Here is a 52192-nt window from a genome sequence, read left to right on the forward strand (position 1 = left end):
CTTGGGCTATTTTCAGGAGTCAGTTGTAACAGCTTTCCACAAATGATTTACAGCATTCTAAAGGGAGGCCTACCAGCCTCCCTGCCTTAAAATTATCAGGCCTGAAAAAATGACCAGATTGGCCAAAACAAAAAAACCCACAAACCTATGAGACTTTAAATCAATAAGCAACGTTGGGCTCTTTCATTATACATATAAAATGACGGAGGCGAAATTAGCTGTTACCACTCAAGAAAGCAATCTTGGGGTCATTGTGGATAGTTCTCTGAAAACATCCACTCAATGTGCAGTGGCAGTCAAAAAAGCGATCAGAACGCTGGGAATAATTAAGAAGGGGATAGAAAATAGGAGAGAAAATATCATATTGCCTCTATATAAATCCATGGTACGCCCACATCTTGAATACTGCGTGCAGATGTGGGCGCCCCATCTCAAAAGAGATATATTGGAATTGGAAAAGATTCAGAAAAGGGCAACAAAAATTATTAGGGGTATGGAATGGCTGCCATATGAGGAGAGATTAAGAAGACTGGGACTTTTCATCTTGGAAAAGAGATGACTAAAGGGAGATATGATTGTGGTCTATAAAATCATGACTGGTATAGAGAAAGTAGATAAGGAAGTCTTGTTTACTACTTCTCATAACACAAGAATTAGGTGTCACCAAATGAAATTAATAGGCAGCAGGTTTTAAACAGAAGTATTTCTTCACAGAATGCACAGTCAACCTGTGGAACTCCTTGCCAGAGGATGTTGTGAAGGCCAATACCACAACTGGGTTCAAAAAAGAACTAATTCAGAAGAAAAAAGAAGAAAATTCACGGAGGATAGGTCCACCATTGGCTATTAGCCAGGATGGGCAGGGATGGTGTCCCTAGCCTCTTTGCCAGAAGCTCAGAATTGGCGACAGGGGATGGATCACTTGATTACCTGTTCTGTTCATTCTCTCTGGGGCACCTGGCATTGGCCACTGTTGGAAGACAGGATACTGGTCTAGATGGACCTTTGGTCTGACCCAGTAGGGCCATTCTTGTGTTCATTGCCTTCCCAGACCCAGTGGTATCATGTTTTCAAGTTTGTTTGTTTTGTCTGCACCCGGGGGGGCCGAGCAACTTAAAAGCTGAGATTCTCCCATGCTCATGTGACTCTGGGAGCTGGGGCTTTAAGGAACAAATCACCAATTGTGAGAGTGGGCAACACCATAAAGCTGTTGCCTTTCAGGAACCAGCCCCAGGAGCAGCCACACCCATCTCAGGGCCAACACCAGGCTATGGCTCCGTAACGGCACCTTGGCGCCTCGTCACGTGCTCTGCAGCTGGGTGCTTTGGCTGGGCCTGCTGTCATTGAGCTCAGGGCCATGGCTGGCCCATCTCCCTCCCTCCCAGGTGTCTCCATGTTATGAAAATAAACGACGAACTCCAGAGATGCCAAACACGCTGGGATGGGTTTCCAAGGCAACCGGAGCATGTGAGCAGGAACAGCGGTGGAGAAGGATGGTGTGGGGTTGCCATAGCGACAGGAAGAGCCCGCTTGGCTTTTCCAAACCTTGCTCCAGTTCTTTCACCTCCTTTGGTGGCGGCAGGGCCGGGCCCCGCTGCTGGCCCACGTGGCTTTTGTCCCATCGCTGCTCGCCAGCAGCAGGGGGAGTTAGCTGCGCAGGGAGTTTGGGGTAAGCGGCCAGCAGGCTGGCCATGCTCAATGGCAGAGGGGTCATGCCCCCCCAGTCAGGACAGGGGAGGGAGCTGCCACTTCCCTGCCTGCCTCAGCAATGAGACACGTCCCCCCCCCCCCATGTGCCCACTACCGCAGAGAAACCACCCCTGCTCTCCTTTGCTATAGCAACTCTCAGCAGGCAGGGCCTTAGGCTGGGGGATCATTGGGGTTCCCCTGCTCTAGGGGCCCACAACAGGACAGGACCCGGCTGCTCACAACAGTCGAGTGGCCGGCACCTTTAGAGAGGGGCTCACGGCCACAGCCCTGCTCTAGGTGAACAGTTCTTGCTCTGCGTGGCTCGCCCTACGCTCGGGGGGGCCCCATCCTCAGATTCCCTGTCTTTTTTTTTTCTTTTTTTCCTCTGCCTCTGCAGTGGCTGAAGACCATGTCCCTACGAATCCAACTCTAGGCCCACTGCACCGCGCCTCCCGCCATCCCTCTGCAAACGCTGTCCCCGCACACCCCCTGCTGGAGGCAGCCAGGGGTGCTTCGGCAATCAAGACTGCCACGAGCGCATTGCAGTGCCAAAGCGCAGAGCAAAAACCTTCGTTCATTCCTGCAGGCCCTCAGCACGATCCCACGCACGGGGCGGGAGAAGGCGTGGAAGTGTCCAGGCTGGATTTAGCAGCTGAGATCTATGTTCGCGGCACCAGCCGCTACCCATCACTGAGTCCCAGCACACGCCAGCGTTTGGGCCAGGTCCATTTTCCAATCGCTCCTCCACCGACAGGACAGGGTGGGAGTCCACTCTATGCCAGCCCCCTGCCCCCACAGGGAGCCTGGAACGTGGGGTTTGTGGCCGCGGGAGCCACCCTCTCCCTCTGTACTGCTCCAGGAAGGCAGCTACATTCCAGCCTCAGGTGCCCAGACGATGTTTGCAGTTGCAGGTGGGGTGGGGTTTTGAGACTCACCGCTGGGAGGTGACTGAGTAGGCGGCTAGTAACAAGCAGGGCCCAGCAGCATTGTCACAGACCCTGGCCTTTTGCATGTGACTCATCCCTCCACCTGCGCAGCCACAGAGTGGGGAGCCCTTGGGACCCCCCAGCCCCTGGAGGACAGATAACCCAGGGGAAGGGGAGCTTATGTAGGGGGAGGGGGCCCAAGGAAATAATCACTATGCAAAGGTGGGGGTTGGGGAAGGAGTGCGATGGAACAGCAACAAGCTTCCCCAGCAGCACCATCCCCAGTGACTACCTGCTCTCTGCTAAGGGCAAGTCGACACCAGTAATCCCAGGCTCTGACTTGTGTTTTAGCCCAACACCCCTCTTCTCCCTCCCCTGCTCAAAAAAAACCAACCCTGACTCAGGGTTGGTGGGGCTTTGAGTCCAGGCATTTACACAGCTGGGGAGCAGGGGGGGTTAGAGCCCAGGGCCCTGGTTGAATTTGGGCTGGAATCTGCCTGCTTTGCAGTGAGAATGAAGGCAAAAGTACTCGTATTGATGTCCTCCAGTGCCTTCCCACAAACACCCTCTAAGGGAAGCCAAGGTCTCCTGCTGTTGGCTGGAACAGAGTCCTGGAGAAACTCAACACAAAGACCCGTGGCTCTGCCCCCAGCCACACACAGGTGAGTGCAGAAACACTGAGGCCACAGTACCATGGGGAAGGGCTTTGGGGTGGGGATGCTCACAGCTGGGCTAGGCTAACCCAGGCACTAAGCACTCAGGGTAACTGTGCAGTAAAGACATGCCCTAAGTTTCCACACCTTTGAGAGGAGCTGTTTTCCCAGCATGCCTTTCTGAGACTGGCCCTTTAAATATGGGCCAGCCAAACTACTGCACTCCTACAGTAGCCATTTTGTAACAGACTGCATCTCCCCCCCTCCCTGCCTGCCGGTAAGTACTTATGGGGATCTTCCCTCCCACTGGGGTTTCATCTGCATTCCTATGTTGCCTGGGGCTGTTGAATTGTTTTGTACCTGTGGGGCTGGAGCTTGAAAACCAGCTAGTAAGTGGGGCAGGGTGAGTACAATGATCTGTAATGAGTCACTCACCTCCTGAGAGAGCAACCCTGAGAAAGTCCTGCTCTGTGGTAGAGCATTTCTCCCCTTGGGCCTGTCTAGGTGATCCATGCAGCAGCTACGTCCCCCCCCAGACCCCTCTTCAAAGTTAGCCCATTCTTTTACTAATGTGTGGCTTAAAGAAAGACACAAACCCAGTCTCTGATCCTTCTCTTTATAAATAATGACCAACACTGATTCAGTGAGTCGTGTGTCCCGTCCCGTCCCCCCCCCCCTTGCAGCTATGGCATGTCCTGGGAGCTGGGCAGGAAGGCAGCACTCCAGCCAGGTAGCCCAGGGCTTGCAGGAGCTCTGCAGATTTCAGGCAGACTTCCACCAGCACTTTAATGGGGGCGGCCAACATAACCCACCCCAATCCTTGGGTAGGCCTCCACGGTGGCTCCTTTCGTCCTCCAGCTTAAGCAGGGAAGCAGAGGGCTGTCCTCCTCCTGCAATCAGGAGCCACGGCTGCTGCAACCCACCCTCCCACGCTTTGGCACTGCCTCAAACTCCCACATGTGGGCGTGAAGGGGGTGCAAGAGTTGGACGGAGAGGAGGGCACAGGGCCCTGGCTGCTGGTCTTCACTCACAGGGGAAGCCTCTGTAGTTCAATACCCTCATGTAGGAGACCATGAGGGAAAGACTCACATCCCCCCGCACGCACACCAGAGACTGCTGCTGCCTGTGTAACATGCTGCATGGGCCTACCCAGAGGAAATCGGACCAACCCTGACTGTTCAGTTGTGCAATGCATGTTGTCCCCTCAGCTGGATCCTCTCTGCCCTCAAACCCACAGCCCCAAACTACCTTGAGCCTCCCGTCTCTCCCGCCCAGCCTCTGCTGGCCTCTCCCCAGCGCGGTAGCTGGACAGCAGTGACAAAGACGTGCTAGAAAAATAAACTCTAGTGTAAAACATGGCCCTTTCGCAGGAGCAAAACCGCTGTGTTCCAACTGCATCCCGGGCCGCTGATGGAGCATTGCACCACAGGCCTGCTGGGCTCCAGTTGGCCTCCTCCTGGGGTCAGCACTGAGAAGGCCAGGCCCAGGGCGGGACTCTGAGGAAATCAGCGAGAGCACAAACGCCTCTCCAACTCAGCCATGCAGCTCCACGCAACAGGGTCCCCCTTCAAACTCCCACATGGCTGGGGCAGGGGTGGCTCTATTTCTCCTCCCCCTCACTGACACACACCTCTTGGCATATCAGCTCAATAGCTGCCCTGTGCCCATCAGACTCTCCTAGCAGGGCTGGGAACAGACACGCTATGAGGCTTGGGTGAGCGGGGGGAAACTCAGCAAGAGCTTCGTGCTCAGTGATGCTAATTCAGGCCACATGCTCCAATCACTGAAGAGAGGGATCATGAGCACACCCCCAAACCCAGCTTAGGAGGCGAAGCTTGCAGAACCCTCCCCTCCCCCCCCCCAAACCCTACGGTTGTGAGCTCACATCCCAAGCCACCACACACTTGTGGCTTGCCCCCCAAGCTGCTGGGGTTTTACGGGCACAGTGGTGTTGCCTAGTGTCAGGAACTCCACTGCTCTTGCCCTGGTACCGTTTGAAGTCCCTTCTCCCCCTCAGGCCTGATAGAGGGGCACTACCCTGTCTATGGGGCTCCTGCAGATGGGGCAGGTGTGGCTAGGCAGGGCTTTGTAGCAGCGGAAGCAGCAACAGACATGGCCACAGCATAGCAGGACGCACTCGCGGGGCCGTGTCAGGCAGATGATACATGTGTCCTCCGACGCACCCTCCCCAGACTCAGTCACCGTGTCCCCGTTGCCCCACAGGGCCTCAAACTGCCGCCGCTGCTCCTCCTGCTCCTGCTTGTGCCGGCGCTGCTGATAGGCCCGGCAGAGGGCGTACAGGATCACCGCCATGCCTGTCAAGCCGCACAGCACTGCTGCCCCCTTCCAGAAGCTGCTCACTGACTCCATCTCTGCCAGCAGCGTCTGCCAGTCCCCCAGGTGCAGGAAGTAGTCGGACCCATCAGATGGGGGCTGCAGGTGGAGGGTCCCATCTGGGTGCAGGGCCAGCTCCCCGATGCCAGTCAGGCTTGCCCCCACTTGCAGCATCTCCTCTGTCTCCAGGAGGCCCTTGGGCTTCTCCCCGCTCAGGTAGTGACTGATCAGGTCTTTGAAGCCGTGGGTTGGGTGCTGGAAGTGCTCATACACAGTCTCCAGGGGCAGCCGGACAGCCCGTAAGGGGCTCTCTACGCTCACCTGTGTCACTGCCTCAGCACTGGGGGATGCCAGGGCAAAGGGCACTGTGTACACCTGCTCCGAAACCACCCGCTCACTTTCATTCCTGCAACCAATCAAGAGCACAACAGCTGAGCCGGTGACACTCCAACGGGACTCCAACGGCCCTAGATCCTTGTCTGCCCTCACCCCACAGGCTAACCTTGCTCTCCTACCTTACCCCACTAGTGAGTGGCCCTGGGGCACAGTCTGTGGGCCTCTGATGTAGCTGAGTCCCCAGCCCAGGTAGAATGAATCCAAACCAACCCAGGCCTGCAGAGGACACTGTCTCCACTGCAAGAAGGGAACCTCCCATAGGGCAGCTCTGCCAGGCACCGCAGATCTGCTGGCCCCCTGTGCTCCCCCACACTGCCTGCAGCTGGTGCCCCTCTCTTCCCAACTGTTAGCCCATCCCTCCCTCCTGGATCTGCCATAATGACCACTCACCAACTCCGGGCCAGGCTGTTCCAGATCAGTCGATGCTCCTTCAGAACTAGTTTCTGGATCACTCCCTGCAGCTTCTCATGATGCTGGCTGGACAGAGCTGCTTTTGCTGGCAGGACAAGCCCTGTGGAAAAGAGATGGATAATGTGGTGGGGGGTGTGATCCCTGTGAGGCTCATGCTGGTTCATGGAGCATCTCCAGCTCCCAGAGCTGTCGAAAATTCCCATAAGGTCCCTGGTGCTATAATCCAGCACAGCCCTGTAGGAGACTAGGTTAGACTAGTGGGTTGGGAGAGCTATAGCTGCTTAACTAGGAGTCCCCCTCCCCCTCCAAAAATTCAGCTGATTCAGCAAGGGGCGGGTCTCCCCTCTGGGGCCCAAGTAGGACATCCCAGGAGGGGTTTCTGAATGGCCACCCACATGTTGCTCTGCAGACGGGCCCTATCAGCGACTGTAATTCCCCAGTTACTAGAATGGGGATTCCAAACCCACCAGGAGACGGCATGCTGCTGCTGTGAAAGTCACTGAGAGATGGGCCCCGGTGCACCAAGCTGGATAAACGTGCAGGGATCTTACCTTCTAAGGCAACATAATGCAGGCACTGGCCACTGGTGGCAGATAGCAGGTCAGGCAGACCATCATCTACCTGAAGCTTCGGGGCGTCCTGCAGAAGGAGAAACCAGACATGACTGAGCCTTGGCCACTTTCAATCTCAGTGAGCTGCCACTCAGCTCCTGTTGGGGGGAAACACCCACTCTGCCCATGCCTGGTTGTGCCCCACCTCCAGAGACCAGTGGGTACCTCCCTCGTCCCTGGAATGTCTTCGGCCCCCAGGCTTTGCACTGGGACATCGGTTCACTTGAACCACGTTACTCTGCAGGCTGTGGAAAGGTGGCACTAGAGAGGCCCTGGGGACAAGAGGATTAGGGCATGTTGCAGGGGAAAAGGGCCCCTTCCTGGAGTCTCATCTTTCTGCAAAGCTGACTGCCACCATCCAATTCTAGCACTTGTGGGGCTCTGCTACATTTAGCCACTGGCCGCGTCTCTGCCCGTACGATTCACGCAGGAGTGGGCACATCAGACCCACCCTGTGCAGCGGGCCCTGTGCCAGGCATAGCTGGTGAAGCATAGGCTGGCACAGACTCCTTTCCCAGATGTGCAGGTGGGGAGTGAGGAATCCTGCCAGCAGAACTGCAGAGGGGTCTAGACTGAGAGATCGGGGCAGACGTGACCTGCCAAATCCCACCATACGGGTCTGTCCATCCTTCTCTTTTAACAGGGAGACCCGGCCCACGGGGACTGTCACACCCAGCAGCCGCATGCACTTTGGAGACTACGGGTCCCAGCACGCAGTGGCCAGCCAGGCCAGCTCAACTCAAAACCAAGTTCTAGAAAGATACAAGTGCGCCCGGCCCGGCCAGGGCCCCCGAGGGGTGCAGGAGACGGCGACGCAGCGCACCTGGCCGGATTCCTGGCACGGGGGTGCAAACAGGGCGGCCAGAGCCGGGGCTGCGCTGGACGGTGACCCCGGGGGCGGCGCGCTGCAGGCTGGGATCTGTGGGCCCCGTGGCTGAGCCCTGCGGGGCGGGCAGCAGGGTCCCCCCCCTTGCCCTGTTCGGGCACCTGGACAGCTGCTAAAGTGGGCAGCGATTGGGGGGCGCGCCGGGGGCAGGGCCGGGGAACCCCAGGTACCTGGATCCGAGCCAGCGCTTTGGCCTTCTTCCGGTGCAGGTAATAGAAGAGGCCGGAGACGGCCAGGCTGGAGGCCAGGCAGAGCAGCTCCCCGGAGGTGACGGGCAGGGCGTCCATGGTGCCGGGCAGGGGCGCCGCGACTGCAAGGAGAGCACGGGGGGGGGCCCCCGTTAGCCCGGGGCGGGGGGCCCGGCTCCCACGTGGGGGTGGGGCTGGGCCCCTTGCTGGGAGACTCACGCGGGCCTGGGAGGAACCGCCCCGCTCCCGACGCCCAGGAGGGCTCCAAGGGCCAAGAGTCCAGGACCGGCCGGGGAGCCACAGCCCCGCCGCGCTGCCCCCTGGGAGATGGAGTCCGGCCGCGCTCGGCTCCTGGGGGCCGCCGCGGCGCCGAGAGCCCGTGGAACTACAGTTCCCAGCGTGCACCCGCCGCGCCCCAGGGGTGCTCGGAACTACGACTCCCGTCGAGCCTTGCGCCGGGCAGACCTCAAAGGGGCGTTGGGGGAGGGGGGAAGGAACGTCGGGCCGAGGGCGTGCGGCGCCGCTCCAGGGACTACGACTCCCGTGAGGCACTGCGGCGAAAGCGCCGGCTAGGGCCCTATAGCATGGGATGGGGAGGCGCACGTGGGGCTGCTGCAGCCTCGTTCTCAATGCAGCAGCATGGGCCGGGCCCTAGGGGGCGGGGGAGGTTCAGAGTTGGCCGCTTCTCACCGCCAAAGAACCGACCTGTGTTTCAGAGGAGCAGCCGTGTTAGTCTGTATTCCCAAAAAGAACAGGAGGACTTGCAGCGCCTTAGAGACTAACCCATTTATTTGAGCATGAGCTTTCGTGAGCTACCGCTCACTTCATCGGATGGAAACTGCAGAAGACATTATATACACAGAGACCATGAAACAATACCTCCTCCCACCCCACTCTCCTGCTGGTAATAGCTCATCCAAACTGACCACTCTCCTTACAATGTGTGTGATAATCAAGGTGGGCCATTTCCAGCATAAATCCAAGTTTAACCAGAACGTCTTGGGGGGAGGGGGGGTAGGAAAAAACAAGGGGAAATAGGCTACCTTGCATAATGACTTAGCCACTCCCAGTCTCTATTCAAGCCTAAATTAATAGTATCCAATTTGCAAATGAATTCCAATTCTGCAGTTTCTCGCTGGAGTCTGGATTTGAAGTTTTTTTGTTGTAAGATAGCGACCTTCATGTCTGTGATTGCGTGACCAGAGAGATTGAAGTGTTCTCCGACTGGTTTATGAATGTTATAATTCTTGACATCTGATTTGTGTCCATTTACTCTTTTACGTAGAGACTGTCCAGTTTGACCAATGTACATGGCAGAAGGGGATTGCTGGCACATGATGGCATATATCACATTGGTGGATGTGCAGGTGAACGAGCCTCTGATAGGGTGGCTGATGTGATTAGGCCCTATGATGGTGTCCCCTGAATAGATATGTGGGCACAGCTGGCAACGGGCTTTGTTGCAAGGATAGGTTCCTGGGTTAGTGGTTCTGTTGTGTGGTATGTGGTTGTTGGTGAGTATTTGCTTCAGGTTGGGGGGCTGTCTGTAGGCAAGGACTGGCCTGTCTCCCAAGATTTGTGAGAGTGTTGGGTCGTCCTTCAGGATAGGTTGTAGATCCTTAATAATGCGTTGGAGGGGTTTTAGTTGGGGGCTGAAGGTGACGGCTAGTGGCGTTCTGTTATTTTCTTTGTTGGGCCTGTCCTGTAGTAGGTGACTTCTGAGAACTCCTATCCCTAGGGCGACCAGCTGTCCCGTTTGCATAGGGACAGCCCCGATTTTGGGGTCTCTTTCTTATGTAGGCTCCTATTACCCCCCCGCATCCCCCCCCCGTCCCGATTTTTCACATTTGCTGTCTGGTCACCCTAAGTGTCCTTGACATCCAGACTTCCCCCCTGCTGCACGCTGATCTCCCCTTGCACTCACGCTGGTGTGTTATTGTAGGGTTGCTCACGAGCTCTGAGCCCCCCAGACTGGTTTGGTGGGGTCAGTGTGCTGAGAAGTACTGGTGTTGCGATTGTATGAGTGTTCTCGCAGGGCGTGCTCGGAGCTGTACAGTGTATTCAGGCTGGCGACTGTTGGGTTGTACCTGCCTGCCCGTGGTGGTGTGTTGTGGTAGGGTTGCTCAGGAAACCTGGGCATACTGGCTTGTCAGAAGGGCAGCTCACGTGCACTGGTCTCGAGCGGCTTATGCAGACAACGGGATGGTTTTATTCCAATGCCCGCTAGAGAACCGGTTCAATGCGGAAGGAGCGGGAGGTCTGAGAGGAGGAATGCCACTTATTAGAGTAGCGCCTGGCTGGCATCGAATGCCAATGCAGTCAGGGCTCTTGCTGAGTGGGCCCCGAGCACACCTTCTATCATTGTTATATTGTGCTAGCACCAAAAGGTGCCTGTATCCAGGTCTCAATGCTGCATGAACACACAGCCAAAGCATTTACAGTTTAACATGAGCAACATGGGAAGGGGGAGAGAGATGGTCAGAGATCCTGTATTTAAACAGACATAGCTGCATTAGCTCGAAATAGGTACATTTTGGTTCCTAATTACACAAATTAGGCCAGTGTTTTCAGAAGTGGCCCCTGTGTTTGGGTGCCCAGCCTCACGCACCCGAGGCCCAGATTCCACAATGGAGTCAGTGGGAACGTGGATGCTCACCATCTTTGAAATTCAGGCCCAGGGGATGTCACGCTGCAGCATAGCTCGGCCAAGTCGTTCAAAAATCAAGAATCAGGCTCCCCAAATCATGAGATTTTAATAAACAAATAAATGGGGGGAGGTTTTGGTTTTAGCCTTTTGGGGTCACATTTTCCAGCTTTTCTCCGCAACCAGGAAGGGCTAGAAATTATTTTTGAAATTCAAATTGAGATCCCAACATAATCCCATGACTCCAGGAGCTGGGGCTTTAAGGAAATCACCAAATGTTGCAAATTTTGTAAAATTGCAAGAGATGGGAACTCGGCTTGGCAGCCAAAATCAGCCACCACTTCTGAAAATGTTGCTCTAAATATTGTTTTCCCAGCTGCTCAGTACTGGCTGATTTCTTGTCCATGTCCTGGTGGAACAAGGACATGTCTGTCTCTTCCCCCTAGCAGCTGGGCTGATAGTTCTCTTAGGAACAGCACATTGTAAAGATCAGAGATGAAGGTGTCTCTTGAAAGGGGGCTGGGGCAGGCTCTAGGCCTCAATAGGCAGCGTATCACACCTTCGTGTGAAAGTGTGTCTGATCTTGGCCAAAAGGCCAAGGAGAAACTGAGTTGGTGGCCGACGTGGCAAATCTGGGGATTTTACGTGAAGGAACCGAGCTGCTCTCTGGAGACTGGCATTTCTCAGTAGGTTTTGGTGTGGGTGAAACCTGCCCATGACCCCCTGCTCTTGAGCAAGTGACCCCTGGCTGGGAGCAGCAGGGGAGTAACAGAAGCACAGGGCTTGTCTCCCCTGCAGAGTGAACTCAGGCTCTTCCTGAGGGGTTGCCCCAAGCTTGCTCCTGTCCACACGCACAACCCTCTCATCTGAGCATAGGAGTGCTATGCACCCGGGCTAGCTGGCCTATTCTGGGGTATTGGCTGAAGCCCAGCGTGGGTGCAGGCTAACCCGCTGGAGTGCTGATAGTCCTCCAGTGCCTTCCCACAGTTCTGCTGGTCTGCCCAGAACAGACAAGTTCTCCCCCAATTCCCTGGGAAGGAATCCCAGGGGGGCTCAGCTCACTGCAGGGCTTAGCGCCATGGGATGTGCTCCCAGCAGTCCTAGCGACACATGGAGGAGTGCAGCAGTACCGGTAGCTTGGGTAGGGCTTTGCAGTGGGGAAGCTCGCACCTGAATAGGCTAGCCCAGGTGTGTATGCCCAGGTGCCAATCAGTCGAGTTAACCGCAGCAAATACCCACAGAATGGAGAGATGGGCTGGGGTGGAGGAGAGAAAAGCAATCTGGTCACCAGTTAATCCCACCCGCGCTCCCCTGGCCTAGGCAGAACTGTGGTGTGTGTTCCGAGGAGACGCGGTGAGATTGTTCCGATACAAGTGGCACCTGGGGAGAGGAAGGTGGGGGTTGGATTGCAGGTCTGGGTGTGTTCGTACCCGAAGAAGCCGGCATATGGGGAGGCCTCTGCCCCTCCCTTCTGCAGGAAGCCCGCCCTCAGCACTTCTGAGCCTGTCAGGGAGCTGGGGAGGCCGTGAGCAGGAGGAGAGGATGAAAGCCAGAGGCTGGGATGGAGTTTTCAGAGCTTTCCTTTCATTTCCTTCTAGCATCGGAGAAATTCACCGGCCACTCACTAGCTCGTTCTACACGTAAAAATAACCTCTCTGACCCGCACCCCCAAGCCAGGTCTCTCGGGTTCCAGGGGTTGCAATGCAATGGACCCGCGTGAAACCGCTCCGCCTGGGGCATTGCTCCGGAGCACGTGTTTTGCGGAGGTTTGGCAGCTGGGCCAGGGGATTCAGAGCTGGTGGAGAGGTTGTTCCCACAGTGGCTATGCGGCCTGCCCTCCAGCTGGTGACGCCACAGTTTCAGCCTTCCTTCCAGCAGACCTCCAAGGCGTGCAACGGGACGGGGACGGGGCTTCTATTTGCTGCAGCTCCTGGGATCCTATTTCATCCCCCAGTTTCCTCAGGGCCTTAATCCTGCAGCCCTTACTCTGTGGGATGGCCTGGGTGGGGCACGGAGCCCTTTACGAGAGGTCAGGGCTCCAGTCTGTCCCGGCTCAGTAGTGCCAGAGATGTTACCATCCGGCAGCCCCGTGTGAAATGAGTAGAGGGTCCAGTTACAGTGGATAAGGGACCATGTTACAGTGGACAGTAATTGGCTCCCTTGTTGGCCAGTGAGTGAGTGGACAGTGGAGACTGCTCTCCCCTTGCGGGGGCGGTCCCTGCGGGGCAGTGGGAGCTGCATTGGCCGTGTGAGGCCTATCCTGCTGCTGCCCAAGCGGGACCTGCTTTGTAGATACACGCTGCTTTGGTCTTCGGGATTGTTGCTCTGGCCCTTTGCACCCCTGCTAAATGCCCTTGAAAATTTTACATAAAACAGCATGAAATGGAACCCAACTCTCGGTGGCCGTTGTGGGAGACTTGCTGGTTTGGGGGATGCGTGTCCCTATGCTACCATGTGCTCAGGTGCATGCGGGCTCTGTGCTGGGGATGGTGCGGGCCCTGCGGTGCAGGGGGTGCCTGGCCCTTATCTGTGCTTGTGCTTCTGGGAGAACTGACTCTATCAACAGAGGCTGAGGGCCTCCCATTGCTTTATTATGAGTCAGGGGAGGGGTACAGATCTGCTAGGGAAATGGGGCCCATCTCCCTAGCAAATCAGCGTGACTCCATCTGGGGTTAGTGCCACCTCCTATCCCCCACGAGGGGAAGCTGCTCCCTAAGGGAGATGAATTGCTCTGTCACTCCAAGATTCAGCCCTTCCTATGTCACTCCCCTAGTTAGACGGTGGGTGAACATAAGAAGCCGGGGGGCTGATGGTGCCCCATTCTAGGGCGGGGTTAGGGTTGGTTGAATGACCTCACTTGTACATTTGCAGACTTGCTCATTTCTTTTTTTTTATTTTATGTACGTGTAACCTAATTTCCAGGCTGTTCAAGATTGGTGTTTTTGGAGAACATTCACGAAAGTCACTGCTAGATTTTTCCAGTCTTAATTCCAGTTTAACAAAGCCCACCCCCCAGCCTGGTCCCCTGGGAATTTCCTTAGGTTTTTTAAAATGTAAGAAGTGTTCCGTGTCAGGATTTCCCAAGCACCGCGCACGCTGTGCTCCCCAGACTCTGCCCCACTGCCAGTCTGTGTGTTCCCACTCCCCACAGAATCCACCCCTTCCCCTTGAGTCGTACCCTGCCTGGGGGCTTATCCCCATCTACCCTGGGACTGTGCGGAGTTAAGGACAGAGCCCAGTGTGAAAGTGGAAACTGCTTTTAATCGTTAAATAAATCCATCAAGAACCACCCAAAGCTAGTCCAAGGCACCAGTCCCCACCATGACCAACCTATTAAAGCAAATGGGGAGTTTCTAAGCCAAGCTGGTTTTGGATTACAATGAGCCTAAGAAGGTTAAGAAAATGCCCCAGAAGCGAGAGCAGCTCACAGTCCGAAGCTCCCAGCTTTCAGACGCCTTGTCTGATCCCCCTCAAACAATCCAGAAAAAGCCTGGCACACAGTTGGGTTAGTGGGAGGGAAGCTGGCAGGGGATCGGAGTTGGTTTAGAACAGGCGGCTTGTTTCAGGGCAAATCCCGGGGAAGATCCTGTAGTCAGAAGGGATCCTCCCGGGGTTAACTGCTGCTGTTCCATTTGGTTTAAAAAGATAAATGTCTGTGGATGTTCTCCACCCTGCCAGCCTGGCACGAGAGGGTGCTGGGCTGCTGCCCTTCAGACCTGAATTATGCCTCACCTCCCCATGCCCAGAGTGGCGGTAGGGGAGCTGCACTTCTGCCCTTTGTGCCCTGGAGGGGTCTCCTCTCCCTGCATCCCAGACTGGCAACAGGGGCACCGTGTTGCTGTGGGTGCTGTCCTTCCTACCCTGGCTATGCCCATCCCGGGGATGACACCAGGCTGCAGAGGCTCTCTGCCCCATCCCACCCAGTGTTCCCATAACTGGCCTTGTCTACTCTGGCCTTTTTCTTCAGAGCCTGCCCCCTTCCTTGCTGCAGCGTCCGTGCTGCCCCCTGGTGCAGGTCGACTGCCGGGAGCATGGGCACTGCCATTCTAACCGTCGGGGGCATCTCAGCCTGCCCTAGCTGCGTCCGATCGCGCGGCGGTTACACGGTGCCAGCACTCCCGGCATTGCTGGCGTTGGAGGAGCTGCACCCAGACTAGACCCACAGGGCGGGGCTGTAAGGAAAAGGCTGGCGTTGCCCAAAGTGAGCCATTGAAGGCTCCCTCCACCCATGCCCTGCTTGGGTGGGCAGGTCCCGATGACCCTGCACTGGGGGAGGTGGGGCTGGCGGACTGGCTGGAGTGGGGCTCAAGCAGGAGACCCTGGGCTGACACTCCTGGCAATGTGCAGTGGGGGCCGGTGCTGATAGTGGGGATGGGGTCAATGGCGCAGGGGTGGAGTATGACCAAGGCAGGTGGGCTGGGTTCCAGGCACCACCCAGCAGGTGGTGCAGGACGCTGCGGCTCCTACACTCCCTCCTGGAGCCCTGTCTGAGATGGGAGGAGCCTGCAGCCTGCACAGGACAAGCCAGAGCTGAGAAGCTGAGGCCACTGGCTATTCCCGGAGATGTCCCCCACGTGTCCCCATCCAAGAGGCTTGGTGGGGGGCATGGCTCTGGGACTCTACCTGGGTGCTCCTGCCTGCCTATGTCCTGGGGAAGTTGCTTGGTTGTGTATGTACAGAGTCTCTGTCCCCCTCCCTGGCTACACGCCTTCTTGCCCTGCCAGCCCCTCTCTACCACACCTCGCAGTGCTTGCCGGGGTTCATGGGCGAGCCCACCGGGCACTTAAAGTGCTCAGCAAAATCCCTGGAGTTGCTGAGGGTGCCGATGACCCGGAACTTGTCTGGACTGTGTGGATCGGTGACCAGCCCCTCGTGTGAGCTCTCCGGAGTGCGCACGGAGCACCACACCTGTGCGAGGGACACAACAAGGACCAGGATTAGGGAGGCACAGACCTGGCCTTAGCCTCAGCCCAACGCCTAGCCAGACAACTGCTGAGCAGCACCCTCTTCTCAACTAGTTTCTTGCCTTGGGCACCCTGGGCCAAGGCTGCCCTGCACTGGGACAGGGAGTGTACTTCCCAATGCAGCAGCAGCCCCAAGACTGCCCCGTTGGGGAGGTGGTGAATGGAGCTAGGGGAAGATGGAGTGCTAGCTGGGAGGGGGCCTGACCCTTGGTATAGCTATGGAGGGCTAGGATAGTCCCATCTGGCCTCACTGAGGAGCTCATTTGGTTCTCTTCTCTTGGGTCTCAATACTGTAGACTCAGGCCTTTAAAAACCATGGCCCATTGTTCCCAAAATGGAATAGCAGGGAGCTGTAGGTTAGCACTGAGGGGCACTGGCAGAGGTGTCTGGGGGGACTCCACAACTGGAATAGCAGGGGACTGCAGGTCAACAGCAGTGAGGGACATCAGCAGAGCTGTGTGTGGGGAAGCCCAGGACTGGAGCAGCAGGGGGGCTGCAGGTTGAGATTGAGGGGCATCTGTGCCATCCCAGAGTCGTACCTGTGCAAATCCTACAAAGAAGAGCTGGTTGTTGGTGAGCCCCACGGCAGGCAGGTGCTTCTCCTCTCCATTCTTCTGCAGCCAGGCTTTGTAGGCCTGGAGGGAACCAAGAAGGCATGCTGTGAAACAGCAGCAAACAGAGTGATGCTCCCCTCAGAATCGGGGGGCAGTGGGAACTGAACCTTGGCCTTAGGACCTGCTGTCCATCACCTGCATATGGGGCGGGCTCGCTGGATTACTCACATTGTATGCTGTCTTCAGGCCCCCGTTGTCTGCAATGTTCTCGCCCAGGGTCTGCTTGCCGTTGACATGCTCTCCGTTCACCATGTACTTGCTGTACTGTTCCATCATGCACTCAGTCCGGTTCTTAAAGGCCTCCAGGGAGGAGTTCTGCCACCAGGGACGCAGATTCCCCTCCTTGTCGTATTCTCGACCTGGAAGACAACCCGGTGCATGATAAATGGCCGGAGGAGGCGCTGCCGGCAGCGACAGTTCTATCACCTGCACCTGTCTCTGGAGCCTTCTCCTCAAGCGGCCCGCTAGAGAACTGAGCCACGACCCCCAGCACAGTCTCAGTTCCATCCCGAGTGGCCCCCAGCATGACGGATGTTGCAAGCAGCCCAAAGGGTAAGGTAAGTTACAAGGGTCCATGTGATGGCTTGACATGGGATCTTAAGCCTGCTGCCCATGACTGGGGGCATCTGGCAGGGGAGGGGCTGCTGAAATGGAGAGGGACGTGAAAAGGGAAAAATCAGAGGCACAGGCCAGTCAAGCTCAGGATGGGGATGGAGCACCTGCTCTATGGGCTTCAGGATTCCTCCCTACCCATGGTGCCTCTGTGAATGAGCAACAGGGAAAGGACAAGATCATCTCCCAGGGTCTTCTGCGGCCAGGATGGTGGCTGTGCAGCCTTGGAGACTGACGGCTTCATCTCTCCAGCAGGAGCTGCCTGGGCAGCAGCTGTATGAGTTTTCTTCGACCTGCCGGGACTCCTCTAGAAGAGGAGATCACACTTCATGGCCTGCTCGGTCCTCGGCTTCTTCAGTTGCTAACAATGGGGTCAGTTGGCGCTGGTAGTGCTGGTGGTTTTTCTGTCTGCCAGGAACTGGCCAGGATCCCAGCTCGCTTCACCTCAGCCACCAAAGAGTCCCGGATGACTTGCTCTTTCCCTGCCACCCAGGGCTAGCTATGAACCAGCAGCCTAGAGGTGAAAGTCTCCATGCCCATTCTCAATGCTCTGAGCCCGCAGGCCTCCTATCCTGATGGTGGCGTTCTCTGTACCCCTGTAACTATGGGATCTCAACCCACTTCTCAACCAGACCCCCAGGGAGTCAGTCTTGGCATGGAGGCTCCAATCACCCCAAAGCTGCCTTTTGCGTTCCAGCATTGGCCGTGGCCTAGCAACACTACACAGCATGCAGAGAGAGGATGTAAACAAAACAAACACGTGTCCAGCTGGAAAAGGGGAAGATCTCCAATAGCCACAAGGAGCAGTGTGGAGCGGGGGGATTGGGAATTGCCAGCCACAAGCCATGGCTCAAGATGCAGAGACATGGGTCCTCACCAAGCAGATGGAGCAGAAGCGAAAGCTGCACAGAGAAGCCTGGGGAGATGCCTGCAGGTGTCACCTGGGGAGACAGGAGGACAAACAAAATGGGGAGGAGAGCCAGCCAAAGAGAAAGGACATCTTGAGGGCTGTAAAGAAGCTAATGTGGGCAAGGAGTGTTGGCCATGAGGAAGAAGATGATGTGGGGAAGCACAGGATGGAATGGATGGCAAGGCCACTGGTAGCCCAGAGGAGAGCGATGTTGGAAGTCTTTGCAGGACGTGTACAGGACAGAGGTGCTGGGCAGCTCCATGATGCAAAGGACAGGATGAGGCTGCAATGAAGAGGAGCTGGGAGCACTGTGCCGGGGGGGCGGGATAGCGTCACCTCTCTATCCAATATAAGGATTGTTTGGTTAAGGTGTCCCTGTACGAAGTGTCCTTTCCAATAGTGGCCCACGTGCATTCTTGGAATGGCAGGGTGTGCGCAAGAGACCGGGGAGCTGAGAGGGGAGCCTGACAGGCCAGCTGGGTCCTACCTTGGTCATCGAACGCGTGTGTGAGCTCGTGCCCCATCACTACTCCGATGCCGCCAAAGTTGAGGGCCCTGGATGAAGCCAAGAAGAAACCCTAGTTTACTGTCTAAGCTCTTCACATGGCCCGTATCCCGGTGGTATTGGAGCCTCCCTGATTGCTGCTCATGCAGCAAAGTGAGTCAGCCCCATGCTGCGTTCCCAGTGCTCCCTAGTGCCCTTTTGAGGAGCAGTGAATGCAGAGTGCCGGGAGCCTGGGTGCCCAATGGAGGTGAGACTCCACTGACCGAAGCACATGTCCAGCTAGGAAACCCGCTCAGGATGGCTGCCCGTAACAATGCGCTGCACTAGCAGGCCAGGCTTGGAGTAGATCCTTACCTAGAGTCACTTAGTGTCAGTACTGGGCGAAGCATAAACTCTGCCTAGCCAAGGGCTACAGTGCCAGCTTGCTGGGAGCCCAAGGTTGGCAGCCAATGGGCATAAAACGGATCTACTCTGCCTTCAGCTGCCCTAGTTAACACTGAAGGCTGGCCCGGGGGGAAGGCTGCCAGTCCTAGCAATGGACCTGGCCCTGCGGATAGAGCAGTGCAGCCTGTGGAACACCATGGGTCAACCATTGGCCACCCCTGCTGGGATGGTGACACCTGCCCGGCCTCTTCCACAGCACTGGAGCAAAGGCTGCCCCCTTCTGACTTCCCCGGGGAAAGGACTGATGCAGGTCCTGCCCTCTCGTGAGGGTGAGAAGGGCAGTGAGCAGGCAGAGTGGGGCCAGCGTCTTATGCTGGGCCCACTGTCTTCCTGTGACTGCTCGCCCTACCCCGAGCCCACAGCCGCCATGGGCAAGGCTGCTTCCTAAAGGACCGAGGGAATAGCTGAGGGCATTAGCGAGTGCCCACCCCACTGGGATCCCAGGGCAGAAAGCTCCTCTCTGATCAGGGGCGGGTTTGGGAAGGCAGGGATTGTGAAATCTTCCATTAGCGCTTGGACAGCAGCAGCTCAGACCCAGTGTCTCTGCCTTGGAAGCTCCACTCCTTGCTCCTGGGACCAGGTGCTGCCCCTGTGTGAGAGAGGGGCTTGCCCAGATCTGAGTACACCCAGGAACCTACAGCTGCCAGTGGGCCTCATTTCCTTCCCCAGCCACTTCCTGCCACCCACACAGGCATGACCCGGCGAGAGCCCAGAGCGCCAGACGCACTTGGGGTGGTTGCGGGCATAGAAAGGAGCCTGGAGGATCCCAGCTGGGAAGACGATCCCGTTCTTGGTGGGAAGGTAATAGGCGTTGACGGTCTGCGGGGTCATGCTCCACCTAGGGAGGGTCAGACATGTTAGGCAGCATCTCCCCCTGCACCTGGCACCCTGCTAGCAAAGGACCAGGACAGGCCCCGGCAGGAGGAGCAGCCAGCCACACAGGGGAAGCTCCTCTCCGCACCCAGTGTTAAGGGCCCCAGAGCCAGCCTCATCATGACCCTTTTGGTCTGGCCAGAAACACTCGGCTCAAGTGCTGGGGGCTGGTTGAGCCTTGCACCATTGTAGCAGTCTCTCAGCTGTCTGGGAGCTGAGGTCTGTCCCAGGGACCGGGGCTGGGGGGAATGAGTCAAAGGCTGGCCAGGAACACAGCAGGACATCGGCCCCCTTCTCTGGGGTCATGGCTGATCTTTTTCTATTACAGAGGGGGCAGGCGGCTGCTGGTGTGTCTCTGATACAGTCAGAGCCAGGCGGGCCCTGGCGTGTGACTGTGTTGTGGGGCAAGGGCGCGTGTGCTTGTGAAAGGATGCACGGCTGCGTCTGTGCCAAGAGTGGGGTTGCCTGCGGGAGAGTCTTCCAATGGGCCAAATGCTTCTCAAGTCCCCACCTTGGATGGAAGGAGCAAGTTGCAGCTGCCTTCTTCACTTTCTGGAAGGTGCAGTCTGTGGAGACTACATCTCCCAGCATGCAGTGTAGGCAGCTGATAGGTTCCAGGTAGAGCATTGCATGCTGGGACTGGTAGTGTCCACAGGCTGCAGCTCCACTCTGGAAGTGAGGGTGGCAGCAGAATGGGGCAGGATCTCCCTTTACCCTCTCTAGCAGGAGACTGACAGCACCAGCCATGCCCCAAAATTAGCCCCTGGGCCTCCCGGTCATGCCCTGCCTTGACCCTCCACCCTGCTTCCTGCCGCCATGGGTGGGAAGGTGCCCAGGCTGCAGCAGCTCCTTACTGGTCCCGGTTGGGGGGTTTCCGCAGCTGGTCGGCCATGACCTTGGCAGAGAAATTGTAGAAGTTCAGCATGTTCTGGAAAAAGGAGTCTTCAGAGACTTCATACTGAGAAAAAAGAAAAGGAGGACTTGCATGTCCACTGAATGCATCCGATGAAGTGAGCTGTAGCTCACGAAAGCTTATGCTCAAATAAATTTGTTAGTCTCTAAGGTGCCACGAGTCCTCCTTTTCTTTTTGCAGATACAGACTAACACGGCTGCTACTCTGAAACCTGTCATACTGAGAAAGAAACACAAGGGGCTGAGATGGGCTAGGGCTGCACCCCTCCACCCTGCAGGCTGGGTACAGGGTGGGGGGGTGTCTGAGATGGGCTAGGACACACCCTGCCAACCCCACACGCAGTGAAGGGTTGAGATGGGGGTAGATAGATCACTTTAGGCACTCAGTTACTATAGCAATGAGGGCCTGGATCCCATCCCCACTGCACAGCCCCACCAGTGAGCCCAGATACCCTGGGTGGGACAATCAGGATGGGCGCCAGGCAAAATCTCACCTCAATCGGACCCTTGGTTCACTGGATCCCTGCCATGTGCCTGGCACAAGCAGCTGGGAGCCACTTGCTCCCCACTGGCCTTGCAATTCCAGGGCCACTCTTGGCCCAGGTCCCTATGCTCCAGGGCCACCTACCCCATCATAGACGTCGTCCAGCTCCTTGTTGTCGAGGATGAAGTCCGGGAAGCCGATCATGTCATAAATGGCATCTGCCTGTGGAGACGGGGCGAGGCCAGTGGCTGAGATCATAGCGGGGAGAGACCTGGGAGCTCCCCGTGTACAGCCCTGGCTCCTCCAGAGGAAGTGTGCGCCGGTCACACAGGAGCAAGCGCTGCTATTCCAGGGAGCACAGGGCTGGGGTTCCCTGCCAGGGAGCCAGTGGGACTACGTGGCTGGGATTTCCCCGCTACCAGGACGCCCGTGTCCCAGAGACCGGGGATGTTCCTGCCTCGTGTCTCATGCGGGGGGAATGCAGTAGCAGTAGTTGCAGGGGGCATTGCCTGGGGAGGGACTATTTGGAGTCAGCTCTGACATCGTCTCCCCTCTAACTCAGGGCAGGAGTTGGGCTGGCTCCCCTCCCGCTGGGGTCTGGGAGGCCAGCGGAACGGCGGTCACCTTCTCCTTAGCGGCCTGTCTTGTCGTCTTGTCCATCCAGTCAAGCTGCTCCAGGGATTCCTCAAAGGCCGCCCGGATCTCGCTGATCATCTCCTCTGCCTATGGGGAAATGGGAGAGTCAGTTCCTCCCCCACGGCCAGCCTGCACCCCCCCGTCCCCTGGAGACTGTCACGCAGCACTAGACCTGCCTCCTAGCCCTACTCCCTCTGTGGGGACTGCCCTGCTCCTGCAGTGGGTGAGAACAGCAGGGCGTGTGCAGCCAGGTTGAACTCCCCTCGCCTGGGTGACTGGTAGGGCAGGGAATTCCCTTCTTTCTGTTCTGCGTACCCCTGCCCTTTGCTGCACAGAGGCACCTCGAGCTGGGGAGCTCACCACTGGCGAATTGAAGGGCTGCAAAGGAATTGGGGAGGGGTAGGAAATAGGGGAAGATAAGACAAATAGGGATCTGCAGAGGAATCGGAGGGTGGGCTGCAAGAGAACTGGTGTACGGAAGTTTCAGGGGGCGGTGGGGGGATCAGGGTGAGAGGGGGATAAGGGGCTTCAGGAGCGCTGGCGTGAGGGAGGCCAGAGGGCTCAGAGCAGGGCAGGGCAACTCACAATTTCCTTGCTGTCTCTGTCGAAGGTGGCTTTGACAAACAAGGAGCCCAGGGCGAAGCCCAGCGTGTCGTCGGTGTTGGAGATGCAGGTTTGCCAGCGAGGGGTGCAGGACTCCAGAGAGAGAGTGAGACACAGGGTGAGACCTGAGGAGGGTTGGCGCCACGTCCCTGAGTCCTTGCTGTCTGTGGGGCAGGGGCCTGGACCGAGCTCACGCCCTGACACAGGAGGACACAATTTCTGGCCTCCCAAGGCCCCAAGCACTGCGGCAGAGGGAGAGGACTCCCTCCTCTCTGCTCTGTATGGCCTGCCCGTCATGTCGTCGAGGGACCCCTGGAGCTCAGGTATGTCCCTTCGCCTTGTCTCCTTCCAAGGCAGACGGGCCTTCATCTGGATCGGGAACCCCTCCTGATATCTGCCTGCCCCCTCTCAGGGTCTGCCAGGCCATCCTGGGGTGTTGGGGACACATATTCAGGGGCTGAGCTTCTCCCCCGCACAAGGATCCCCTAAGCTGAGGCCTGTCTGCATCTCTAGGGGATGCCGGTTGCATTGCCTCATGCTGCCCCGAGTTCCACCCCTCCTGCTGTGCTGCACTTCCCTCCCCGGCCGCAGAGCCCCCATGCGCTTGCTAACCCTGCCGTCACCCCCCGGCTGTCCCAGCTCAGCCCCATCACCCAGCATCCCCTGCTCGCAGCTCTCTGACTCCAACCCAGGGCTGGAGGCTGAGTGGTGCACAGGCATCTTCCCCTTAGCAGCCTCGCCACTCACATCGGTGCCTCATTACCCCATGCCCCAGACAGGCCAGGCCGTGGCTGCCTGGCTGAGGATCCCCTGGGGTCTCCCGGGGCATATAAGGTGTCAACACCCACAGGGCACAGGGTTCCCCCATGTGCATAGAGAAAGGGGCCTCCGGGCTGATGCCCGTGGCCTGGTCCCGTGTGCCCCATGCAGCAGCCCCTCACCTTCTTGGTGCCATAGAGGGTCTCCAGCAGCTTCTCCTGGGCCGTCTCGAATCGCTGGTCCAGGCTTGAGGCAGTTTTCTGAACCAGGTTCCAGATCATGTAATTGTTCAAAATGCTGCAAACGACAGAGCCACATTGACTCCCCAAGACCCCAACCCTGCCCCTGATGGGCACCACCCTGAGACATCCCCACCTACTCACCCGCCCCATGGGCATGGCCCTGACCAATGCCCCCACCCTACCCCCACAATGGGCATGGCCCTGAGACACATCCCCATGCCCCAACAGGCACTGCCCTGAACAGATACTCCCTGATCCTCAATGGATATGGCCCCTGCTTCCCAACGGGTGCTGCAAGGAGACCCCTGATGTCACTTCGCTGGTGTCCGCCAGCCCCTCCCTCCAGCCGGGGCTCTTACCTTCTCTCCGTGCTGTTGATGAGCTCGGAGACCTGCTGCAGGTACTCACGGCCGTACACCACCACGGGCTCCGCCTCACTCAGTTCCAGCGGGGTCAGGGCATAGGCCATGTAATCCAGCCAGTCGATGGCGGGGGCCAGAGCCTGCTGAGACACAGGGCTGTGAGGGGGAGCACTGCTCCCCCCTGGCTCTGAGGGTGGGTCCCCACCTCCGGGTACCTGGGGCTCCAGGCAGGGCCACCTCCCTGCGAGGGAACCCCATCACACAAGGCAGCCAGGGCCGGTGGGTGGGTTTCACTGGGGCAGAGGGAGGATGCATGTCCCTGGAGAAACACTTCAGGTCCCTCAGGTTCACTCCAGCCCCCCATCATTTAGACTGGCTGCCTGAATCTCTGCCTCACTCCCAGCCCCCTGATCCTCTCCCATCCCTGCCCTGCCCCTCCACCTCACTCCGATCCCTGGCTCCTGCCTCAGCCTCCTAAGAGACCTCCCTTCCCACTAGACAGGATTGCATCTCTCCCTGTTGCTATGGTGACTGGTTGCTTGGTGACCATTGCTTGATGACGAAGGCTGGATTTTCTGTATTGCCAGGAACTTAAACCCTGGGGTGAGGGTCCTGGCATTCCCTTCCCCAGCACAACAGAATTCAGGGCTGAGATTCAGGGGGCTGCAGGTTGGGATTGAGGGGCATTCACGGAGCTGTGTGTGTGGAGCCCAGCGGTGGGACAGCAGGGCACTGCGGATCGGGCCTGGGTGTGTGGGGACCCCAGAGCTGGGATAGCAGGGTGCCATCAATACTGAGGGACAGCTGCAGAGCTGGGTGTGGGGAGTTCAGAGCTGGGATAGCAGGGCACGGTGCAGTGGGACTGAGGGGCAGTGAGAGAGCGGGGATTGGGGACCCCAGTGGGGTAGCAGGGCATGGTGCAGCAGGACTGAGGGGCAGTGACAGAGCTGGGGGGAACCCAGAGGTGGGTAACAGGGCATGGTGCAACGGGACTAAGGGGCAGTGAGAGAGCGGGGGTTGGGGACCCCAGTGGGGTAACAGGACACGGTGCAGCGGGACTGAGGGGCAGTGACAGAGCTGGGGGGAATCCAGAGACGGGTAACAGGGCATGGTACAGCGGGGCTGAGGGGCAGTGGCAGAGCGGGAGGGAGATCCCAGTGGGGTAACAGAGCATGGTGCAACGGGACTAAGGGGCAGTGACAGAGCGGGGGCTGGGGACCCCAGTGGGGTAACAGGGCACAGTGCAGCAGGACTGAGGGGCAGTGACAGAGCTGGAGGGAGATCCCAGTGGGGTAACAGAGCACGGTGCAAAGGGACTAAGGGGCAGTGACAGAGCGGGGGCTGGGGACCCCAGTGGGGTAACAGGGCACAGTGCAGCAGGACTGAGGGGCAGTGACAGAGCTGGAGGGAGATCCCAGTGGGGTAACAGAGCACGGTGCAAAGGGACTAAGGGGCAGTGACAGAGCGGCGGTTGGGGACCCCAGTGGGGTAACAGGGCATAGTGCAGTGGGACTGAGGGGGGATCTCACCCAGAAGCTGCTCGTTCTGTCTGACTTTGGGGATGCTGATGCCCCCTTGACCCGCTGGCCCTGGGGAGTGAGCGATGGCTGGGAGGGGGTCATGTTTCTGCATATGGTAGGGTGACCAGACAGCAAACATGGAAAAACCAGGATGGGGGTGGGGGGTCTTAGGAGTCCATATAAGAAAAATACCCACAAATCAGGACTGTCCCTATAAAATTGGGACACCTGGTCACCCTGGGATATGGGTCTGATTGTGCTGAGCCTGCGGGATGGTGGAGGCAGCTCAGCAGTGGCTCCCGGCTGCTTGGGATGCTGCTCAGCCAGGCCTCCAGCATTAATGACACTCCACCTCGCTGGAATCCTAATGAAATCCGGGTGTGGGGATGGGCAACACAGAGGCCTGGAGTGTGTGGGAAAAGCAGCCAGGGGCTCCCAGGGGAAGCAGAAGGGGCACAGAAAGGGGCTACCATGGTGCGGCTGTCCTCTCCCCATGTACTCTGGGCTGGGCCCTCACGCTCTGCCCAGGCAGCTCCGAAATGTAACGAAGGACTCAGACCAATTGAATTCGTCTCTCAGTTTTCATTCTGAATTTTTCTCCCAGCTGCTCCAGGCCATGGTGGGACCAGCCCAGCAAATGGGAGCCTCCCACTACTGATCCCCAACGCCTGCCAGCGGACAGAGCCCAGCCGCTGCTCACAGCAGCACCAGGCTGATTCCTCCCCTCCTCCCCCTAGCTCTTCACCCACCTCCAGCAGCACCATGCTAGTCCTCTCCCCGAGCAGCACCAGGCTGGCCCCCTTCCCCAGGACCCACCTGCAGCTCTGCGATGCTCATCTTGTGATAGATTTTCTCATCATCCCGCCTCTCATCCTGGGGGACAGTGATATTGGCCAGCAGGGTCTCGAACTCTAGCACCTGCTCCATCTGCTCCTGGGTGGAGACTGTCTCCCCACCCAGCAGCATCCCCAGCTCCACCATATAGTCCAGGTAAGCAGCAAGCACCTGTCACTCAAGCAAGAGGCAGCGGGGTTAGTCACGTAGGCAGGGACAACCCCACACAATCAGTCATGGGCCGTCGGGGAGTTCAGCTCCCTCAGATCCTGTGCTCTTAAGTTCCCAAACCTCCTCCCCAAAATGTCCTGCCAACTAGGTCCCAGCACAGGCTCCAATCCAGGGTCCTAGCACTCGGGGGTCCCTTTCCTTTGGCCCCTTGTGATTTGGGGTGGGGCACGTTCTACCCACTGGGCTGGATCTGCGTCAGGAGCACAGGAAGGTGTGGGTCCTACCCAGGGTGTTGGGGTGGGAATGCGCATTTCAGAGAGCAAAGGCCTCTTGGGTCATCTCCAAGATGGGGCACACATTGGGGAGGGTTCCGAAAAGAGCCACGAGACTGATTAGAAGATGAGAAAACCTGCCTGATAGTGAGAGACTCAAGGAGCTCCATCCTATTTACCTTAACAAAGAGAAGGCTAAGGGTGACGTGATCAGGCTGAAAGTACCTAGATGAGGATTAAATATTTCATAGAATCATAGAATATCAGGGTTGGAAGGGACCTCAGGAGGTCATCTAGTCCTACCCCCTGCTCAAAGCAGGACCAATCCCCAAAATTTGGTGATGGGCTCATCAGGCTGGCAGAGACAGGCCAGTGGCTGGGAGCTGAAGCTAGACCAATGCAGACCGGAAGTCAGGCGTGAATTTGGGCCTGCTCATGAGGCCGGCTCTGTGGAAGGGCTGGTGTGTATGGGCTGCCCCCAACCAGCCCCCTACCTTCTCATTGGCTGTCTTGTTCAGGTAGTAATCCCGGGAGGGGAGGAAAAGGCCTGACTGATCCACCTGGAGACGGAGAACAAATGAGCCTGGACCGCATACCCACAGCCACCGCTCTGTAGCACAAAGCCCCCTGCCCTGCCTCCACATCCAGTCATGGCTATTCCCGGGAACCAGTGCGGGTGGAGGACCTGTGGCAACCCCAGCCCTCGGCAGTAGACCAGGGCCATCAAATCTGACCTGTGGGGAATCCTCAAGTGGCGTTCACATCCCCAGCAGCGAGAGGCTGATGCGCCTTCCTGGGGCCCTCGGGCGTTGACACCGTTTTATGCCCAGGTATGTGATGTGGCCCCAAAACAGTTACCGTCTGCACTGAACCCCTCCCAGTGTGTCCCCAGGCAGAGGGCTGGGTGTCTGAACTGGGCCACTTAAGGCCAGAGTCAGAAATGCCCAGCCATGATAGCCCTGTGTGCCCTCTGGCCCCCCGTGCTCCCTCTGTCCTTGGCTAGGTTTCTTTATGGGCCCTTCTCCCCGCTGCCTGGCTGGCTCCTCCAGCGCCGTTTTGTGGTGATGATGTTTCCGAGCTAGGGGCAATGGGAGGGATTTGCTCTGGGTCCGTTGCACCTGGGAGCTCGGTGTGAGGTTCTGGCACTGCGCCCCCTCCCCAGCTCTCACAGGGGCATGGTCGCAGGGCTACCTGAATGACGTTGCTGTTGGAACTCTTGGAGTCGGCGCCCACATAGACTGTGAAAAAGGGGGCGGCCCGGTAGGTCCCCGACACCATCTTCAGAACCTCTATGAAGTTGCTCTGGTTCCAGGGCCCGGTGATATTCCACCCGCCAATCTGCAGGAAACAGGAATGCAGGGATTTGGGCTTGTGCCTCTCTGGGTCGCCAAATTCCTCTGGCTTTAATCTTCCACCTTCACACCCAGCACAAGAGACCCTCTATACCCTGCCTGTGCTCCATGCACTATACCCCAGCACTAGGGGGTGCTGCTGGTGTTCTCCCATGTGTTCCCAGCCCAGCACTAGGGGGTGCTGCTGGGGGTGCTTCCTTCCAAGCTCTGCCTGTGCCCCATGCGCACCAGCCATTACTGTGCTTGGGGGAGCTGCCCCTGTACACCCTGCCTGTGCTCCCAGCCCAGCAGTAGGGGGCACTGTGCTACCCACTATGCCTGGCCTGTGGGCCACGCGCACTGCCCCTGCCTAGCAGAAGGGGGTGCTGTGCTTTGACTGTGAAGCTGCTGTGTGACTCCAGGCACAGAAGCGCCCCCTTCGGAGAGGGGTGATTCTCACATCACTTACACGATGGGAAATATAACAAATGGGGTGAGGGGGAGGCAGGAATCACAGCCCTGGAAATAGGGCTCAGCCCGTCCAGTGCAAACTCCCACCCCTACTAGTGGGCCTCAACCCTGCCTGGAGGGACCCCAGCCAGGGAAGAGAGCAGCTCGGCGCATGGCTCCTCTGCTGGCGCTCTTCAGTTGTAACAGGAACGTGAACGCTCCGTGTATGGCAGACTGGGCTGAGACCCGGCACTTCGTCTCACCTGGGCCCCTGAGCCATGCCCACGTGGGAATGGCGTTCGGCCAGGCAAAGGTTCCCAGGGCTCAGCCCTTCTCCAGGATGGTCTCCCAATGGAGAGACTTTTCACCTGCAGAGAGACGAGTGCGCTGAGGCTCCCTCCCTGAGCTGGGCTCCCGCCCAGACCTCATGGTGGTCTGGTTCCCCCCCGGCACCCACCTTCTCAATCAGGTCCATCAGTGGCTGGGAGCCCAGCTCCCTGATTTTCTGCTCCTTCAGACAGGACAGGTAGTAGCGCTGGGTCTTCCTTTCTGCCTCGCTGCTGGAGTTGAAGGTGGCGTTCTCTGAGGAGTGGATAACCAGAGGGACTCCGTCACTTCCTCCCTTACAGGAGGGCTCTGGCACATGGAGGGACCTTGGAGACTGGCCCTGGTCTCCTGGAACTTCGTGCCTCTGACCACGACCTGTGACCATGCCTTAGGCCTGGGTCCCATCTCACCCTCCTGCTATATCTGGAGCTCCCTGTATCACCATGTAGTCTCATGTGGGTTAGGTTCCCGCAGATTATACAGCATGATCCCCACCAGTGATGGCACCAGGGAACTGTCCCGTGCAGCTGCCCAAGGGTCTGCCTGGGTGCATCTGGTGTGCCCCGGCCAGTGCTGGTGTGGGACAGACTGCCGGCTGGTGTGCCATTGGTTGCCCCTAGCCAGTGCTGATGTGGGACTGACTGCCGGCCAGTGTGCCCTCACTGAGGCAGAGAGAGCGTGGAAGCTGATTCAGGATATAGATCTCAGTCTGCCCTGTACTGTTTCCAAGAAGCTATAACCTAGCAATATATGCCAGGAGCTGAATGCCCACATAGGTTATCGCCCCATCCCTGTCACCAGCACCAGCTGGGCTGGGCCCACTGGCCAAATGGAGCCAATCCAGGAGACTCATCAGCCTCTGGGCTGAAGGGCCTGTCTGGCCATGTCTGGAATGTCTCCTACCCGCACCCAGTGTGTGGGGGGGGGAGGGGGAGCCCCTGCAATCCCTGACCGTATGGGCATTCTCCCCTTCCAGGGCAGGCCCTGGGAAGCCGATCCCTGATGACCCAGGGTCTCTCCCTGGCCCAGCCTGGGCTGCATTTTGTCCATACAGCCCACCAGGGGCCCTCCTGCAGTGCCGCCCTCCCCGGTTCTCTGTGGCTGTGTGCAAGGGGGCACCCCAGCACAGGGCTACACCCACCTAAGAGGTGTTTCATGATGGCCTGGTTCTGGTCCCAGATGCTGTTGAAAGTGCTCCACTTGGAGCGCCCATCGGGCAACGGGTTCCGCTTTATCCACCCCCCGCAGGAGTACTGGTAGAAGTCCTCGCAGGGATTAGTCTCCCGGTCCAGGGCCTCCAAGATCTTACTGGCCACCGTGATGCAGGCTTCTGTTAGGCACGTGCTGTGCGAAGGGTCTGTGGGGGAGAGACACAGTCATTAGGTCCCAGGGCCAACAAGTGGGGAAACGGAGGCACAGAGTGGCAGGGCCTTGCAGCAAGTTGGTGGTAGAGCTAGGAACAGAGCCCAGGAGCCCTGCCTCCTAACCCTGCAATTGACCATTCCTGTGTCGGTGCCTGGATGCCCGTGAGAGGGGGCAATGGGAGTATGATTGCAACGCAGGGGCGCGGGAGGTGGCCCCCACGGTCCTCAGGAGATGGGAGACCGAGTCCTGCAGCAGCACCCTTCTTCAGCTGCACGGTGAGGCCCTGGGCTGGGGCCACGTGGTCCCTTAGAATATTTACTCTTTACTTCCTGCCGGACAGTCCCAGGAGAATCTTGTCCCCGTATGTCCCCCACTCTCTGGTAGCAACTGCTGTTCCCCAGGGTAATTCCAGCCCAGGGGAGCCTCCCCACACAGCAACTCCCTGGGACAGGCCCAGGATCTTTCCTCTAGTGAGTAGCCCCAGCCGTTTCAGCGTCTGCCTGATGAGCAGCGGGAGCTGCAGGAAGATGGGCTGGGGGGGCTGCAGCGAAGGTGTGTGAGCCCCACCCCCTCCTACCTTTGCTGTACTGGACGCCCAGAGCAATCATAGAGCCCAGCAGCAGCAGAGCCGTGATGAGGCAGATGGCACAGAGAGCCAGCTCCAGCTGGGTCCGTGAACCTGGGCGGCTCAGCAAGGGGGGGACCCCTTTCCTGAACCCCACCTGGGAGGGAAAGAGAGAGGGAGTGTGTGGGGGGGGGAAGGGAACAGAAGGGGAGAGTGTATTAAGGGGCATCTGATGGATTAAACCCAAACACATAATCAGAAATAGCCACAAATAAGCCTTGCACGCGGACCCTGAGGCCCTCCCCTTGGCAGTGCCACTCCACCCTTCCCTCATGGTAGCCCTGCTTAGACCCACCCCGCCATGGCAGTGCCACCCTGCTTCTCCTGGGTGGCCCTACTGCCTGTGGGAGTGGCCTCTCCCCAGCACTGAGCATCAGGGTACAGCAATTCTGCTGGGAGCAGGACCCATCCAGCGCTGCAAACAGATCCTGCCCGTGGCTGGACTTGGATGGCACCTGCTGGAGGGTGGGAGGGAAGAGCAGGGGTCAGGCATTGTCCGAGCTCCCCTATCTGCCTACAATCCATATGATCTGGCTGGGAGAGGAAGAACCAGTGGGAAAAGCTGGATCTGCCCCCTGGAGATCCCACAAGGACTGCCCACCCTTACAGCTACGTTCCTGGGAGCCAGGGCCTGGCACCGGGGCCCATTCATGTGGAAAGAGAAGCCTTGGCTCCCAAAGGGCTTGCGGGGAGGTTAATCACCTCTAAAAACTGCCACCCAGGTCCATACAAGTCGATGTGATAGGCAGTCCCGTCCCAGGAGAGACAGGGGGGCTGTGGGGGAGGACTAAGGGGCAGTGGCAGAGCTGTGTGTGGGGAGCCCAGGACTGGAATAGTGTGGGGAAGAGAGGATGCAGAGCAGGACCGAGAGGCATTGGCAGAGCCATGGGCGTGTGGCCTTTGGGAAAAGGAGGCAAAATCAGCTTTAGTTCCCATGGGAAACAGCCCCTTTTCCTCCTCTTTCCCTCTCCAGTCCCTGCTGGTGGTATCAGACGCTCAGTAACTAGCCTGGGCAATCAAATTATTTTGCCCCAGAGATTCCAGAGACAGCTTTTATTAATAGCTCTGCTGCTGAACAGGAGCTGGTGGGGCTCCCATGGGAATCCAGAAAGGCCCAGAAGCCGAGCCGTGTCCTCCCTCGCAGTGCACGGGCCCTGGCCACTAAGAAGCCGCGCCCTGTCCTGGTCTAAAAGAGGCCCCACATTGGCGCACGTTCCAGGAGCATGATCCTACCTCCACGCTATCAGGAGAGGCGCTTCCATCCCCAGCTGCATCCACCCCCTCGTCATCCTGGAAAGTAGCTCGTTTGTAATCAGACATCTGCAGAGAGAAAAAACAGGCTAGGAATGACATCGCAGAGGGCTGTGCCAAGATCCGCAGGGGACGCTGGTCCCAGCTGACCCAGAGCCAGGATCCTGCAGGGGGGCACGGGGCCCAGCTGACCCAGAGCCAGGATCCTGCAGGGGGCGCTGGGCCCAGTGACACCAAGGCAGAGCTGCGGGGCCACGGAGCTGTCTACAGCAGGACAATTTCGTCTCCCTCAGGTTGGAGCGCTCCATTTCTGTGGCCTCTCCTGGCTGGTGCACCACAGTGGGACTTGCCTACCTTCCCTTTACATAAAACCCTGATCCTGCACTCTGAGAATCAGGGAGCCTGAATCATCTCCTGGGGCACCAAGGGGCACCTTGCAGACAGGGTGCAGGTCCTGGTGATGCCAACCAAGAGTGGGCAAATGCATTTCCCTCTGCCTGCAACTTTAGAGGGTCACGCTCCTTCCCTGCCTGGCCCCTGAGCGACTCAAATGCAGGACCAGGTGGCGCTGCCAGGCTTGTGCTGTGGAGAAGAGGAAGCTCTTGCCCCCACCGGGCACCAGCAGTTGCCCCTGAGCAACGTACGTCCGTTCGCCCTCTGTGGGTTGCCATGGCTGCCTCTGCAGAAGCCGCTCTGACATCAGCATTCCTGACAGGTGTCAGATTGCCTCATGGAGACAGTCCTCGGTTCCCAGGCAACCTGCAGCTTCATTTCCTAGCAATGCCACTGCCTCCTCCCTCTGCACGGCTGCCATGCAGATGTGGTCAGTCCAAGAAACATCTGGAACGGGCTGCCTTGGCAGGCTGACGCCAGCAGCCTGGATGGAGCTCAGGAGGGGAATTCACTTCAATTGTAGCAGTCATATCTGCCCAGCCCAATGGGCTTCCACTGACCTCAGAGAGACCTTCTCTTGGGTGAGAGGAGCCTCCCCCAGTCCAGCTCCTTCCCCCTTCCCATCCAGCCCAGCACCCTCACATCCAGCTGCCTCCACCCGCCCTGCTCCCTCCCCCTCTTCAACGCAGCCTTCCCGTTACTCTCGGTGCCCCATAACCCAGACATCAGTCTCGATCCTGAGCTTTCCTCTCTGGTGGGGCAAGGAGCATACCCAGGGCAGCTCCCCCTAACGCCAGGCTGAGGTGGTGGGAGATGAGGGATAGCCAAGGAAGGCAACACCGTGCCCCCTAAAGCCAAGTGAGGGTAGTGGGAGATGGGGCATGGCCAAAACATGGAGGGCAGTAGCCCTGCAGCCCCTAAAGCAGTGGTTTTCAAACTTTTTGTATGGGTGACCCCTTTCACACCGCAAGCCTCTGAGCATGACCCTCCCTTAAAATTAAAAAGGGGGGGTAATTTAATTTAATGGGGACTCAGGGCTGTCAGACCCACAGAGCTGACAGCTTGTGACCCCCACGTAACCAACTTGTGACCCCCTGGGGGGTCAGAACCCCCAATTTGAGAACCCCTGCCCTAAAGCTACTCTGTGCTGCAGAGAGATGGGGACCAGGTTACTAAAGATGGTAGTAGGAAGCAAGGCTTGTGTCTGGACTGGGATACAAGGCTGTGATGACAGCGGTGTTAGCTAACCTGTTCTAGTGTAGACAGGACACCTTGCCTTCCAGGTGTCCCTGCCCCTTGAGTTGCCTAGCATGCTTGCAAAGGCTGGTGTGGACACTCGCCACACTTTTGTTCCAGGCTACAAACGTTCAGTCTTTACACTAGGTTGCTTCCTCAAGGAAGGTAGCCTGTCCTTTCAATCACCCTGGCCTTGTCTACACGAGACTTTCAACGGTGTTAGGGTTTGTCTACACTGCGGGGGGCTATCGTGCCATCGCTACGGTGCAGCCTTAGCTATGCCAGCATAACCCCATAGTGTAGATGCATCCTACAGCGGCAGAAGGGGTTTTCCATCACTGCCCAAACACCACTTCCCCAAGCAATGGTAGCTAGGTCGAGCTAGCCACGTCTACACTGGGGCAGAGGGCGGCAAGCCAAATTCCAAGTGTAGATCAGGCCTTAGTCAGAAAGTGCTAAAGCAGCTTTGAGCCTAGTCTAGACAAGGCCTCAATCATGGTTAGCTGGACATTTCATTGGGACTTCTTTGGCATTTCCCATGCTAGACGGCCTCGTAGATGAGGGGGAAACCTGCAGGTTTGAGCAGCTGGGGATTTGCCCCTTGGGGAGGGGGTTTAGGATTGTGTGATAAGCACACAAGATGGCTGATTTTGCTAATTGACCAACAGTGAAATAGTTAATGACAGTTACGTTAAAATTGCCATTAGGTTTCAGGGTTAATGTCGTTGAGCTGAATGGGGACAGTTCACCTCTCTCAGCTCCTGTTTGAGGCTGTCTGTAAACTCGGGCCAACACTGCCATGTCGCTTATACTTGGCTCCCATTTTCAAGGTTTCCTTCCCAGCGGCAAGAGTGAGAAAGGGAGTTTTGGAAAAATCAAAGGTAAGACCGGGGAGCCCAGTTTCACAGTGAGGGGTGGCTCGGGCAGTGGCCACAGCATGAGCTCCAAGGCCTGGGTCAAAAAGACTCAAGAGGCAGCGCACTCCGCTAGCCACCGAGTGCTGGGGTTTGCACAAAAGAAGCTGCCAGCTCAGGAAACGGGCACGAGTCTGTTCAGAAAAAACATTTGGCAGAAACTCCCTGGTTGGGGAAGGATTCCTGGGAGCCGCTGGCATCTGTGAAAATGTCTCAGCATCCTGCTGGCAGCCTTGTCTGAGCCAGGGATTCCCCCCACCCACCGCTCCAGCTCAGGGAGGCCCTGCGCCTGGGAAAGCACAGCTCCCTACGATGGAGACCTGCCCCACTCTCCCAAACAGAAAGCCCCAACAACCTGCCCAGCAAGAGGACGGGCAGCTCCGCTGTTCCTGTAACACTGGCTCCTTCAGCCTCCTGCCCACAACATGGTGCGACTGGCTCTGGTAGCCACCTGGCCCCACACACCCCATCACAGGCATTGTCCTTTCCAAGGCTCTCTCCTGATGCAGTGAGACCCTCCAGGGGTGCGCTGTCATGGCAATACAGACTCCAGGAACCCGCCCAGCCTCCAGTTGCATTGCCCTTGGCCCTGGCATCCCCCACACTGGCCCCCAGGGACATCTCCCATGCCTCTAGAGACCCACGCAATGTAGGAGGAGAGGAGGGAGGTCATGCCATGAGTAGAGGCGCCCGTTCTGGGCTACAGGTGACCATGCTGCAGCTGGGTCTCTGGCGCTCAGAGTCCGAGGTTCCCTGGTAAGTGGCCTTTGAAGCAAGAAACACCAACCACCTCCCTGTATCCACCCAGGTCACTGGGCCTGATTGTGAACTGCCCCCCTGTGGGACTGGGTGCTAAGATGTGCCACAGTCCCAGGTCCTGGGACTTCTGATATCGCTGAGCATCACCACGGAGAAGCTTGAGCCCTCAGCAGTGATGAGCAAGTGACGGTCCCAAAGACCAGAGCACGGCAGGATGAGGCCAGGACAGCAGGCAAGGCAGAGCCCCAGGCTATTCAGGGAGTGGGGCTGGGCTGGGTCACCAGACCAGGGTGAGTGGGGTGGGGCCAAGCTGCAGGATTCAGGCATTTGGAGAGGGGGCAGCAGAGCCAAGCTGCAGGACCCCAGTTCCTTGGGCGAGTGGGTGGGGCTCAGCCACAGGCCTGTAGGGTGGCTGAGCTGCAGGCTCAGGGCTCTCAGGGTGTCGGGCGGGGCTGAGCCACAGGATCTAGGCACCCAGGCAGCAGGGTGGGGCCAAGCGGCGCTGGAGGCCCTAGGTTCTCTGCCAACCCCGCAGCACCCTGAAAAGGGGTTGGCCGGCCCCTGACCTAACCTCCTGTTAGGGGATGGGGGCGGCCCTGACCTCTGTGGTCACGAGGTGCCCTTTCCCCCCTAGTGCCCCCAGCCATTGGAGGTCACCTCCAGGGTTTTACTCTAAAACCCCTCATTGAACAGGAGAAATGAACTCCAGCCTCCTCCCTAGAGCCATGGGTGGGCTGAATTCCTTCTCTAGAGAGCTCACCTTGTGCAGGGACTCTGGGGGAGGCTGCAGAGTGGGGCCCAGACCATTCAATGGCTCCCATTCATCCTCTCCAGCCCCATGGGCTCAGTCTCCGGGAAAGGTTATACCCCCCAATGGACTAACCCCCTACCATGGTACCAAGGCCAGCCCAGCACCAGCCTCCCTCCCAGAGCTTCAGGGACGCCTGGCACCCCTGCACACAGCACCCAGCACTCCCCAGGCCCCCGGCACTGCCTCCCCCCCGTGCTCTGGGGCGGAAGAGCAAATGACAGCGAGTTTTAAGGGTCCCTCTGGAGCCCCTCACCTGCCATAGTCTTGCCTGGCCTGGGGGTCGCCTGGATGTGGAGGGAGCCAGGGGCTTGGCCTGAGCATGGCTCTGGGGTCGTCCTGCCGCTGGCTGCCCAGCCCCGCCTTGCTCCAGCCCCAGGCTCCCCGCGGGCTGCAGCCCCCGGCCGAGCCCCCCAGCCCGGCTACTCACGTTGTTGCTGAGATCCTGGAGAGCTACGTTCATCCTGGACATCATGGGGCTCCCGGCACGGCCGCCACCGCCTAGCTCCGCTCCCAGCCTGGGGCGAGCGGGGCTGCAGCCGCCGCGCCGGCCCCGGGGCTGGCCATGGTGCTCGGGGGCTCGGGCCCGGCGGGAGCTGCGCGGCTCAGGGCAGCTCCCGGAGCCGCTGCAGGCGCAAGGGCGCGGCGGAGGCCCCGGCTGCGGGGGCCGGCGGGGCGAGGGGCAGGCGGCTCCCCGCGCTCCGAGCTGGGACCGTCACTGGGGCGAAAGAGCGGGTGTGTCCATCAGGGCGGGCGGGCGGCATCGGCTGCTGCCGGGGGGTGCGGCGGCAGGACGCCCGGGGGCCCCGGAGCCCGATGGCGAAGGTCAGCGGGGATGGAGGCGCCGCCGGCTCCGCGGGACTCACAAACAGCCCGGCCGCGGGCACAGCGCGCAGGGGCGCGGCCGCGCTGCGCGACACTGGCACACGCGGGCACCGTGACTCCGGCGCGCACAGACACAAGGCGCACAGCCCGCAATCTGACACACACAGACACACACAGCCCGCAATCTGACACACACACCCCCGCAATCTGACACACACACAGACACACCCCGCAATCTGACACACACACACACCCCCGCAATCTGACACACACACACACACACAGCCCGCAATCTGACACACACACAGACACACCCCGCAATCTGACACACACACACACACACACACCCCGCAATCTGACACACACAGACACACACAGCCCGCAATCTGACACACACACACACCCCCGCAATCTGACACACACACACACACACACACCCCGCAATCTGACACACACACAGACACACCCCGCAATCTGACACACACACACACACACACACCCCGCAATCTGACACACACAGACACACACAGCCCGCAATCTGACACACACACCCCCGCAATCTGACACACACACACACCCCCGCAATCTGACACACACACACACACACACACACCCCGCAATCTGACACACACACAGACACACCCCGCAATCTGACACACACACACACACACCCCCCCCGCAATCTGACACACACAGACACACACAGCCCGCAATCTGACACACACACCCCCGCAATCTGACACACACACAGACACACCCCGCAATCTGACACACACAGACACACACAGCCCGCAATCTGACACACACACACACACAGCCCGCAATCTGACACCCCCCCCGCAATCTGACACCCCCCCCGCAATCTGACACACACAGACACACACAGCCCGCAATCTGACACACACACACAGACACACACAGCCCGCAATCTGACACACACACCCCCCGCAATCTGACACACACACAGACACACCCCGCAATCTGACACACACACACACCCCCGCAATCTGACACACACACAGCCCCCCCCACACCCCGCAATCTGACACACACACCCCGCAATCTGACACACACACACACCCCCGCAATCTGACACACACACAGCCCCCACACACACACCCCGCAATCTGACACACACACACACACACACAGCCCGCAATCTGACACACACACCCCCCGCAATCTGACACACACACAGACACACCCCGCAATCTGACACACACACACACCCCCGCAATCTGACACACACACAGCCCCCCCCCACACCCCGCAATCTGACACACACACCCCGCAATCTGACACACACACACACCCCCGCAATCTGACACACACACAGCCCCCCCCACACACCCCGCAATCTGACACACACACACACACACACAGCCCGCAATCTGACACACACACCCCCCGCAATCTGACACACACACAGACACACCCCGCAATCTGACACACACACACACACACAGCCCGCAATCTGACACCCCCCCCACAATCTGACACCCCCCCCGCAATCTGACACACACACACACACACCCGCAATCTGACACACACACAGCCCCCCCCACACACACACAGCCCGCAATCATAGAATCATAGAATATCAGGGTTGGAAGGGACCCCTGAAGGTCATCTAGACCAACCCCCTGCTCGAAGCAGGACCAATTCCCAGTTAAATCATCCCAGCCAGGGCTTTGTCAAGCCTGACCTTAAAAACTTCCAAGGAAGGAGATTCCACCACCTCCCTAGGCAACGCATTCCAGTGTTTCACCACCCTCTTAGTGAAAAAGTTTTTCCTAATATCCAACCTAAATCTCCCCCACTGCAACTTGAGACCATTACTCCTCGTTCTGTCATCTGCTACCATTGAGAACAGTCTAGAGCCATCTTTTTGGAGCCCCCTTTCAGGTAGTTGAAAGCAGCTATCAAATCCCCCCTCATTCTTCTCTTCTGCAGGCTAAACAATCCCAGCTCCCTCAGCCTCTCCTCGTAAGTCATGTGTTCTAGACCCCTAATCATTTTTGTTGCCCTTCGCTGGACTCTCTCCAATTTATCCACATCCTTCTTGTAGTGTGGGGCCCAAAACTGGACACAGTACTCCAGATGAGGCCTCACCAATGTCGAATAGAGGGGGACGATCACGTCCCTCGATCTGCTCGCTATGCCCCTACTTATACAACCCAAAATGCCATTGGCCTTCTTGGCAACAAGGGCACACTGCTGACTCATATCCAGCTTCTCGTCCACTGTCACCCCTAGGTCCTTTTCCGCAGAACTGCTGCCTAGCCATTCGGTCCGTAGTCTGTAGTTGTGCATTGGGTTCTTCCGTCCTAAGTGCAGGACCCTGCAGTTATCCTTATTGAACCTCATCAGATTTCTTTTGGCCCAATCCTCCAATTTGTCTAGGTCCTTCTGTATCCTATCCCTCCCCTCCAGCGTATCTACCACTCCTCCCAGTTTAGTATCGTCCGCGAATTTGCTGAGAGTGCAATCCACACCATCCTCCAGATCATTTATGAAGATATTGAACAAAATCTGACACACACACCCCGCAATCTCTCTCACAGCCCGCAATCTGACACACCCCCCCCCCGCAATCTGACACACACAGCCCGCAATCTGACACCCCCACACCCGCACACACACCCCGCAATCTGACACCCCCCCCCGCAATCTGACACACACACGCACCCCCGCAATCTGACACACACAGCCCGCAATCTGACACACACACACACACCCCGCAATCTGACACACACAGCCCGCAATCTGACACACACACACACACACACACACCGCAATCTGACACACACACACACACAGACACACCCTGCAATCTGACACACACACCCCACAATCTGACACACACACACACACACTCCACAATCTGACACCCCCCCACCAATCTCTCTCACACCCCGCAATCTGACACACACACACACACCCCGCAATCTCACACACACACCCCAGCAATCTCTCTCACATCCCACAATCTGACACACACACACACACACTCTGCAATCTGACACCCCCCCACCAATCTCTCTCACACCCTACAATCTGACACACACACACACACACACACACCCCGCAATCTCACACACACACACTCCGCAATCTGACACCCCCCCACCAATCTCTCTCACACCCTGCAATCTGACACACACACACACCCCCAGCAATCTCTCTCACACCCCGCAATCTGACACACACACGCACACACAGACACCGCAATTTGACACCCCCCCAGCAATCTCTCTCACACCCCGCAATCTGACACACACATACACTCTCACACACACACAGAGCAATCTCTCACACACACCACAGTCTGTCACACACACCCCGCGATTTGACACACACACACACCCCACAATCTGTCACACACACACCACAATTTGACACACACACACACTGCAATTTGTCACACACACCCCCACAATCTCTCACACACACCACAATCTGTCACACACACACACCGCAATTTGTCACACACACACACCACAATCTCTCTCACACACACACACCACAATCTGTCACACACACACACCGCAATTTGTAACACACACACACCACAATCTCTCTCACACACACACACACACCACAATTTGTCACACACACAGAGTCACACGCAATCATACGCATACACCCCCCCGCAATCTGGCACACACAGAGTCACACACAGTTACACACAAAGAGACTGCAATCTGTCACACACACAGAGTCACACACACAGACACACACACAATCACACACACATGGCACACAGACCGTAATCTGGTACACACACATAGTCAAATGCACACACACAGTGACACACACACACAATATCACACAGACATACAATCACACAGACCGCAATCTGTCACACACACCCTGCAATTTGACACACACACACACCCCGCAATCTCACACACACAGACACCACAATTTGACACACACCGCAATTTGACACACACAAACACCCCGCAATCTGTCTCACACACCACAATCTGTCATACACACACCCCATAATTTGTCACACACACACACCACAATCTCTCTCACACACACACTGCAATTTGTCACACACACATACTACAATCTGTCACCCACACAGAGTCACACACAATCACACACATACACTCCCCGCAATCTGTCACACACACAGTCTGTCACACACACAGAGTCACACACAGTTACACACACACAGACCGCAATCTGTCACACACACAGAGAGAATGCCAGACACACAATTACACAGACACATGGGCACACAGACTGCAATCTGTCACACAGAGTCACACACACATAGAATGCCAGACACACAATCACAGACACACAGGCACACTGATTGCAATCTATCACACACAGTCATCTGCACATAGAGAATGCCAGACACACAATCATACAGAGAATCACACTGACACACAGTCATCACATACACACATACAGAATCACACAGACCAGTTTCTCTCTCTCTTACACACACACACAGAATAGCACAATCATACTCACGTTACATGGGCACACCGACTGCAATCTGTCACAAAGTCTCACACACACTCAGAGTCACACACACACGCAGAATATCAAACACACAGACACCTGGGCACACTGACCGAAATCTGCCACGCACAGTCACACACAGAATATCAGACATACAATTACACAGAGAATTGCACAGACACATAATCACCACACAATCACATATGCACACACAGAATCACACAGACCAGTCTCACACACGCAATTGCACAATCACACACACAAAGTTGCACAGACACACAACTGCACACACAGATTTGCACAGTCTCACAAACACAGAGAATTGCACCCACACAGATACACAATAACACACACACAGAGAATCACACACAATCACACGAATAGCACAGACCCAGAATCGCACAGACCCCCCCCACCCACAAACACAGAATCACACTGACACAGTCTCACAGACATACAACCGCATGCACAAGCCCAGACACTCGGTTCAATCCCATGCTAGCATATTGGGGTGAGAAGTGGCAGTGTTGCAGGGACAGGGCTCTGCCAGGCACAGGAGCAACCTGCCCGGGCAGGGCTTCTACAACATGTGTGGAGTTTGTTCCCCTCTACCTCTGTCATCTGCCTCAGCGGAGCCCGGGCAGGTCACTCTGTAGCCTGAGCTGTCTCTCTCTTGCTCCCAGGGCCGGGCATGGGGTGGGGGGAGGAGGGCTGTTGCCACTGCTGATCCTTTGAGGGGATCTCTCCCCCTCCCCCTTCTCCTCCTTTGCAGGGTGAATAAAAAGTCATTTAAAAAATCAGATTTAAATTTAAATCCAGTTATTTCATTTAAATACATTTTTCTATTTAAAAATAAACCATAGTCAAATTAAATATGAAATTCTGACATCAATTAAAGCATACATTTAGTATAATCTATTAAAGTCATTTAAATAAAATAAATACTATCCAAGCTGTACATGGCTGCTGAAGTTTCAAAGAAAGTCAAGCCACTGAACTGGTAGAAGTCACTGACTACCTGGAACCAGAGTTTGTTGAAGCGCTAACCCAGCTTTGGAAAGGGTTAGCCACTTTTGCAAGTGCAGAGTGCAAAGTAGCCACTTTTGCAAGTGCAGAGAAAATATCTTCTGCATTTCAGGTGATTTAACGAGCTCGGGATATCTAGTTCATTCAACGTTAAGAAACCGATTGGGAGTTGAAAAAGCAGGAAAGCTTGTTTCCCTTTTCCACTCTGAATAAAAGTTAAGTGTGAGAGAATGAGATCTATAGTTCTAAAATCTTGAAGGACACAGGGATCAGAAACTATCCGTTCAGTCCATTAACTACAGTTAATAATAAATTGGTTAGTTTTAAGTGCAAAACACATTTTGATATGAAAAAAATGTATACAGAACATTTGAGGTCGTTTTGTTCAGCTAATCACAAAAGAAATGTAAAGCACTGTTTTCCTGCACTGACTTACAATTTCCATCTACAAATCAGAAGTAAACAGTTAGTTATCAGCTAATAAATAAGAAATATGTCAGTCCCTATTTTCTAACAATAGAAACTGTAAATATTAAGAATCTAAAGAAATGTATGTTAAGCGTTACCACTGTTTAAATAAATGTATTTAGATATAGTGTATCATCATGCTTAGCACCAGATTTAGTGTAAAAGGCTACATTTAGTTGAGGGTCAATATATTTTAATGGTTACCAACCACAAGAATCAGTCTTTCTTTAGGAAACTAACTAAACAGTACAAATGCAAAACAAGATTAAAACTGATTATTTAAATCACAGTTTCCTGTTTGCTGATTTAAAACATAATTAAAATTGGTGATTTAAATTGCTTTCAGTTAAATCACTCCACTCTGCCCCCTTGTATTTGGGACACAAGTGTGCAGGGGCTTCTGGCTCATGGCAGGTCTCTGGCCTGATCTCCACTTCAAAGTTTGGTCAATATAAGTTGCCTTGCATCAACCTACTTGTGCATGTGTCTACATGTAAATTTGTCTCCCACCAATGTACGTGCTCTATTATGTTGACATAGTAACACCACCTCCCTGACCGGTGTTGAGCCATGGTCGATGTACTGAGGTCAATGCAGCATGAGTGCAGACACTGCGTTACTTATGTCAACTCTAACAGTCCTCCAGCAGATGTCCCACAATGCCACACAGATTGCTCTGGTCACAATTGTGAACTCCATTGCCTACAGGTCACGGAGACTGGAAGACCCACCCTCACTTTAAAACCTCACCCATTTTTGAAATGCCTTTTCCTGATTGTCCAGCTTGGCAAGCACCTAGCAGCTCTCCATTGTTGTGTGCAACTTCCCAGCCGGCCATGCCAGCTACACATTCCAGATGCGCTCCGGCTTGGAGTAGACAGGAGTTATTGGATCTGGGCCAGTGGAGAGATGAGATGAGATGCGAACCCAGCTATGAACCCGTGGTAGGAATGTGGACACCTCTGAGCAGATTGGACAGGGGATGCAGGAGAAAGGGTACGACAGGGACCAGCAGCAGTGCTGCATGAAAGCTTAGGAACAGCAGAAGGCATATCAGAAAGCCAGGGAGGCTGACGATCGATGCAGTGCCGAGCTGCTGACCTGCTGCTTTTACCAGAGCTGGACGTCATACTTGGCGGAGACCCCACCGCTGTCCCACACACCACCGTGAATACCTGCGAGGAGCCCAATTCATAGGCCCCTGACATGAACCGCGAGGATGAGGAGAAAGAGAAGGAGGATAGGGGACCTGGTCCAGTTATGCCGCAAGCCAGGACCTGTTTGAGACTCCACCACCGTCCAGCCAGGTCCAGCAGCTGAGCACGGGTGATCCGCATGCAGGGGAAGGAACCTCAGGTAAGTGGATGCAGAGCTCTTTGTTTATGTACCCACAGATGTCCCTTGAATCCTCCTGAGAGATCTCGATAACACTTACATGCAGGTACTCTGCAATCCTCTCCTGAAGGTTTCTAGGGATGGCCTTGATTTCTTCCTCCGGGGCAGGACACTTTCCTACACCAGTCGGCGATAACTTTGGCAGGTACCATTGCAGTCCACAGGCTAGCAGCAGATGGGCCTGGGCAGCTTCAGGATACCAGCAGCAGCTGTGCTCTCTGCGCCTGTTACCCTCAGGAGTGAGATGTGAACTAGCAGCCTCTGGGAAATGGTGCCGGTGTTCAGTACCATCATTGCCCTATACTCATCGTTTCATTCAACTGAGCAATTCCCCCTTCATTTCCCTCGCGCCTGGCGGACTAGACTCACCATGGCTGGTGCTGTGAGTGGTGCCCGTGCACAAGTTCTCCAAAGCAGAAGTGTCGACAAGCATGTCTTGTGGTAAACTTTAGGGGAGCAAGGGAAGGGAGTTCTGAACCTGAACTTTCACTTTCCATCATGACTATATGGACGATGGTACCTCTGTGTGTTTTATCTGCAGCTGCTGCCACTGCAGCCTTGAGGGGTTTCCCCTCCGCACCCACTGAATACCTGAGCCAGGTACAGAGGAGGAAGAAGAGACTTCAGGATGACATGTTCAGTGAGATCCTACAAGCCAGGGCTGCATCGGCCCATGAGCACAGGGCCTGGAGGGGGAATATTGCAAACTGAATGAAAAAGAACAGAGCACACAGGAGAAAGGTCCAAGAAAAGGAGAGGGAGATGCACTGGGACATAATGGGGCTTCTCTGGCAGCGTACACAGATTCTGCAGACTCTTGGGGACCTACGGGTTCCACCATCACAGGCTTGTCTCCCTTTGCAGTCCATGGAGAACTCCATTATAGCACCTCCCTACCCCATCCCAACATTCCACATGGCATCAGTGGGCCCGCATCCCTACCCCCTACCGCTCCACACGGGGCGGGGGGGACAACCCCAGCCTCCCCGACATTGACCTTGGAGAGGCACGGGTAATGTATGTGTCGGTGAAAGGGGGAAAGGGTCTCTCCCCTTCTGAAGCCATGCTCCAGAAAGTTATTCATTTTTATTGTATTTGCCTTTAAATTGCACCACAGTTCCTGAAGCGCTTTTGTTGCTTAATAAGCCCTCCATTGTTCGGAAAATCATTCATCTGTATTAGTTCCCGACATATGGTGCAGAATGCCTAGTGACAGTGAAAGCACCCACTTACTTGCTCTTGTACAGTGTGGCACAACCCATAGGATCAGTGGCAAACGCAGTGTAATAATCACAATGTACAGCAGTGGTTCTCAACCGGGGTTACATGTATCCCTGGAGTTACGCAAGGGTCTTCCAGGGGGTACATCAACTCATCTACAGATTTGACTAGTTTTACAACAGGCTCCATAAAAAGCACCAGCGAAGTCAGAACAAACGAAAATTTCCTACAAACAATGACTTGTTTATACTGCTCTATATACTCTACCCTGAAATGGAAGTACAATATTTATATTCCAGTTGATTTATTTTATACTTATATGGTAAAAATGAGAAAGTCAGCAGTTTTTCAGCAGTAGCGTGCTGTGACACTTGTATTTTTATGTGTGATTTGGTAAGCAAGTAGTTTTTAAGTGAGGTGAAACTTGGGGTACACAAGATAAATCATCCTCCTGAAAGGGGTACAGTCATCTGGAAAGGTTGAGAGCCACTGATGTACAGCACATATCACAAAATGAACAGGTGTGTTGTCAGTGTTATGCTCACAGATGGGCACCAGGCCCCACACAATTCCCAACAAGCCCCCAAACTCCCGGGCCACCACAATACATTACTGTGGCTGACTATTAAAGTGCTCTTTCAAAGCTTCCCTGAGCTGTATTGCTCCAAGTAGAGCTCTTCTAATAGCATGTGATTGGGTGTTCGCCCCACATGTGCCCTGAAAGGGTTAATGCAGACTGAGAAGGGGGCTAATTAACTGAATTGGCCAGAGTGGAGAGGAATCAGGCAGCTAAGCAATCACCTGACTGAGAGAGGAAGGCCAGTTGAGGAGGAACCAGCTGGGTTGGGCCTATTAAGGCAGGAAACTGGCAGCAGAAAGGGGGCTGCAGGGAGGCAGTCTGCAGTCACTCCCTGGGAGAAGGGAGGTGTGTTTGGGCTGGCAACCCCAGAGTGGGGGGGCTCAGGGAAAGGCAGTAGGGTCTAGAAGGCAACAGATCATGACTGCTGGCCAGAGGGTCCCTGAGCTGGCCCCAGAACAGAGGATGGGCCCAGGTGCCTCTGCCAGCCACTGAGGGAGTGGCACCACAAGGAAGACTACCCAGGGCTGTTGAAAGAAGGCTTTGGTACCCTGGAAAAGGGAAACGTGTAGGGTGACCTGACCTGAGGGCTGAGACACAAAGAGGCAGCAGCAGCTCATGGAGCGAGAAAGGTGTTGCAGACCCAGAGAGGGCTGGAGAGAGTGTGCAATTGTGGGAAGGGTTGCAAGCTATTCCTCAGAATGACCAGCAGAAGGCGCCATCCTAGCGGTGAGAGGAGCAGCCCGTCATATAGCCCTTGTGTCTGGCTGCTCAAACTCAGCAGACAGCCATTCCACCTCCACCCTGGTGGCAACTCTTCCCCCCTTTGCTTCACAGATATTATGCAGGACACAGCAGGCAGTTATAACCATTGAGCTGTTTTTTTCACTGAGATCCAATCTTCTGAGTAAACAGCGCCAGCATCTCTTCAATCTACCAAAAGCACATTGTTCTGCACCTGCTGAGCCAGTACCTGAATATTTCCTTGGTGCTGCCAGGGTGTCTGGTGTATGGCTTAATGAGCCAGAGGACCAGCGGTAGGCTGGGTCCCCCAGAATCACTACTGACATTTCAGCATTGCCAATGGTAATCTGCTGGTCAGGAAAGAAAGTCCCTGCTTGTAGCGTTCTGAACAGTTCTAAGTTCTTAAAGATGCCAGCATCATTCCCCTTCCCTGAGCAGCCAACACTGATGTTGGAGAAGCACCCCCAGAGATCCACCAACTCTTATGCAACCACAGAAAAGTAGTCCTTTCTGTTGATGGACTCTGTGGCAAGGTGCTTTGGTGCCCAAATCGGGATATTGCGCTGTCTATTCCTTCACCGCAGTCTGGAAACTCCATTGCTGCAAATCCTTCCATTACATCCTGCACATCGCCGAGAGTCACGGTCCTGCGTAGCAGAAGACGATTAATGGCCCTGCACGCTTGCATGACAGTGGGTCCCATTGTGGATTTTCCAACTCCAAAGTGATTTCCCACTGACCGGTAGCAATCCGGCCTTTCAGGTCTCCACAGTCAGTGTGATCACCACTCGTTGCTACACTGTCAGTGCAGCTCTCGTTCTGGTGTCCCCGCACTGGAGCGATCTCTGTACGCAGTCCCAGGAAAGTGTCCTTGTGCAGCCCGTGACTCCTTTGTTGGTGCTGGTCTGAGATCCTGAGCCCTTCCGGGGCACGCACAGAGACACAGGCTACTTCCAGGCAACTTCCCCCAATGCACACGTGTGCACACAGCCTTCCTCAGCAACATGTACACATGCTTCCAGGCGCACTGTCCCCACAAACACACACGCTCACAATTCAATGCTGTACCGCGGGCGGTCCCCAGGATGGGGTTACCTCCCTGGGATAGAGCTCGCTGTGTGTCAGGGGCTCTCTGCAAGGGGGGAGGGTCCCACCGCCAAATGTCTACACTGCAATGAAACAGCCCCGCAGCGCTAGCCCTGCGGGCCCGAGCCAGCTGGCATGGGCCAGCCATGGGTTTTTAATTGCAGCCTAGACCTGCCCTGAGAGTTTCCAGTTGTCTGGGGAAATCTGTCTCATGTGATGGGAATAGAGGTGACCTTACGTTTGATCTCTCCTCTGTCACAGGGGCTGCATACACTGTGCTCCTCGACACACTCACTTGCCCTGGTGCACTCATTGCCCCACACTCACCCCCCACCCCATTCTCACTCACAGGCACACTGACATCCTAACACGTCCTCAGGCACCCTCCCCCCTCCCAGTCACGACACAATACACACACACACACACATTCGTACAGCCTAAGGGCTGGGAGAGGCCCGGTCCGTGTCCATTAGGACCAACGTGGAACAGGGATCCAGCTGCCGTGCACTGAGAGGCTGGTGGGACCTGCCTCCTTAGGCTCTGCTTTAGGGCCAGACATGTTCTGGATGCTGGTGTCTGAACTGAAAAGTTGCTCATACCTCCTGGGGGCTACAAACGCCGGCTGGATTTTCTCCCGCAGGGACAGCGTGAGCGTGCGTGTGTGAGCAGTGAGGATGCATGTGCAAGAGTGAGGATGCAAATGCATGAGTGTACATGTGAAAACAGCGAGTGTAGCCGTGTAAGTACACACGTGTCGGGGTGTGAGTCAGTATTTGCTAGGAGTGTAAATGCACAGGGAAGGGCTGCAGTTCAAGAGCCCCCCTGCAGCGCCCTCTTGAAAAAACTCCGGGGATGTTGATGTGGGAGGAGGCTGTGTGTGCTTGCGGAAAAGCGTGTGCAAAGCCAAGGAGCCAGTGGGACAGTGCGTGGATGGCAAGTGATGGTGAGTGTGTTAAAGGCGCATATGCATGTGCAGGAGTGTGTATCTGTAAGATGAGGCCATGTAACAGTGTGTAAAAGTGATTGTGAGGCCTTGGGCATTACCGAGCAGGGAGTCCAAGGCTGTTGCAAAATGAGTGCAAGTGTTAGGGGATCACCCTTTGCACTGAGCAGCAGGGCTTCCCCTTGGGAGCCTGCTCCCTGACTCCTGAGAGCAGCACGGGGTGCAAATGTGCTGGGTGTGGGTAGAGAATGGTGGTATCTGAGGCAACCTGGGTGTTTGCTAGCAGAATCTTCCCTTTGCTGATGAGGGACTTAGCACCATGCGCCACCACCCCTTTTGGGTCTCACTGCTGCTACGGGGTGGGAATTGCTTGGCAGCCGTGCAGAAACGTCTCATTCCCTGTGCACCCATCCTGCTCAGCATTCTTACCTTGCACGGTTACACCCGGCAGCTACGCTGGGCTGCATCATATCCTCCATGTGTGTGGAAGAGAGAGTGTGTGTATGGCAGGAGGGCGGTTGTTCACAAGCAAGGAGTATGAGCATGCAAAGGGAAGGCGTGACTGGGAGTGTGCACGGCGTGAGTGACAATGCAAGGGAGAATATGAACGGACGTGTCTGAGGAGCGTGTGTGTACAGCTGTAAGGGGGATGAGAAGGTCTGAGTATGGGGACATGTATAAAGACCAGGTGCTAGGCTCTCCACTGACTCGCTCCTTGCGCAGTGATTTATACTAGTCAATGGGCATGAAGTGTCACCATTCTGAGTTAGGAGCATTTTGCACCCATCTTGCGCTGACGTAACCGACTGCACCAGCTGCAAGGCAATAGAGAGCTGGCCCCAAGTGAATGCACGTAAGAGAGGGTGAGTGTGCACGTGCAAACTGAGTGTACACATGTCAGGAATGAGCGTGCCTGTACGTGGGCAAAGAGTAAATGTGAGCGTACCCATGGAAGAGTGAGCGTGCGGACCAGTGTGAGGTGCGGGGAATGGCTGGGAGTGGCCATGGAAGACTGGCTGCGGGTAGGGAGTGTGCATGGGCATGCAAGGAGTTAGTGTAACTGTGCACGCGTCCACACACGGGGCCAGCGTGCCTCTGCCATGGAGGTGTCTCTGAACATCTCCTTTGATGTAGATAGGGACAGAGACGGGGAGATGGCTGCATTGGGACCTCTTGGCTAGGAAGTTAGATGGGCGCCACCTGGTGGAGCTGCAGGGAATGGAAAGCCAGTTTTAGGGTGCCGTGTGCATGGGGGTAGGGTGCAGCTTTTCGGGAGACCCTCGTGACTGGGCCACAAAAAGGGGGTTAGTTCTCTTGGTTACATTAGTTACTAGATGTGTAGATTTATATAACGAGCCTCTCTGGGAGGTGAACAAGCCCCGTTAGCAGTTACCCAGCACCCCACTATCTAAGTAACTGCAGCCAGCAAAAAGCCCTACCCCGTATGACTTACCCCTTCAGGGAAAGGCTGAGCAAAGTGCAGTTCTGGTCTCCCATGTTTAAGAAGGATGAATTCAAACTGGAACAGGTACAGAGAAGGGCTACTAGGATGATCCAAGGAATGGAAAACTTGTCTTATGAAAGGAGACTCAGGGAGCTTGGCTTGTTTAGCCTAACTAAAAGAAGGCTGAGGGGAGATATGATTGCTCTCTATAAATATATCAGAGGGATAAATACCAGAGAGGGAGAAGAATTATTTAAACTCAGTACCAATGTGGACACAAGAACAAATGGATATAAACTGGCCACTAGGAAATTTAGATTAGAAATTAGACGAAGGTTTCTAACCATCAGAGGAGTGAAGTTTTGGAATAGCCTTCCGAGGGAAGTAGTGGGGGCAAAAGATCTATCTTGCTTTAAGATTAAACTCGATAAGTTTATGGAGGAGATGGTATGATGGGATAACATGGTTTTGGTAATTAAATATTCATGGTAAATAGGCCCAATGGCCTGTGATGGGTTTTAGATGGGGTAAGATCCAAGTTACCTGGGAAAGAATTTTCTGTAGTATCTGGCTGATGAATCTTGCCCATATGCTCAGGGTTTAGCTGATCGCCATATTTGGGGTCGGGAAGGAATTTTCCTCCAGGGCAGATTGGAAGAGGCCCTGGAGGTTTTTCGCCTTCCTCTGTAGCATGGGGCACGGGTCACTTGCTGGAGGATTCTCTGCTCCTTGAGGTCTTTAAACTACAATTTGAGGACTTCAATAGCACAGATATAGGTGTGAGGTTTTTTTTTTTGTAGGAGTGGTGGGTGAAATTCTGTGGCCTGCGTTGTGCAGGAGGTCAGACTAGATGATCATAATGGTCCCTTCTGACCTAAATATCTATGAATCTATGAATCAAAGAAATGGGCCAGTGGGGTGCCCCAAAGAAGGTCACCAAGGTCAGCCTGTGGGGTACCCTGGCAATGAGGATTCACCCACAAACACACTAAGGACTATCCCACAAGCTTCTCGAAGGGATCTGCTGCCCATTGCAGCCCCATAAAGAGCAGGATTCGCTGCCTCCTCCCACACCAGACTCTGAGGTCTCTTTGTATCCTGATGCCCCCTCCTCCCTGACATGGGCTGTGTGTCGCCCCCATGCAGATTTGATGGAGATTCAGATTCAGGTTAGGGTTAAGTTAGTCTTTCACGTGGCCTTTGGTGACAGGCCTGGGAAAGGCACCTGGGGTCACCCTGTCCCACCCAATGCTGCTGCATAAATCACATTGGCAGGATGGGGGTGGGGGACTAATCTAATTTATAGGAGTGCTGACTGTTTCCAAGGCAGATTGCTCCATTTCTTTAGTCACTGCCAGACAGGTGGATGGACAGACAGGGGGATGGATGGAGCTACTGTAGTGTATTGTACAGGATGATGGATGGATGGAGAGATGATGGTTGGACAGTTGGATGGGTGCAGCTATTGCAGTTTGCTGGACTGGAGATGGATGGACAGATGGGTGGATGGTTGGATGGCTGGAGCTGGTGGAGCTGTTGCAGTGCGTTGGGCAGGAGAATGGATGGACAGCTGGACAGATGGTCGGGCGCAGCTGGTGCAGCGGGTTGGGGAGGAGGGTGGACGGACGGTTGGACAGACGGACGGGCGTAGCTGGTGCAGCGGGTTGGGGAGGAGGGTGGACGGACGGTTGGACAGACGGACGGGCGCAGCTGGTGCAGCGGGTTGGGGAGGAGGGCGGACGGACGGTTGGACAGACGGATGGGCGCAGCGGGTTGGGCAGGAGGGTGGACGGACGGTTGGACAGACGGACGGGCGCAGCTGGTGCAGCGGGTTGGGGAGGAGGGTGGACGGACGGTTGGACAGACGGACGGGCGCAGCTGGTGCAGCGGGTTGGGGAGGAGGGTGGACGGACGGTTGGACAGACGGACGGGCGCAGCGGGTTGGGCAGGAGGGTGGACGGACGGTTGGACAGACGGACGGGCGCAGCTGGTGCAGCGGGTTGGGGAGGAGGGTGGACGGACGGTTGGACAGACGAACGGGCGCAGCGGGTTGGGCAGGAGGGT

General features: G+C 56.2%; 2 protein-coding genes across 3 annotated transcripts; both read right to left on the bottom strand.

The window, feature by feature from the left end:
* Positions 1–3870: 3870 nt before the first annotated feature.
* On the bottom strand, positions 3871–8367 carry LOC144270441 (mitochondrial ubiquitin ligase activator of nfkb 1-A-like). The gene is made up of 4 exons (XM_077826914.1): positions 8077–8367; positions 6961–7048; positions 6389–6509; positions 3871–6008 (listed from the first exon to the last, which is right to left on the bottom strand). Exons 1-4 carry the CDS (start codon positions 8191–8193, stop codon positions 5282–5284), a joined length of 1053 nt encoding a protein of 350 aa, XP_077683040.1. The 5' UTR covers positions 8194–8367; the 3' UTR covers positions 3871–5281.
* Positions 8368–15469: 7102 nt separating this feature from the next.
* ECE2 (endothelin converting enzyme 2) lies at positions 15470–36389 on the bottom strand. Of its 2 annotated transcripts, XM_077826139.1 has the most exons (19): positions 36345–36389; positions 31787–31873; positions 30506–30650; positions 29705–29920; positions 28694–28818; positions 27647–27793; positions 26950–27015; positions 25995–26183; positions 23656–23798; positions 23237–23351; positions 22278–22388; positions 21681–21779; positions 21201–21278; positions 20515–20618; positions 19515–19625; positions 18326–18393; positions 16485–16675; positions 16242–16337; positions 15470–15646 (listed from the first exon to the last, which is right to left on the bottom strand). In XM_077826139.1, exons 1-19 carry the CDS (start codon positions 36387–36389, stop codon positions 15470–15472), a joined length of 2313 nt encoding a protein of 770 aa, XP_077682265.1. The 2 variants fall into 2 exon arrangements, with proteins under 2 accessions (XP_077682265.1, XP_077682266.1); XM_077826140.1 differs by lacking the exon at positions 31787–31873 and having other exon boundaries at positions 36345–36377.
* Between the last annotated feature and the right edge of the window lie 15803 nt (positions 36390–52192).

The sequence above is a fragment of the Eretmochelys imbricata genome, chromosome 9, assembly GCF_965152235.1.
Source record: "Eretmochelys imbricata isolate rEreImb1 chromosome 9, rEreImb1.hap1, whole genome shotgun sequence".
NCBI classification, from domain to species: Eukaryota; Metazoa; Chordata; order Testudines; family Cheloniidae; genus Eretmochelys; species Eretmochelys imbricata.

Coding starts and splice junctions, on each gene's coding strand:
- LOC144270441 (XM_077826914.1), bottom strand. CDS start 8,193: ATGGACGCCCTGCCCGTCACCTCCGGGGAGCTGCTCTGCCTGGCCTCC. Junction 7,049..8,076: donor AAGCGCTGGCTCGGATCCAG/GTACCTGGGGTT, acceptor CTCCTTCTGCAG/GACGCCCCGAAGCTTCAGGT. Junction 6,009..6,388: donor AACAGCCTGGCCCGGAGTTG/GTGAGTGGTCAT, acceptor GATTGGTTGCAG/GAATGAAAGTGAGCGGGTGG.
- ECE2 (XM_077826139.1), bottom strand. CDS start 36,389: ATGATGTCCAGGATGAACGTAGCTCTCCAGGATCTCAGCAACAAC. Junction 21,279..21,680: donor GACAGGCCGCTAAGGAGAAG/GTGACCGCCGTT, acceptor CCGTCTCCACAG/GCAGATGCCATTTATGACAT. Junction 16,338..16,484: donor GCCTGAAGACAGCATACAAT/GTGAGTAATCCA, acceptor GGTTCCCTCCAG/GCCTACAAAGCCTGGCTGCA.